Below are 57,323 nucleotides of genomic sequence, written 5' to 3'. Positions count from 1 at the left end.
TGCAGTCAACGACAGATCACTGCATTGTTGTTGTTTTGTTACGACGAAGAACTAGGAAAGCAGTAACAAGCAAATATTCAAACAATATTTGAATATTGTTGTTGTTGCTTTCCTAACAAGACGAACGACAAAAAGGGCGACAAAAAAGAATGCAAAAACATTAGGGTGGGCCGATTATTAAAATTAACAAAAAACATTAAGGTGGGCCGAACAAAATATGAAATTATAATAAATGAATTAAAATTTAAAATAATAAAGTAAAACATAAAAATATATAAAATAATCTCCTCCAACATTTACTTTGTTCTCATTAGATTTTATTCGCCTGAGCAAATTAAACTTTTGTCTTTACAGTACAAAACGTCGTTAAATTCAGTCGGCCCAAATTTGTTATACCTTCCACCCTGCAGTGGACATTCAAAAATTCCAAAACCGATCGGGTCTTTCAAGAGAACAATTATGAAATATCTCTAGGAGTTACAAACGAAATGGCAAATTGGTGTACGATAATATTTTTTTAAACATTCAATTAAACACGTCATTTATTTAATTCAAGTAATTTATTTAATAAATACACAATTCTATTACTGTGTAATTTTTAAAATATGTACAAATATCACAACTATCTTCCCTGACGTGATGAAACAATAACATGTCTTATGTAGGCAGGATACCAAACCAGCGGTGGTGTACTGCAATTGGAATCATGCGCGTGAATATCGGAAACCATTGCATCTGGACTGAAACAAATTTTGGAAGAAATATAAAATTTAATAGTTGACTAATGTACAAAAAGCGTTGGCCACCAATTGTGCTCGTGCGTCCGTGAGAAAGAAAAATTGACAACTTTAACGAAAAAATGTGCATACAATTACTACAGTTTGAGTGCGATTTTTAACTATAAAATTGTATACCAATAAAAATAGTAGAAGGACAAATAGAAGAATGTCATGTCCTTGCAAAATTAGTTAATGACTATTTTCAAATGCCTTAGATTCTTATTTCCAGAACTCTCCCATATTAAGAACTAGAAGCACAAATTCGTCATGTTTATAACTCTAAAGTTCATGCAGAAAACGTTTTATGTCTTCTAAGAAAACATCTTTCTCATCAATTTCGTAGCATGTGAATGGATAGTGCTAAAAACTTGCAATTTGGAATGCGAATTAAGGTTGAGAAGTAGGGTCGATATAAGGAGGTGATTTTGAAAGCGTGTACTCGTGTACCCGAAAAGTACTAAATTTTGCACCTGAATCCTGAAATTTGGAGTTAAGATCACTTTTCTACTAGAGTGTACTAAATGGTATTAAATTTGATACAATTTGGATTTAGGCGAACCGAAATTTGGAATTAAATTTTGGGTATGTGAGAAGTTTAAGATTGTTAAGATATGTAGGTATGAAATTTTATATTAATGGGTACTTAATTTGAATGTGGGCGAACCTATATTTGATTTTTTGGAAATAAAATGTATAGAGCTAGATATCTGTTGTGGTCAGAATTGATGTGTAGTGCTGAGATATGGAGGCAGTTTTGGAAATATGTACTTTAAGAGGACATAGACACAAAATGGTACTAAAATTTCAATTTTTGTAGTTATTGGTTTTTAAAACAATTCCCACATGCGTTAACGAAGTAACGGGCATATGTAAGTTTTCTATTTGACTCAATATTCGGTATTTTGAGGATTTTGGACACGTTTTTCAACCCCCCCCATTTTTCGGTATTTTGGGGATTATTTACCGAATTGGCTGTAATTTGGAATTTTGGGTTAAATAACACATATTCATATCAAATTTTTTAATATTGACCCAAGTTTCAGGGTAGCCCCCTTATAACGGTACCCCCAATACCCGGTAATTTTCCCACGACCTTCAATCAAATTGGCTGGTAATATGGTATTTTGGGTACTCATAACGGTACCACCACATCTCCGTACTAAATACTATTAACCCTTTGAGCACCGATTTTTTTTCTGTGACAATAGAACTATTTTCTGTGCACCGATTTAACCCTACGGTCAATAACCAAAAAAGTATACGTTGATCAATAACCGTGGTACATTTGTACCCATCCAAAGATAGCTCTGTAACTCATTAAAAAATTGGACTATCGTGAGGTTTTTTTGTTTTAAATTAGTCTATACAGATCTGATCTAGATGTAGGAGCTGGAAATTATATATACTTTAAAATAATATATATATTTAAATCCATGGTTAAATGATAATCTATCTAAAACAATCATAGTAAATTCGTTTTAGCTTTCGAATGGGTTAAGCTTTTTTAGTTATTTTTTATTGGGATCTTATTTAGGTGTTCCTCAACCCCTCTGCAAATTTTTGTGGCCCTAGGCAACATGGGGCCATCAGGGCGACTCGTAGAAATCAGAAACTATTTTGGTTTTCCTTTGGTATACAGGGACTAAAACAATTATTATTGTCAATTATTCACATTTTATGAGTTTAGAGATTGTGATTAGCGCATTTTCAACATTATTTAAAACTTTAAAACGTTATATAATGATAGCTAATATATGAACGTCAATTTAGGATTGTAATAAATCAGACTAATTCGATTATAGAAAAAGTTTCAGGCCCAGTATGAAGAATAATTGGATAATTACGGACAATAATTATTGTATAACGAACTTACTATGATTGTTTTAGATAGATTATCATTTAAGCATGGATTTAAATATATATTATTTTAATGTTTATATAATTTTGAGATCCTACATCTAGATCAGATCCGTATAGACTAATTTAAAATAAAAAACCTCTAGATAGTCCAATTTTTTAACGAATTACAGAGCTATCTTTGGATGGGTACAAATGTACCACGGTTATTGATCTACGTATGTAATAACTTTAAAAAATGTTAAAAATTATATATATAAGATATTTATAATTTTTTTCTTCGATTATGTGTGAAAATACCTCAAGAATGATTCCTCAAAATTTGATCCAAATATCTCCATTATTAAAAGTTTTACAGCATTTTTATTCGAAAAAAGGTACAAATGTACCCGGGTGTTGACCGTAGGGTTATGTAACTATCCTAAATAAGATATGCACAAAATTTGACGTCGCTACATCCTTGCATTCGGGAGATATAGTACCTTTTCCGAAAAATAAAAGTCCAATATCAACATTTTTACAAGACACAGCAACAATTTGGAGGGTACAATTTGTAATCGAAAAAATATACAGCGTAATCAATATAAGCTCTAAAACATTTTTTGCCTGTGGGCAACATTGGGACACAATGGGTTAATATTGACCCAAGTCAGTATTTTGGATCTCATATCAGAAACTATCAATTGATCTGCGTTTTATTATGTTTGATATTTCGAGAATCATTTTTTTCACACATATATTTCGGTATGTTCAAGGCCCTATCATAACATGATTCTTCTCCTCGGAGCACCCAATAATTTAAGAAATGTTTACTGTTATCATGGTGGAGGATATGAAAATTTCGGCCGGACCGAAATTAACATCGTTTTTACTTGTTACAGTCAAATCCGCTTAAGGGAACCCCCCATTCTCGATTTTTTATTTTTAAGATTTTAAATGGGCTGGTAAATGAATACCAATGCTTGTTAAGGTTTGTAACTTTGCACATATATATTTGAAGATTTAAAAAGGAAGAAAAATAATTTACAAAAAAATTTTGTTGTTATTTTTTGTTATTTTTGATGGCGGGCATGATAACTCCTCACTGGAACATCGGAATTCGAAAATTCCAACGGTGTTAGAAAGAGTACATGTCTGGCTCTCGTATGAACTAGGATTATTGACCTCGCTCTAAAATTAACAAAATGGCGGACCTTTGAAAAAATATTTTTGAAAAATCACCGATTTTTTACCAAAAACCAAGTTAAAAAATAAGGAAGATCTTCACCGATTGGCTTTATCCTAGTTCATACGATAGCAGTACACTCACAGAGAAACGTGTAAAAATTTGAAATCGATTGGGTTATTAGTTTTTGAGTTATCGTGCCCGCCATTCGCAAAAAATGTTTAGAGAAAAACGCGTTTAAAGTTTGAGAAGCCCTTCAGCCGTCACTTGATGCTGACACAATAAATCGGCTATATCTTCAAGAGTTCTTGAGATTTTAACTTGAAATTTTGCAGGGACATTCTTGAATTAGTGTAGATTGGAATTAAGTCAACAAAAATTTTGACCCCGAGAATGGGGGGGGGTCCCCTTAATTGAAAGTGGCCAAATGCAGTGAGTTGGTTTCAATTAGCGGAGTTTTTCAATAATGCTAAGTCCGGATAATTGATAATAGTTCAATAAATCTAGTACTATTGAAATAACAATAATAAAACAAGTTTGAAATATTTCGTAGTAGTTATCCCACTCACCAATTTCGGCTCTCTGAAGATTTTTTTTATACCCTCCACCATAGTATGGATGGTATATTAATTTTGTCATTCGGTTTGTAACTCACCAAAATATTCAGGGTAAAATTCTAAGACGATCTAGCCACGTCCGTCCGTCTGTTGTAATTACGCTATCTTCCGAAGGAATTTAGATAGGGTGCTGAAATTTTGCATAGGGTTGTCTTTTGTCTGCAGGCAGGTCAAGTTCGAAGATGGGATAAATCGGTCCACGTTTAGGCATAGCTCTCATATAAGGGTACCCCCAAATTTTCGGTATTTTGGGGTTCTTGAGCGCGTTTTTCAACCAAATTCGCTGAAATTTGGGTTCTTATTGGGTACTAAATCTCACCACAAAAAATTATAAATATAGGTCCATTTTTTCTAGTAGCCCCCATATAACGGTACCTCCTAATTTTCAGTATTTTGGGGGTTTTGGTCGTATTTTCCACCGAATTGGCTGTAATTTAGTACTTTGAGTTCTAAATAGGTTCCAAATCACTCCACAAAAAATTATGAATATAGGTCCATTTTTTCTGGTAGCCCCCCATATAAGGGTACCCCCAATTTTGGTATGTTCCCTATATTTTCATTTCAAGTACCTGTCAGTATAACTATGGTGGAGGGTATCCAAAGTTCGGCCCAGCCGAACTTAACGCTTTTTCACTTGTTTGGAAATTGATTCAAAGAATCTCTACATTCCAAATGCAGAAATTGTTTTGGTACACTATTCTTTCGGTATTGACATTTAAAAGATCGATACTCTGATCTATTGGCTGATTTAATGACGTCGTATTTGCTGCATATTACCATTTGACAGAATAAATTGTTTTCCCTGGTATATGGCCAGGATTTTTTCTGACTTCTCAGCCAATGTTCCGAAAATTAGTCACTGCGTAAAACTAACATTGCCCAAACACAAAGCATATATTTTTCAATTAAGAGGGGTTGTTTTCAAAGAAACATGACCTTTTGGAAGTGATTTCCTTTTCAATTAACCGATTTTTCATTTAGGGAGCCCCCGCCCATTGTCAGTTTCCAAAATTTAAATTTTGTTTTTCGATTAAATTTGAACTGATGACAACAGTGATTCTCAAACATTAAACGCGTGTTTCTCAGCAAAACTCAAGAGTCTCGCCATAAAATATCTGAAAGACATTCCATGAATATTTAAAGAAAACTTTTCTATCAACTGATTAATGGTGTTTTCATTTATTGCATTTTTTTCAATAAATGTTTCTTGAAAAACTTGTTTATAAAGTAAAAAGTGCACGTTGTGTATTGAAAACAAAACAAAAAAAATAAAGTATCTGCTGTTTGTGTTTCTCTTTTTCTTTTTCTCCGACTAAATACACATTTAAAAATTGCTACAAAGGTGTTGCATTCAGCTGAGTGCTGGGCGAATGTTTGTTTTTGCGTTCTGATGTTGTTCTTGCCATGTTAAATAAAATTCGTTTATTTTCACTTTACTATTCATCCTTGCGTTCGGCAGGCACCTCCCAATAGAGTTCATCCTGATGCTGTTCGTCCTTTTGTAACTTCCGGAAGCCGGTGTACTTCAGTGCCAAACCTGTTGTGTGTTTGAGTTGGTCACCATAGATATAGAGGAGGCCCACACACACACACGCACACCAATAAATGTGCCATAGTTCCCGACCAAAGCCCATATGACCGGTGACCGGAAGATAAAGTTAACAAAGTTTTCGTGGTTATTGGCCCCATACAGCCGTTTGTAGATGACGACGACAACGACAACGCCGACGGAGATGATTATGATGTTGTTGTTATTGTTGGCATAACATAGGAAATCAAGTCAAGCCATTGTGTAAATGGGGCAGTGTAAAGGATGAGAACAAGAGGAAGGAAAAATAAATTATTATATATTTTATATTAAATGCTGGACCATTTCCTACTCAATATAGATGTGTAGGGATTACCCACCTGCTAATATACCACCAACTATGGCAACCAGAACAGTCATGGCAATACCGAAAAGTTGATAGCCAGCCTGTTCACTGGCGGTGCGGCCATAGCCCTGAAATAAAGTGGTAAAAGAAATAATTATTTAAAAATCTAAAATTAAATCGCATATAAGTTTAAATAATAGTTAGAAAAGGTCTATTGGTATTCCCAATAAAATTGTTCTTTTTGATAAAAAATTATATTTAGGGAATTATCGAAATCCAATCCCCGACTCATTTCATATTATAGAAGATTTTTGATATTTTCGGAGTCTCAATAAAGTTTTTATATAAATATATTCTTGATATAAATAAGCATCATCTACGCTGCAACTGGTCATGGCTATGTAACATTCATTTGTGCCTCTTCTGCATATTACTTATACAAAATTTACTTTTTGGTAAATTCGAGTATACAAATGTTTCGTGTATCCGTATATACTTACCCCCATTATATGGACTGTTGCATCGTTTTCGGTCATGTTGTTGCCTGATATTTCCGTTTCATTCAACATTGCTGGAAAGATAGAGCCCAAATCGGATTTGTATTCTTCTCTAGTCACCATCAATGCATAAATGGCCGAGGCAATGGCTGAGATTAGGGCCGGCATGCCATGGAGATTATGTACGCCACAGGTGTCGTGTAAACGTAATTTCTCTGTGAAAAATGGCTGGAATATTGTCACAAAAGGGATGAGGAAGAGAATGAAAAGAAGAAGAAAAAATAGAAACAAGAGATTAGAAATTGTTGCAAAATAAAGTTTATTTAGATTTTTTCCGTTGGCCAAGCAATTTTTATTTTTGTGTTATATATTAATATGAAAAAGTTTTGTTTTTGTACGTGTCTTGTTTGACAATGTGTAAACAGAAGTTTAATAAATGTTTAGGTTTTACTATAAAAATTTATGATTTTTGTTCATTGAGTTCTGTTGCATTGTTTGGGGTATGTGGCTGGAAAATTTAGTAAAGGTAAATTTAAAGCAACAACTTCAAAAATGTGAAGACATGGCAAAATGCATTTTGGAAACCCTATTTGTAGAGAAAAACTTTTAGAGGTAAATGCAACACCGACTGTTGCCGTTGCATATATCCTCAGCTTATGACAAATGTATTAATCCTGACTATTGTAAGCTATTTTGTTTGTACGGAATTAAAAAATAAATAAATAAATAAATAAAATAAAAAATAACAATAACAATAACAAGTGAAAAAGCGTTAAGTTCGGCCGGGCCGAACTTTGGATACCCTCCACCATAGATATACTGACAGGAACTTGACAGGTACAAACTGATTATGTAAACCATAATTTCAGCAATTTTTAATGAATATTTATACCCTCAACCTTATGGCTAATGAGGGTGTATAGACTTTGATACAGTGAAAATGTGCCTCGTCGAAATATTGGTTCTAGATCCACGTTTTTTTGGACCAAAACCATTTCAGATAATTTTGATTTTATCCAAACTTTGTTCAAGTTCGAAGCTGGGAAATATCGATCCACTCCTTCTGGTACGCCCCATACAGGGGCTAGGCCTAAATCCGGGCTATAGTTCATATATAATACATTATCGAACCTTACGTTCTATCCTCCGCAGGTGAAATGATTACACCAGAGTCTTTGAACCAAACCCAAAACGCAGAACAAATCAGATAACTATTTTAATATAAAACAAGTGAAAAAGCGTTAAGTTCGGCCGGGCCGAACTTTGGATACCCTCCACCATACATATACTGACAGGTAAAATGATTGCAACAGAGTCTTAGAACCAAACCCAAACACGGAACAAATCATATAACTATTTTACTATAAAAAGGGGGTTATATGGGGACGACCCCAAAAAGGGGGCGAATATTTAAACTTTTTGGTAGAGAGATTTGTTACCATATACGACTTCATAATACCAAATTGCAGCGAATTCGATTGAAAAGCGCACTCAAGAACCCCAAAATACCGAAAATTGGGGGGTACCCTTATATGGGGGCTATCCGAAAAAATTGACCTATATTTATAATTTTTCGTGAAGTGATTTGGTACCTATTAAGTACTCTAAATACTAAATTACAGCCAATTCGGTGGAAAAAATAGATCAAAACCCCAAAAATAATGAAAATTAGGAGGTACCGTTATATGGGTGCTACCAGAAAAAGTGGACCTATATTTATAATTTTTTGTGGAAACATTTGGAACCCAATAAGAACTCAATGTACAAAATTTCAGCGTATTCGGTACATTTTGCACTTGGGGAGTTTAGGCACGATGGTTTCATCTTTCGGTCTTGATCTAGGTTTCTTAAAAATATGACAACGTGCAAAGTTTAAATGAAATTAAAGATTCCGGTTGATTCATATGCTTTAAAAAAGAGGTGAGACCAATGGCTTTCATCTTGACTTGGACTCGAATAATTCATTCTCATTATAATTTTGACGATTTTGTGAGGGAGGCATCAAAAGTAGTAGACCGATATTCCACACCTTCAAAGTTTATTCAAGGGGATCCCCCATTCTCGGTTTCAAAAAAATTAATTTTGTGTTTTGATATAATTTGTCCCAATAAATAAAGTCCAGTGAAAATCTCAAAAACTCTTGAAGCCGATTTATTGTGTTGGCATCACTTTAAACGCGTGATTCTCAAACTTTAAACGCGCCTCAGAACATTGCTTTTATGAATAGCGGGCTCGATATCTCAAAAACTAATAACCCAATCGATTCCAAATTTGAAATGGAGCGAAAACTTAACTTTTTTCTTTTTTTCTGCGAATCCTCGGTGAAGGGTATCTGGACAAGTAATTAGAAGTGCTGTACTGAATATTATTCGGAAAATATGTCAGTGTGGAAGAGCTGCTGTTGACCTATAATCGGGCAAAGGGTGCAAATATCATGAGATATTGCCCAGGCTAGGAATAAACATCCGCAGAAAGTTAGTCTTCCGTGGTAATGTGTAGGGTTTCGTAGAGTTGGCCCCGTCCGGTTTTACGTTCACTGGTTTTACGTTTACATTTTAGTGAAAATCAAATAAATGTATTCATATTCCTTAATATTTCCAGCCTATGAATTTTCCGATATTAAAATGTCCCATCTTGACGCATTTATGTCTTTGTAATGACCACATGATTAATTTCTTTTCTTATCACAATACACCATACTATGTGTGTCCGGAATATATTCCTAATGTTCTTTAAAATTGTATTATTGACTCCAAGCGAAAATTGCCTAAATAAATTATCTGACGAGAACGATAGTAAAAATCCTTTATTATATTTTACCATTTTGCAAAATTTCTCAATTTGCATTGTTCAATTTCTTATTTTGTAAATTATCTCTTTCTAGTTTATAAAATTGCAATATTGTTCGAAACCTAAATATTAAGCCTCTTAAAAACTTATTATAACATATCGAAATTGGTATATGTTATAATAAGTTTTTCCGTTACGGGTGGATATTTTAAATACTTTTGTTCCATTGTTCAAAAAATTAATTAATTAATAATAATCAGAACCCTCGGATGATGCCTGGGCATCCGATTGTAATATTAAGTTGATGGTTAGCCATTGAATGCACATAAAGTTATCTTGGACTTGCATAATGGACCCTATTCCATTAAGAGTTTAGACTTCATAAATAATATGGGTGTATTGTGTAGAGCAGTAAAACGTTGGTATTGTATATAAACATAGATAATAACGATATGCTACCCTTACACAACGACATGTGCCAAAGACATAACAGCAGTGAAAACATCGTCCAAAACCTGATGGCGTATAAAAAATAATTAATATCATAGACCACGAGTCCCTTTCCAGATTACGACATTGTGATGTAGGGCTTTAAAACGCATAACCTATTTTGCTCTACGGTTAATAACAATTTGTATGACTATGTTGCTCGACAATTAAAAGATTTGTAGTCATTGGTAAGTCTTGGTAATTTTTGATAGGGAGATTTGAAAACCAATTATAGGCAACGCGCCCATAATGCCAAAAATACCGGGTAAGGAGGGGGCTCTCCAAAAATGGGGCTCTCCAAAAATGGGGCTCTTCAAAAATGGGTCAATGTTGCTAATTCTTGTCGAATGAAAATGTGCCCATACTCCCCAAAATATCTAAATTTGGCAGGTACTGCTATATAGGGACTATTTATCATTTTTGATAGGAAGATTTATAACCCAATTAGAACCCATAGTACCGATTTACAGCTAATTTCATGGAAAACCCTGCCAAAAAGACCCAAAATACTGAATATATGGGGGTACCGTTATATGGTCGCTATAACAAAGCGTGGACCGATATACCCCATCTTCAATTTCAAATTCAAACAGATTCAAATTTTTAAACATCTAAATTCTATAAAAAGTCCTGCATATCTCCCTCCTGAGCTCTTCTGTAAGTAGACCTCCAGAGATCTTCTACAAGTAGACCTCCAGAGCTCTTTTATAAGAAGACCTCCAGAGCTCTTCTATAATATTTCCAGAGCTCTTTTATGAGAAGACCCCCAGAGCTCTTCTACGAGAAGACCTTCAGATCTCTTTTAAGAGAAAACCTTCAAAGCTCTTCTATGAAAAGAGCTTCAGAGCTCTTCTATGAAAATACCTTCAGTGAGAAAACATTCTATGAGAAGACCTCCAGCCCTTCTATGAGAAGACCTCCAGCTCGTCTATGAGAAGACCTTCAGAGCTCTTCTATGAGAAGAACTTCAGAGCTCTTCTATGAGAAGACCTCCAGAGCTCTTCTATGAGAAGACCTCCAGATCTCTTTTATGAGAAGACCTCCAGAGCTCTTCTATGAGAAGACCTATAGAGCTCTTCTATGAGAAGACCTCCAGAGCTCTTCTATGAGCAGACCTCCAGAGCTCTTCTATGAGCAGACCTCCAGAGCTCTTCTATGAGAAGACCTCCAGCTCTTCTATGAGAAGACCTCCAGAGCTCTTCTATGAGAAGACCTCTCTTCTAAGACCTCCAGAGCTCTTCTATGAGAAGACCTCCAGAGCTCTTCTATGAGAAGACCTCCAGAGCTCTTCTATGAGACCTCCAGAGCTCTTCTAGAGCCTCTCTCTATGAGAAGACCTCCAGCTCTTCTATGAACGCCTTTAGACCTCTCTTCTATGAGAAGACCTCCAGCTCTTCTATGAGCCTCCAGATCTTCTATGAGAAGACCTCCAGCTCTTCTATGAGAAGAACTCCAGCTCTTCTATGAGAAGACCTCCAGCTCTTCTATGAGAAGACCTCCAGCTCTTCTATGAGAAGACCTTCTTCTATGAGAAGACCTCTCTTCTATGAGAAGACCTTCAGAGCTCTTCTATGAGAAGACCTTCAGAGCTCTTCTATGAGAAGACCTTCAGAGCTCTTCTATGAGAAGACCTTCAGAGCTCTTCTATGAGAAGACCTTCAGAGCTCTTCTATGAGAAGACCTTCAGAGCTCTTCTATGAGAAGACCTTCAGAGCTCTTCTATGAGAAGACCTTCAGAGCTCTTCTATGAAGACCTTCAGAGCTCTTCTATGAGAAGACCTCCAGCTCTTCTATGAGAAGACCTCCAGCTCTTCTATGAGAAGACCTCCAGCTCTTCTATGAGAAGACCTCCAGCTCTTCTATGAGAAGACCTCCAGCTCTTCTATGAGAAGACCTCCAGCTCTTCTATGAGAAGACCTCCAGCTCTTATATGAGAAGACCTCCAGCTCTTCTATGAGAAGACCTCCAGCTCTTCTATGAGAAGACCTCCAGCTCTTCTATGAGAAGACCTCCAGCTCTTCTATGAGAAGACCTCCAGCTCTTCTATGAGAAGACCTCCAGCTCTTCTATGAGAAGACCTCCAGCTCTTCTATGAGAAGACCTCCAGCTCTTCTATGAGAAGACCTCCAGCTCTTCTATGAGAAGACCTCCAGCTCTTCTATGAGAAGACCTCCAGATCTTCTATGAGAAGACCTCCAGATCTTCTATGAGAAGACCTCCAGCTCTTCTATGAGAAGACCTCCAGCTCTTCTATGAGAAGAACTCCAGCTCTTCTATGAGAAGACCTCCAGCTCTTCTATGAGAAGACCTTCAGAGCTCTTCTATGAGAAGACCTTCAGAGCTCTTCTATGAGAAGACCTTCAGAGCTCTTCTATGAGAAGAACTTCAGAGCTCTTCTATGAGAAGACCTCCAGAGCTCTTCTATGAGAAGACCTCCAGAGCTCTTCTATGAGAAGACCTCCAGATCTCTTTTATGAGAAGACCTCCAGAGCTCTTCTATGAGAAGACCTATAGAGCTCTTCTATGAGAAGACCTCTAGAGCTCTTCTATGAGCAGACCTCCAGAGCTCTTCTATGAGCAGACCTCCAGAGCTCTTCTATGAGAAGACCTCCAGCTCTTCTATGAGAAGACCTCCAGAGCTCTTCTATGAGAAGACCTCCAGCTCTTCTATGAGAAGACCTCCAGAGCTCTTCTATGAGAAGACCTCCAGAGCTCTTCTATGAGAAGACCTCCAGAGCTCTGCTATGAGAAGACCTCCAGAGCTCTTCTATGAGAAGACCTCCAGCTCTTCTATGAGAAGACCTCCAGCTCTTCTATGAGAAGACCTCCAGCTCTTCTATGAGAAGACCTCCAGCTCTTCTATGAGAAGACCTCCAGCTCTTCTATGAGAAGACCTCCAGCTCTACTATGAGAAGACCTCCAGCTCTACTATGAGAAGACCTCCAGCTCTACTATGAGAAGACCTCCAGCTCTTCTATGAGAAGACCTCCAGCTCTTCTATGAGAAGACCTCCAGCTCTTCTATGAGAAGACCTCCAGCTCTTTTATGAGAAGACCTCCAGCTCCTCTATGAGAAGACCTCCAGCTCTTCTATGGGAATACCTCCAGCTCTTCTATGAGAAGACCTCCAGAGCTCTTCTATGAGAAGACCTCCAGAGCTCTTCTATGAGAAGACCTCCAGAGCTCTTCTATGAGAAGACCTCCAGAGCTCTTCTATGAGAAGACCTCCAGAGCTCTTCTATGAGAAGACCTCCAGAGCTCTTCTATGAGAAGACCTCCAGAGCTCTTCTATGAGAAGACTTCCAGCTCTTCTACGAGAAGACCTCCAGATCTTCTATGAGAAGACCTCCAGCTCTTCTATGAGAAGACCTCCAGCTCTTCTATGAGAAGAACTCCAGCTCTTCTATGAGAAGACCTCCAGCTCTTCTATGAGAAGACCTCCAGCTCTTCTATGAGAAGAACTCCAGCTCTTCTATGAGAAGACCTCCAGCTCTTCTATGAGAAGACCTTCAGAGCTCTTCTATGAGAAGACCTTCAGAGCTCTTCTATGAGAAGACCTTCAGAGCTCTTCTATGAGAAGACCTTCAGAGCTCTTCTATGAGAAGACCTTCAGAGCTCTTCTATGAGAAGACCTTCAGAGCTCTTCTATGAGAAGACCTTCAGAGCTCTTCTGTGAGAAGACCTTCAGAGCTCTTCTATGAGAAGACCTTCAGAGCTCTTCTATGAGAAGACCTTCAGAGCTCTTCTATGAGAAGACCTCCAGCTCTTCTATGAGAAGACCTCCAGCTCTTCTATGAGAAGACCTCCAGCTCTTCTATGAGAAGACCTCCAGCTCTTCTATGAGAAGACCTCCAGCTCTTCTATGAGAAGACCTCCAGCTCTTCTATGAGAAGACCTCCAGCTCTTCTATGAGAAGACCTCCAGCTCTTCTATGAGAAGACCTCCAGCTCTTCTATGAGAAGACCTCCAGCTCTTCTATGAGAAGACCTCCAGCTCTTCTATGACAAAATCTTCAGCTATTCGGTCTAAAGTCTTGTAATGTACAGGTTATATGAGAACTCCAACAGCACAGGGTCAAGTATTAAATTAATGAGGCTATCTATATTATATTTACTATGATGTAGTTCCTGGTGTCCCTATATTATTTACATAAACTATTTCTTTCATTATGCATTTTGTCAAGTCTTTAAATTTTGCATTCCTGCACTACCAACATCATACCGAAATAATATATAAAAAAGATATACACAATTACTCACCGTTATAAAACGATAACCCATTACCGATATTGTACCGGCAATGATTCCAATTAAAACAGCGCCATGGGCACCAATCAGCAAATTACAGACAGTGCCAACGGCAACACCTCCGGCCAATGTTGAATTCTGAACGTGCACCATATCCAATTTGTTCTCGTGGCTGACAAGTGCCGATAAAACAAACGTAGTGACTGAAATTGAAAATGTTGGTTATACAATTAATTGTGGCCAAAAAATAGATCGGTACGTATTTTATTGAAAACCAAATGAAACGAAAGCAAAAAACAAACACTTTTTATTGATTTTTTATATGAAATACAAGCAAAAACTCTACACAAAATTGTTACGTTTAGAAGACAAAGTTTTCAAAATAAAATAACATTCTGCAATTTCGATGTTTAATTGTATAAATGTGTTTGTGTAATTCAGACGTAGAGTATCCTATGCGGTTGAGTAAAATTTGAATATTTTCTAACTTCATCATTAGATTGTTCTGAATAAATTTTATTTTACATTTCAACGAGGCAAATGTGTTTAAAAAATATGTTTATTATATATCGGATCAGAGATCGGATACCAGATTTTGTGAGACATTAAATTTTGAATTTAAATTCCTCTGTTAAGTCAGTCATCATGTTTTTCTTCACAAATTGACAGACTTGACTTGACATAAGTTGAACTTGACATACGTTATTCTAGACTCAGTTCGGAAGTCTATGTTAATTCTCAATTGGACAAACGTAGATCCATTCGTGCGCCATTAGTATGAAATCGAACGATAATATATATCTGGGACCTTTAAATAAATCTGAACATCAAAACTCAACTCGTGTCAAAGTCTTTATTAAAGCACTTCCCCTCATATTTGTTTTCTGGTTAGCGTGGATAACCGAAAATATTATATACAGCTTCCATTAAATGAAGCCACTGAAAACGCTAGAGGCACGTGGTTAAGGTGGTTATGCAGAACAACATTCAATACCCATTTAACTCGTATATATGTAATGCTCTACTATGTGAGTGTTGACAAAATATATTGATATTCCGCTCACAAACTAATTAAATGTCAAATGATTACATTCAGAAATATTGTAATTTTTTTTTTTGGCACACTTTTACAAAATGGCTATACATGTGGACAGGAAAGCGCTTAACGAAAACTGAAATCAATTAACAAAGGCTATGATATGGTACAAAGGGATATACCATGGTAAATTGGTACCCAATAAAACCCTATCATATCAAAATAAAACTAATTCGTTGGAAAAACATCCGCAAAATCCCAAAAATACGAAATAAAGGGAGCTTTGAAAGCACAATGTTCTACCCAATGATAATCCAATGTATTATTGTTACAGAATGGTTGTTGCATAAGCCGAGTTTAACAAAGATCTGATGCCAAGCGCGCCGGTCTTGTCGCATCTCTTCCAATTTGAAAGACCATGTTCCGAGATGTTGTCTTTTACTTGATCTTTCCATCTTATTCTTGCCCTTTCCCTTCTGCGTGAACCATCAGTAGGCTTGCTTTTATATGCCTTTTGAGCTGGGGCATTCTCATTCATTCGCACAACATGGCCTAGCCACCGTAGTCGCTGCAGCTCAATACGACTAACTATGTCGATGTCCGCGTATTGATTGTAAAGCTCGTGGTTTATTCGACGCCGATATTCACCGTCGTCACAGATCGGCCCGTAGATCTTTCGTATAATGTTTGTCTCAAACACCCCAAGAGCTGCATCATCTGCTTGCGCAAATACCCATGTTCCAGGGTCATCCATCAGCGTCTTGCAAAGTGGGAGTTTGGTCTGGCGGGAGGTGGCTTAGTTTCTAAACTGCTAACCATTTCAACACTGATATCATTTGTTTTGTTTATGGCGGTACCAAGGTATACAAAACCTTTAACTACCTTGAAATTGTAGTTCTCAAGTTGGTCCTACTGGACGTCTTGCGCGTCGATAGCATCAGCTTGGTCTTTTCGCCATTTACTGTCAGACCCTCTTTGGCAGACTCCTTTTTAATTTGTTCAAATATGGCTTTTACCGCTCGCAATGTCGTCGGCGTAGGCGAGTAACATGTGCTGTTTGGTGTACAGAGTGCCATTTCTGTTCACGTATGACCTTTTGTCATGTCACCTTGTCTGAATCCTCGTTTGGTTTTGAAGGGCTCCGTTTGATCATTTCCGACTTTAACTGCTGGCCTTGTGCCACTTAAAGTTATCCTGCAAAGCTGTATTAATTTTACAGGAATGCCGAACGCAGACATGGCTTTAAATACCTCTGATCGGATAGGACTGTCGAATGCGGCTTTACAGTCGACGGAATGTGTCGATGTATTTTTCGTGGGTCTTTTCCAGGATTTGGCGCATAGTGAAAATCTGGTCAATAGTCGATTTGCCAGGGCTGAAGCCGACCTGGGGGTTCTGGGATATCTTCTTCACCATCACTACTTCATCCTCAACATGATGTCTGTCTGAAAATACGTTTCTACTCTCTCTTTTTCTCCGAATAATTCTCCATCGCATTACATGTTACTACTGCAGAGTTGCCCTATACGCAGCATAAGGACACTCCTGATCGTACCACGGGCCATTGTGCTTCTATACTATTATCGGGACAAGATGTGCTTTCGTCAAGCAGGTGGATAAGTTGAGCGGAGTAGGCTTTTGCTACCTGTTGTTTTTTCAGTTTTTTTTTTATATATTTAAATATTGCGAGGTGTATTTCAACAGACAGGCGGATGGACTTGGATAAATCGACATAGAATTTTACGCTGATCATTAATATATATACCTTATGGGGCCATAGGTGAATATTTCAAGGTGTTGTTGTACCTTCTCGATACAAGAAAATCGGTTCAGATTTAGATATAGCTCCCATATATATTTTCGTATGATTTTATGTAAATTGTGCATTAAATACCCAAAGTCTGTCCGATTGTCACACAGTTATGTACAATGTACAATTAATCTCTGGCAAGTTTCGTTGAAATCGGTTCAGATTCAAATATAGCTCCCACATATATATTTTAGTCCGATTTTAGGTAAATGTACACCGAACTCCTAATATTTGTCCGATTGATACGAAATTTTGGACAACGTATCAAATTGAGTCTACAATGAAGTTATTGTAGTCGATCCAGCCCGACTTTATAGTTTCCTTACTGGTTTATCAATCAATTTATCTAGTAGTACATTTGAAGTTTGACTATATCTTCAGAGAAATACATATCAATATGAAAAGTGTTTAATGCAAAATTATTTCCTGTCATATTACTTTTAGTACAATTCTTCATAAATATGAGACACATTATTTCCTTTCAGATATCGTTTAATGGGTTTAAGTGAATTTCTAAAAACACTTACAGTCAAAATCAATTATGGTTACGATAAAAATTATTGAAAATTTAATCAAAATAAAAAAAAATATTGGATGTGTTAAAAAAACCAAAAATGGTTGTTGTACTTTCCACCTTTATAAGGTTTTCAAAATCACTAAAATTTATGTGGGCGATGGGGTGAATTGCTGCTAGGAGAAAATTCACGGTGAACAATATTACGAGTTTTTGTTAGATATTGCCATACAATAAGAACCCAAAATATCAAATTCCTGCCAATTCAAGTGAAATACGTGAACCCCGAAAATACCGAAGTTGATCGAAGCTTGGAAATCTTTTTAAAGCTCGACTTATGGAACAACCGTTGTGTTACAAGCCAGCTAAGTAAGTAAGGCCATGCAGCTATATGGGGCTACAACAAAACGCCGATATATCCCATTTGCAATACACACATTCAAATTGTTGAGGAATGACAAATTTGTAGACACTCCTCCTTATGGTGGATGCTATATATATATATGGGCAATATTGCCAATTTTTTAATATTCCATTTTCAAAAAATCAGCTTTTTTGTTTTTGTGGCACATCAATGATTTTTGGTACACATATAGAGAAAAATGTTCTGACTCCGAAACCGTTCGCGATCAAATTTTTGGTTGATGCGCGCAAAAGTTATCAAGGTTTTAATTTTGGGCATAAGAAAAAAATCTTAAAATTACGCCGTTTATTATATTGACGAAAAAAGTTGATATATATCTTCCTCCGTAAAATAAGAATATGAGTATATTATAATAATCACGATAAAGTTGCACATATTCGCGGAATATGAGAAAAATAAAAATAATATAGCAGATTACATCAATATTTTCCTTATATTAATGATATACACACACCTAAAAATTAATTTAAAAATATCTACATAATCTAAACACCATGATGAATCAAATGATATCAAAATCACACAAGTCCGTGTAGCGGTTTGTAAATCACAGCGACAACAAAACAAGATATTGAGGAAAAGTATTTGTTTTTTGTTCGAAAAAATAATGTCATCATATTTATTTTTTTTAATTGTATACAAGAAATTTCAGAAAAAAATGTTGGGGTTATTTTGCTATTTTACCCGAATTTCTCCGAAAAATTTACATATATAATAATAATCACTTTTTGTGTATAAGTATACGCCTTGCGGATTATATCAAGACCCTTCCGATAAATCTTAGAATTCTATAAATATGAATAAATCTTAAAATAAAATAATATTATGAAATATACATTTTAAATTGCGTGTAAATCGCGTAATTCTCAAAATCATTTGATGCGCATGCGGTTTCCAGGAAGTACTGAAGTTTATCTTCCAATCCATATATATTTTGCGATATTTCATTTGACGGCTAAGATGTGCCACAAGTTACATTGAAGTACCCAAAAAATCGTAAAACGCGAATAATTTCCAAAAACTCCATATGCCATTAACGCGCATCCGATTTCGGTGTGCACCCTAAAAAATACATCGATCTATACCGATTTCAGTGTGGTCCATTAAGAACCATGGATGTGCCAGCTCACACTATTTTTGAGATAAATTGCGTCTAAATCGCGTAATTCTCAAAATCATTTGATGCGCATGCGGTTTCCAGGAAGTACAGAAGTTTATCTTCCAATCCATATATATTTTGCGAAATTTCATTTGACGGCTAAGATGTGCGGCACGTTACATTGAAGTACCCAAAAACTCGTAAAACGCGAATAATTTCCGAAAACTCCATATGCCATTAACGCGCATCCGATTTCGGTGTGCACCCTAAAAAAATACATCGATCTATACCATTTCAATGTGGTCCATTAAGAACCATGGATGTGCCAGCCAAATCTATTGAGATAAATTGCGTACATCTCTCTTTCGGCTGAAGTTTTTAAAGTTCTCTTTTCGAAAAAGATCAATATCCGTATGAGGTCATTCATTGAAGCGGAAATGATACACACAGAAAGCAAATAAATCCGCGATATTTTCAAAAACATTTTTTGCCAAATTTCGTGTTTTTGGAAGGCCAGTTCCCGCCGTTCTAGTAGAAGATTTTATATCATCCGAAACGTAAAAAACCTTATTGATCGCGGGTACCCATATCATTCAGTTGACAGATCTAAAAATTTGGCCCGAAAAATAGGTTTTTTAGAAATTTGATCGCACAAAATTCGCACCTTCGGATGAGTATTACTCTGAAGCTGTGCATACTACATACACAAAATACATATCAAATTACTCAGATTCGCGACTACAATAATCTTATAATAGATTTTTATAAATTCCTGTTTGCGTATTAAAGCTAGAAGTAAAATTAAAAAAACACTCAAAATCGAGCTTCAAAATGTCAGCATCATTTAAAGGTAGATGCAGTGAAAATTTTGAAAAATGATACTTAAGGGGCGTAGTCCCCATTTTGTTGGCTTCTAGTTTTATTTTGACACGAAGACCGTGTAATGAGTGGCTTAGTCACAAATCGATAGAGAACATAAAAAAACTGGTTCGCCTCAACGTGTTTTTACACATTTTTTTACATAAAAGTAGACACAGCTTCCACCAAAATAAAGTTTGGAGGTCAATATCATGAATAGTTTGCAACGACAGATCAATTAACCCAAAACTATTCACTTTTTTTCATATACTTAAGTAGTTCCCGAGTTATAAAGGGGTGAACCTCCGCTTCAGCTATGTTAAAAAATTGGCAATATTGCCCATATATATATATATATATATATGTATATTTGAATGATCCTATCTGAATGATCATATGTGTATGATTGATTTATGAACGATGAATGTGTTCAAAATATTGTTTTTTTTTTTTTTTTTTTGGTTTTCATGATGAAAAATGTTAATGCAAATAAAATTAATTTTCTGCCATATTAAGCTCTATGGCCCTGTTCATCATAAAAACTGGATACCATTTAGTAGATGTTTTCTATGATGTCGTTGTGTGTTCATATTTCTATGTTCCAGAAAAAGCAATAGAGAATTTTAGATACGAATCCAACACATACACACGTTGATTATTCCACTGTATACATATTTCCATGCATGTATCTTCAAAATACTACACACTAAAATAACCATTACAACATCCAGATACTACCATCTGGTAGGTAGTAATAATTCAATGTGTTGATGTTGTTGATATTAATACATAAAATATCACAATTACACACTGTAACATTTGGAATCTCATCAAACAGTTGGCAGCGATAACGAAAGTAGTCGAGATTCTGGTATTTTGTGTATACAATCCAAACAAACAACACCACTGCTAAATCAAACACAGAATTTTGTTTTTTTTTTTTTTGAAATATAGTAATGTTTGTTTCCCTTCTACAGCAAATGAAAACAAACACACACAGTGGTCCAAAATAGGTATAAGCTACATATTAAAGTCATTGGAAATTTTAATTGAGAAAATTGAAGAACATTATTATCAGTTGTAACATACATACCAACAAACCTAAAATTCAAAGAAGTGTTCAAGGACGCAAAATGCCCATATTTAGGTCCCACGTATTATCCATATATTGAGGTCCTAGCTCAATTTTCCTATATTTTTCCAGGGCTAACAAAACTTGTAGATTAAAAAAAGCTCAAGACATATTATAAGGGATGGCTTTTATAAAAATATTTTCAAGGCTTATAAATAGGCGTGACTTTTTTAAGAATATTTTTTCAAGGTCAATAACAAATCGTGGATTTTTTTTTTTAATATTTTTTAAAGGCCTATAAACAGACGTGGTTGTGTTGAAGTATTATTTAAAGGCCTACAAACAGGTGCGGATTTTTCAAGTAATTGAAGAGAGGCATTACATCCATAAAATTCACTGTTTGGAGCCCTCTTTGGCCCATAGATGGGATGGACCGAAGAGGTCTTGTTTACGTTTTTTGTTTGAAACCACGAATATATACAACCCTGTATACAAAGTTCGACCTGCCAACAGTAGTTGTGCCTCACTAGGTACATAATACCGTTTAAGTTGTTGCCAACGATGTTGTAATTAAACTTAGCCAGCCTCTAGGTTTTACCCGATTCATTACAGCATGTATGTCTGTGTAAACATAATGTATGTATGTGTTTGTCGGCTCATGTTTTCTAGTTCCCATTCTTAGTCGAGATCAGCAAGCTATCAGAAATGAAAATGGTACTAGGCAGCAACAACAACAACAACTAAACAAGTGCAATTTTAGATTTTGTTGCTCACCGACAACGTATTGATGTGTGTTGTGTGGTTGGTTGTGGCAGAGGATATTGGGAGGCAAACATTATAGCCAAACAAAAATATTTTGCAAAAAACGCCATCCGTAACTCCTCAGTGAACTGTGTTTATGTTTTTGTTGAGAATCAACGACACCATCGGTGTTAATTTAAACTGTTCACATAAGCAGCTACAAATAGTTACAACATGCTATGGTGTTGCGGTAATGGCAAATGTTACGATGTCAATGGTAAGAAGCTAATGCCCACTACAATACGAACGAGCATCGTTAAAATTGTTTAACCACTCAACAAGCTGAAAGTTAAGCTTAAATATATGTAACCTTAAAATATAATTTTTTTCAGTAGGATGTTTCAATGTAGAAGCAATGTTTGACAGTGGTGTAAATAAAGTGTAAGAAATAAAACCTACACCTCTTTTAAGTCCAATATATTTCAATTATAATTATAGAATCATATTTAGATTTGTAATTCATTTCGTAATTCGAGTATTTCATTTTATTTGTAAAATATTTTATTAGTCTATTTGTAGTTCAAAAATTTGTATTTGGAAATCAAATTATTCAACTACAACTTTTTCAGATGTTATTGAAAATATTTTCAGTTGAAATTCAAGGATTTAATTTCAGATTTTATTCAAAACATTTCAATTGTAATTCGAAAACTCAAATTGCAATTCACAACATTTCATACGTAATTCTAGAATGTAATTGGTATTCATTTCAAATTCATACATATTTACACTTCGAATTTAGAATTAAATGTTATGAATAACAAACGAAATGTTTTGTATTTCAAATCAAATGCTTGAATTTCAAATGGAAGTATATGAATTTCAAATGAAATTCTATGAATTTCAAATGAAATCATTTGAATTTCAGATGGCAGTATATGACTACAAATGAAATTCTATGAATTTCGAAAGATATTCTATGAATTACAAGTGAAATTTTCGAATTACAACTGATATGTTATGAATTGCAAATGGAATTCTCGAATTGCAAATTATATGCTGTGAATTACAAATGAAATTCTCGAATTACATTTGATATTTTTTGAATAACATGTGAAAAAGATGTACACCTTTTATTCAAAACATATCAAATGTTTTTCGAGAATTCCATTTGTAATTCACAATATACAATTCGCAATTCGAGAATTCTATTTGCAATTCATAACATATCAGTTGTAATTCGAGAAGTGCATTTGTAATTCATAGAGTACCTTTCGAAATTTATAGAATTCCATTTGAAATTCATAAATTTCCAAAGATTGCATTTGACATTTATAAAATTTCATTTGAAATTCTTGACATTTGATTTGAAATACATAAAATTTCATTTGTTTTTCATAACATTTAATTTTAAATTCGAAAAATATTATTGTAATATGCTAAGAATATGTATGAATTTCAAATGAATTGTTACGAATAACAACTGAAATATTATGAATTACAATTGAAATGTTATAAATTTCAAATTGAATTATTGCAATTTTAAATGGAATTCCTTGAATTTCAAATGAAACTCTACAATTTTCAAATGGAGATGTTGTAATTACAAATGAATTTTTTTTAAATTTCAAATGGAATTTTTTGAATTACATATTAAAAGTTGAAAATTACAAATGATAAGTTCTGAATTACCAATTACATACTCGAATTACAAGCGAAATGTTATGAATTGCAAATTGGGTTTTCGAATTAAAAATTAAATTATCGAATTGCAATTGAAATGTTTTGAATAACATTTGAAAAAGGTGTAATAAATTTAAACAATTCCTTTGCTATTCAAAATATTCCAATTGAAATTCAAGTTATTGTTAAAATTCAAGTTTTCCATTAGTAATTCAAAGAATTATATTTTCGAACTATTTTTTGTGTGTTTGGCTCACATTTAAAATAATTCGAATTACAAATAAAATTATTTGATTTATAAATGGCGAAAATTGAACTTTTAAATTAAATATATTGATATACAATTGAAATAATTTGAATTACAAATAAATTGTTTCAAAATTCAAATGGTATTTGCGAATTACTACTGAATTGTTTTGGAATTGCAAATAGAATTCGCGAATTACTACTGAATTGTTTTGGAATTGCAAATGGAATTCGTGAATTACAATAGAAAAGTTTTGAACTACATCTGAATAGGTGAAGTATCTTCAATGACTACTTTTTTAATTCGAGTTATTACAAATGCAATTGCGTAATACAATAAAATGAATTATTGAAAATTACAAATAATATACCCATGCTGTAACTGAACTGTTTAAAATTTCCATTAGAATTTATCGAATTATTTAAATGGTGGACAATTTTCATTTACCAAAATTAAAATTACTCTGACTATGGCCATTTTTCTACACATTGAAATATAATCCGGGTGCTTTACAAAACGGATATCTCTTTGTAGCTACTTAAACCACTGTACCACCTAGAAAACCTCTAGCATTCGTACATATGTATGTATATATTAGATTACGTCCAAATGGAGTGAGATGTACTTATCGACTTTATATTGTTCAGGTTGCCGCAATACAATTTAAATTACTTTTAACATTTACACGAAAGTTGTAATGCTCTTTAGAATTTAATAGATTTGGTGTTGTAGTTGTTGTAGTTCATTTTACTCACCAAAATCCCTCAAACATGTTGTTTCATTTTATTAGTGGTGAAATGAGTTAGGACAATGTCAGTAGTTGGACATTGTTTGTTACGATAGTTGACGAACTAAACTAAAGGTGTTACAAACTATCGAACCGTAACAATAAAGTTAATTAAATTTCTTTATTAGCCTGGCAAATGGTGGCAATTTTATGATTTCGGGTGTTTTGGCAGGGGAAATGAATGGCTAATGGTTAAGTTTAAAATCAATTTTACACTTTTGCAACTAGAAGGTTAATGTAATTAAATATATTTTGAGTATATCAACAATGAGAATTAGAAGAGAAAAATCCTTGATGGGGATTTTTGTTCTATATTTATCAATTTACGGTATATAAATCATTTGGCACACAATCAGCTCGTAATAAAAACCTTGATATTAAGTACGCGGAACGTTGCTGCTATTTAGAAGACGGAAGTTAAACTACAACTGTAAATCGTTTAGTACTTGGTAAATGTATTTTTGTAAAAAAAATCGATTGCAATTTGATCCAAATCATGTAATCGGTCCAATGGCGAATTATTTTCATCCAATTCCATGCAAGCAGTGCATCATAGATATATCTGTCCGCTTTAAAGTCTAGAACAAGTAAAAAGTCCTTAAATTCGCTTGGCCTTAAATTTGTTATTATCTCCGCCTTGATACAGGTATTGGTATTTGGGGTAATATTTGAAAACGTGTCCGCCTGTCTGTCCCTCTGTTGAAATCACAAAAGAGATAAATATTTAAGATATAGCACTATAATTTTGGACAGACATTGCTAGTATTGTAAATGGGATATATCGGTCCACCTTTTGATGTAGCCCCCATATCACCGCAGCCCCTATATTCGGCATTTTGGGGGTTTTTGACACGATTTCCAAACGAATTGGGTGTAGTTTGGTATTTTAGGTTCTTATTAATATTGACCCAAGTTTCAGGGTAGCCTCATATAACTCTATCTGCAGTATTTGGTATTTTAGAAAAGGTTATCAATCAATTCGGTTGTAATTTTGTATTTTGGGTTCTCATTTTATAGCACATATCCGTACTAAAATTATTTAATAGGGGTACCGCCCATAATTATTTACCCCCCAATATGGATATTTTTCACACGCCATTTAAACAAATTGGACCTAGTTTGGGACTCTGGTTAGGTGGGTATCACCGCATCTTCGCAAGAAAAATTATTAACATTGACCCTAGTCGGTATAATGAAAATTTTGGACTCGTCTTTCTATCAAATTGGGTGTAATTTGATGTTTTGTATTCACATTGGCTGTCAAATCTCACCACCAAAATTATCAGTATTGATCTCCGTTTTATTATAGCCCCATATAATGGTAGTCTCACTATTAGACATTTCGAGAATTCCAATCATCTTTTTCTCACGTCATTTTCGGTATGTTCAAGGTCTCATCATAACACGAGTTTTTCCCTAGGAGCCCCCATTAATTATACCCTTCAACACACTGTGGTACAGGGTATTATGTCTTTGTGCATATGTTTGTAACAGGCAAAAGAAAACGAGATAGACGCATGGTTCCTTTTGAGAATATTCATAGAATCACTTTTTAAGTCGATTTATGCATGTCCGTCCGTCCGTCTGTCTGTCCATGTTGAATTATAAACAAAGTACAGGTCGCATTTATTATCCGATTTGGATGAAATTGGGCACAGCTCACTTATTTGGCTCAAGGACAAACCCTATTGAAATTGGGAAAATCGGTTCAGATTTAGATATAGCTCCCATATATATTTTCGTCCGATTTAAGGTAAATGGGGCACCAAAGTCCCTCTATATCTTTCGATTTGCATGAAATTTGGCATAGCGTACTGAATTAGTTCCAGAATAATGTGTGCCAATTTTGAAGAAAATCGGTTCAGATTTAGATATAGCTCCCATATATAGTTTCGTCCGATTTAAGGTAAATGGTGCACCAAAGTCCCTATATATATTTAGATTTGCACGAAATTTGGCATAGAGTACTGACTTAGGTCCAGAATGATGTGTGCTAAGTTTCCTGATAATCGGTCCAGATTTAGATATAGCTCCCATATATATTTTCGTCCGATTTAAGGTAAATGGTGTACCAAAGTACCTATATATCTTTCGATTTGTACGAAATTTGGCACAGCGTACTAAATTAGGTCTAGAATGATGTGTGTCAAGTTTCCTGAAAATCGGTTCAGATTTGGATATAGCTCCCATATACATTTTCGTCCGATTTAAGGTAAATGGTGTACCAAAGTCCCTATATATCATTCGATTTGCACGAAATTTGGCACAGCGTACTAAATTAGGTCTAGAATGATTTGTGTCAAGTTTCCTGAAATTCGATTCAGATTTGGATTTAGCTCCCATATATATTTTCGCCCGATTTAAAGTAAAGGGTGTACCAAAGTCCCTATATATCTTTCGATTTGCACAAAATTTGGCTTAGCGTACTAAATTGAGTCTAGAATGATGAGTGGTGAGTTTCGGGAAAATCGGTTTAGATTTCGACATATCTCCCATATATATTTTCGTCCGATTTTATGTAAATGGTGCACCAAGGTCCCTATATATACCCTTCGATTTGCACAAAATTTTGCATAGCGTACTGAATTAAGTCTAGAAAGATGTGTGTTAATTTTCGTGAAAATCGGTTCAGATTTAGATATAGCTCCCACATATAGATTATATTTTTAATAACGCGGCGTACCGAATAGCGTGTATCAATTTGCCTATAAATCGTTTTCCATAAATTTTCCCCATGTTACGCAGACGGCTCTAAATCAGCTCGAATGAAATTAAAGTTAGGATAGGTTGGATAAATAGGGAACATAGACATGCAATTGTTAGGATACATATGTACAATATACCCAAAGTGGTGAAGGGTATCATATATTCGGCCCAGTCCGACTTTTCCACTTTCCTTACTGGTTTTTAATATTTTGATTGACATCTTCATGATGGAGGGTATAAAAAGAACATAACATTGTTTTTACCCTTCAAAATTTCGTTATTTTTGGGGAGTATGGACGCGTTCTTCAAACGAAGTTGCTGTAATTTGATATTTGAGGTTCTCATTGGGTAACACATGGCCCCCATGTAACGTTATCTCCAAAATTTTCCGGATTTGGAGAAGGTTTTCAACTGAGTTGACTGTAATCAGGTATTTTGATTCAATTTGAATATCAAATCTTCATTCTTCGATAGCTACCCATGTGCAGTACCACTCTTTTTTCGTTATTTTGGAGAGTATAGGCTTGTTTTTCAGAACATAATTGACTCTAACTTTGTATTTTCACTTTGAACAGCAAATCTTCCTACTACAAATCATCATTATTCGACTATCTTTTACAATAACTCGATATATTGGGGATTATGGCCCGTTTTTTATCCGTATCCGGGTGCCAAATATATCTGTCAACTATTTACCATGGCACAGACACGTTGTGCATAAAGATATCGAGCGGTCCTTCCGTCCTCTCCGAATATATCGACATTTTTCCTTGTTTTGTTCGGTTCTTAATAAATCGATTACACTTTTTTCCTTTAACTATTCAAAAGTGTAGTCGATGTTTTAAACTTTAACATCCACTCAAATCTACATTTCACCGTACCGAAAGTTTTTCTATCATGAAACGTAACACACGTACGCATTTCTGCCTGTCCTATGCTGTTCTGCTCTGTAGTACATGCTTTTGTCGTATGCAGCTATGACAGGACATATCGATATGTCATACTGGCTGTTACAACATATGACATTCATAGTTAAAGCCGTGATATGCATGCTCGAGTAAATGACAGAAACGTGCTTACCTGTTGCAGCTGCTAATGACAAATACGTGTTCAAAATAGCCCGCTCCTGGCCAGTGCCATCGGCTAAAACAGAATTAAAACTTGGCCAATAAATCCAAAGGAATAATGTGCCAACCATGGCAAACATGTCGGATGTATAGGTGGGTCCCTCGTATTTGCCTGCATCGTTTTGATCCTTGGTGGGGCGCAACATTAGACTCACCGCCAGACCAAAGTAAGCACCGAAGGCATGAACGGTAATAGAACCGCCAACGTCACAAATCTGCGAGTAAACACAAAATCGGAATATGTGATTAGGTAATTTGTGAGTACAATTGAAAGTGTTATTTTGCGAATAAATAAAGAAGATTATAAGCTTAATTAAATAATTTTCTATACTCAGACTATGAGACAATTTATACAATAAGAACATATAAAAGGCATATTAAGGCGATTAAGACGAAAAATTGGCTGAGGGTCACTCTTGGTTCAAAGGTGTCAGATAAGTCTGGGTTTTTGGAAAGTCGCACAAGAACGGTACGAAAAGTACTAAAATGTACTAAATATGATACCATTTGTAAATTTGATTGAAGGTTAATGATGGAGTGAAATTTGTATTGAAGGTCATTATGGAGTGTAGGGTAGATGTACCAAAGGGTTTTTGGAAATTCGAACTATAAGTATCCGAAAAGTACTAAAATGTACTATATATGTTACAGTGTCGTAACATTTTAGTACTTTCAGGATACTCATAGTTCGAATTTCCAAAAACCCTTTGGAAAAAAAATTTGAAATATGGAATACGAATCAAAGTTGAGAAGTAGGGTCAATATAAGGATGTGGTTTAGAAAGCCGAGCTGCATTTCCTGAAATTTTAAATGAACATTGCCGTCGGATGTACATGTACGGTTTTGGTGAGTTTTTTATGTGTATGAATTATACTAAATCGTACTATAACTGGTACAATTTGGATTTGGGTGAACCAATAGAGCTGGAATCGTGAAATTTGATGTTAGGATCACTGCTGGGTGTAGGATTTGGGCTTTGTATACAGTTTTGGAAATTCGTACTAACGTGTACTAAATTTGGTACAATTTAAATTTTGGTTGAACTAATAGAGCAGGAATCCTGAAATTTGGGGTTAGGGTCATGGTTGGGGTGTACGATTGGGGTATGTAGAAAGTATTGGAAATTAGTACTAGTGCGCACAAAATGGGTATTTGGGTGAACCGATAGAGCTGGAAAGCTGAAATTTGGAAACAATGTTACTGCTGGAGTGTAGAATTGGGATAAGGTTTTGGAAATTCGTATTTTGGATGAACTGATAAAGCTGGGATTCTGAAATTTGGAGTTATTGGAGTCATTGTTGGGGTGTAGGATTGGGGTATTTAGGATGTTTTGGAAATTTTTACTAAATGGTACCAAATTTTGATTTGGGTGAACCGATAGAGCAGGAATCTTTAAAATTCGAAGTAAGAATCCCTGTCAGGGAGTAGGATATGCCTTTGTATAAAGTTTTGGAAATTAGTACTAATGTGTACAAAATCCTACCAAATGGGTATTTGGGTGAATCGATAGAACTGGAACGCTGACATTTGGAAATAGTGTTACTGTTTGAGTGTAGGACTGGGATATGGATGTAGTTTTAGAAATTCATACTTTTGGGTACAAAATTGTACTGAATTTGGTACTACATTAGGGATATTAGTTGCTGCTGAATTGGCTGTAATTTGTTTCTTAAGAAAATTACTTACACTTAAAATGTCCAATGCAACATATTCATTTATGGCAAACAATGCAATTTCAAATAATGCCATAAACAATAATTGTATAGGTGTTGTACGACCCAAAAGAGCGCCCATACTAATAAGCGGAACAGCGGCTGCAATATCGGCATCAATAATATTTTCCAATGAAAGGCTGAAAAAAAAACAATCAATAATTTGTTATCAAATACAAATACATATGGGCAATATTGTCAATTTTTTAACATAGCTGAAGCGGAGGTTCACCCCTTTATAACTCGGGAACTACTTAAGTATATGAAAAAAAGTGAATAGTTTTGGGTTAATTGGTCTGTCGTTGCAAACTGTTCATGAAATTGACCTCCAAACTTAATTTTGTTGAATGCTGTGTCTACTTTAATGTAAAAAAATGTGTAAAAACAGGTTGAGGCGAACCAGTTTTTTATGTTCTCTATCGATTTGTGACTAAGCCACTCATTGCACGGTCTTCGTGTCAAAATAAAACTAGAAGCCAACAAAATGGGGACTACGCCCCTTAAGTATCATTTTTCAAAATTTTCACTACATCTACCTTTAAATGATGCTGACATTTTGAAGCTCGAAGCTTCTAGTTTTAATACGCAAACAGGAATTTATAAAAATCGATTATAAGATTATTTTAGTCGCGAATCTGCGTAATTTGATATGTATTTTGTGTATGTAGTATGCACAGCTTCAGAGTAATACTCATCCGAAGGTGCGAATTTTGTGCGATCAAATTTCTAAAAAACCTATTTTTCGGGCCAAATTTTTAGATCTGTCAACTGAATGATATGGGTACTCGCGATCAATAAAGTTTTTTACGTTTCGGATGATATAAAATCTTCTTCGTGAAAATCAGTCTACTAGAACGGCGGGAACTGGCCTTCCAAAAACACGAAATTTGGCAAAAAAATGTTTTTGAAAATATCGCGGATTTACTTGCGTTTTCTGTGTATCATTTCCGCTTCAATAAATGCCCCCTACGAATTTTGATCTTTTTCGAAAAGAGAACTTTAAAAACTTCAGCCGAAAGAGAGATGTACGCAATTTATCTCAAAAATAGATTGTGCTGGCACATCCATGGTTCTTAATGGTCCACATTGAAATGGTATAGATCAATGTATTTTTTTAGGATGCACACCGAAATCGGATGCGCGTTAATGGTATATGGAGTTTTCGGAAATTATTCGCGTTTTACGATTGTTTGTATACTTCAATGCAACGTGTGGCACATCTTAGCCGTCAAATGAAATTTCGCAAAATATATATGGATTGGAAGATAAACTTCTGTACTTCCTGGAAACCGCATGCGCATCAAATGATTTTGAGAATTACGCGATTTACACGCAATTTAAAATGTATATTTCATAATAATATTTTATTTAAAGATTTATTCCTATTTATAGAATTCTAAGATTTATCGGAAGGGTCTTGATATAATCCGCAAGGCGTATACTTATACACAAAAAGTGATTATTATATAGGTCAATTTTTTTGGCGAAATTCGGATAAAATAGCAGAATAACCCAAAATTTTTTTTTTCGGAAATTTCTTGTATACAATTAAAAAAATCAAAATAAGATGACATTATTTTTTCGAACCAAAAACAAATATTTTTCCTCAATATCTTGCTTTGTTGTCGCTGAAATTTACAAACTGCTACACGGACTTGTGTGATTTTGATATCATTTGATTCATCATGGTGTTTAGATTATGTAGATATTTTTAAATTAATTTTTAGGTGTGTGTATGTCATTAATATAATGAAAATATTGATGTAATCTCCTATATTTTTTTATTTTTTTCATATGTGCACCTTTTTCGCGAATATTGTAATATTCTCATATTCTTATTTTACGGAGGGAGATATATATCAACGTTTTTGGTCACGGCGTAATTTTATGATTTTTTTCTTATGCCCAAAATTAAAACCTCGATAACTTTTGCGCGCATCAACCAAAAATTTGATCGCGAATGGTTTCGGTGTCATAACATTTTTCTCTATATGTGTACCAAAAATCATTGATGTGCCACAAAAACAAAAAAGCTGATTTTTTGAAAATGCAATATTAAAAAATTGACAATATTGCCCATATATTATGCGTTACAAGAGCACCACTTGAGATAAGGTGCAGAAATTTTGCACAATTTTGACTTTTGTCTGAAGACAGGTCTCGTTAAGGTATATGCCCCCCATTTTACGGCACCCCCAATAGTCGGAATTTTTGCATTTTTGAGCACATTTTCAGCAGAATTACCTGCATTTTGGTATTTTTAATTCGTATGGCCGGCTGGTGAGCACTATAACTTTCGAAGGGAGTACCGATTACATCTGATACCTCCCACACAAAATAGTCAACATTTGCTGAAAAATAGTTTTATAAAATCATGCTGAACGGACTTTCAGTGCCAAGCCTAGATTAACTCCGAGAATAGGACATACTGGAAAGAATCCCCAGTACATTACCCTATACAACTATCTATGTAGTCTCTATTGTTCCTCATGTAGGTATAGTTTGCCAAACAATTTCTTTAGGTACACTGTAATTACAATTTTTTTTATTTATTTATGCATTTTATACTCACTCAATTTTGCCATCCTCCATTTTTAGGAATCCTTTCATTAGCACCGCCCATTGAATAACTAAAGCAGCGAGGAAGAGTGTATAGCCAGTAGCACTGTAGCCATATTTTCTCAGAAATGTCATTAGAAAACCGAAACCGACGAAAATCATTACTTGAATATCCTGGAAATCTGCAAATGACAATAGTAATAAAAATTATTAACGTGATGTTGCATTTTAAAAGGTGGTTCTTTCAAGTTGTCAGTGGAATAAATGAAAAGCATAACATTGTAAGTATGTTGATTAAAATGTGTCATTTCGTGGATTCGCGTGGAATGAGGGTGTATGCATCGCACAATAATGCATATCTTTAACCCTTTCTGGCCGAATGTTGCCCACAGGCACATATCAAAAATACTGCAAAAAAAAAAAAAACAAATTTAGGTCAAGTTATACGCTTTTCAATACATAGATGAGTGCAAACATATGTTCAGTACCAAATTGTGTATACAGTCCAAAATATTTAAATTGCTTCGTATTCGAAATGTACGAATTGTACCCTCTCAATTGTTGTTGAGTCTTGTAAACACGAACCTAAAGAATAACCAGTGAGCGGAGCAGTATAGTCGGATGGGGCCGACCATATGATTCCTACACAACTTCCATGAAAATAAACTCTCTGTAGTTCTATATTCTGAGCATGGGCAATATTTCACGATATTTGCACCCTCTTAGACGATATTTGCACCCTCTTGATGTCAACAAATAGTACTAATTAATATTTAGTACAGATCTTCTAATTACTTCTCCAGATTACCTTCACCGTGAGTTGTGTTGTGATGTTCGAGTTTCAATTTAGGCATACAGATCGACTCAAAAAAAAAAAAAAAAAAAAAACACCAAAAAAATTAAGTTTTCGGTCCACTTCATCCCAAAATTATTATCTGATAATCACCGAAAATTATAGGACAACGCCTATAATGACCATAACTGGAATCTCATGGCAAATTTCAATGCGATCAGCGCTATATTTCCGTCCTCTAGTGTGGGAATGGGTTACTAAATAATATATGAATACGTAAGCACCTTTAAATATTTAAGTGTTACTTTCACGACAATATAATTGGTATCAATTTAAAGGTTAACTACGCCTCTTGGATATATTATCAACTTCTGGGGTCTATGTTCATCAGGCATAAATATATACGCTATAAAATACAAATTTTGTAATTTTTCACACAAAAGCCATTTGACCCATTAAATATTGACCGATCTTTATCAAAACAGGCATGCTTATAGCTTGGCCCGATCCCCTTCTCCATTTAAAAATTCGCGAAGTTTGGACCATAATTGCGGCCTCTGGAGCTACAAGCAAATCAGACAAAAATAAAGTTTTTGGTCCATTTCATCCACTAAATATTAACCGATCTTTAGCAAAATACAATAGGGGTCTTCATTGGCCAGAACTCATCACACATGCAAAATTTCGTGATATAACTGTGGCCTGTAACGTGTTTACAAATTATAATGGACAGACGGATGGGCGGACGGACGAACGGACACACATGGGGGCTACACCAAAACGTGGAATGAAATTTATTGATATTTGCAATACCAAACATCCTAGGAGTACTAGCAATGCTTCTGAGCTCTATCTTAAATATTGTGAGTTCTATCGTGACAGACGGTGGACATGACTTTACGGGGTGTCGGGTGAACATTTCGAGGTGACATCTTTTATACACACTTAACCTTGTGGTGCAGGGATTAACAACAATCAGAATGGCTTTAATTTTAATTAGTTTTGGTTTCAATATAGCTGTCATTGCTATTTTCATCTAGATAAATGTATTTAGATAGTTTTTATACCCTACACAACTATGTGGTCAACTATGTGTGCCTCGACCTCGTTATAATTTGTCAACACGATACAGACCACAGTTATGGACCAATCTTCACGAAATTTTACATGTAGGAAGGGTTTGTTTTTGGTAAAGGTAGGTTAATATTTAGGGGATGATATGGACCAAATATTCAATTTTTGTCGGTTTTTCTGGTCGTTCTAGAGGCCGCAAATATGACCCGAACATCGCGAAATTTTACATGGAGAAGAGGATTGGGCCAGAGAATGTGCATGCCTGCTTTGATAATGATCGGTCATTATTTAGCGGTGCTTACGTATTCAGATATTATTTAGTAACCCATTACCTCATTGGAGGGCGGAAATATAGCGATGATCCCTTTAAAATTTCCCATGAAGTTTCAATTATGGTCAAAGACAACGCCTATAATTTTCGATGATGATCTGATTAATATTTTGGTATGAACAACAATCTTACATATTTTCTTATATGAAACGTTTTCAAATATCTTTGTCAGCTTTGGTGTTTGACAAACATTTCTTATATCAGTGTTTTTCTTATACGCGTTTTTCTTATATGCGTTTTTCTTATATGAAGCAATTTTTACACTGATGAGATGTAAAAAGGCTCGGTGTTTTTGATAATTTTTCTTATATGCGATTTTTTCTTATATGAGATGTGCTTATATCCGATATCTACTGTATATATATATATATATATATGTGTTATCTAATCTTGCATATTTCCCCAAAAATAATTTCCAAATAATTTTGAGTAGTATCTGCTTGAACTAGTTGTCAGTTGCTACACAAAATTATCTCATAATTCGTAGCCAGAGAAAATTTAACCCGTTTTAAAAATAGACAACAAATTATTTAATATAATTTAATTTAGTAAATAAACAGAGTATATGCACACACAGTTTATTCGGTTCATAATATATTTATTTTGTTTGAACGTGCAAATTTACTCGGTAAATACATATATTAAGCACTTATCAACAGGGGCACATTGGTTCACAAAATATGTGTCTATTATTTAGAAGTAAATAAAATTTCCATTGTATGTATTTTTATTGTAAATGTGTACACATATTGTCTATTACACTTTAATATCGAAATCACGACAAATACACAATATTTTCTACTTCACAATTAACATTTCAAAATATTTACAAATTATTTTTATTATTAAATATTGTTTAAACACTGTGCAGTTGAGTGGTACGCAAGTGTTGCCCCATAAAACGGTTGTTATCATCGTAGTCTGAGATTGCAGCGATTTAAATATCGTTAACGTTAATTTACGACACATCCACAGTTTTTTTGTTTGCTCTGTTTTGTATTTATTTTGTTTTAAATAAATCAATTGAAAATAGAGATTTGTTTGTGAGATAAATGAAAACACGTTGAATTGTAGCCGGGGATGTTTGTTTGTTGTGATTTCAAAAAGCGGTTATTTGGGAAAATATCGATTCCATTTAAATTCAATTTATGGCACAAAGTACGAGTATTATAGCATAATATTCTTTTGGTGAAAATGAAGTTTTTGATTATAAATAAAACAAACAGTCAAACATAGTTTTCAAATTAGATTTTGGAAGAAGAAGAACCCAAAATATGGCCGCTATGCACAAAACGTACTGAAGTTAATATAATTTTAATCGTTGCAATCGGTTCGGATTTGGATGTAGCTTCGATATATACTTTTGCCAGATTTATGTAAATGGTGTACAAACTCCTAATGTTTTTCAGATTACGTTTTGAAGAAATGAAGACTTAATATATATATATATATACATATATTCGTGAAGGGTATCATATAGTCGGCTCCGTCCAACTTTACTACATTCCTTACTGGTTATTTATAAAATTAAAATTAATTTTTATACCCTACAGAACTATGTTGTCAGGGTATTATAGCTTTGTGCAGCCCCAAAAGTTTGTACCGCCGCGAAATATTGGTCCTAGACCCACCTTTATGTATACCCATAGCCATATCTCGACTAGCTGAGTCGATCTAGACATGTGTGTCCGTCCGTTCGTCTGTCCATTATAATTTGTAAACACGATACAGGCCACAGTTATGGACCAATCTTCAAGAAATTTTGCATGTAGGATGGGTTCTGGCCAATGAAGACCCCTATTATTTTTGGAAAAGATCGGCTAACATTTAGGGGATGAGATGGACCAAAAACTTTATTTTTGTCGATTTTTCTGGTCGCTCCAGAGGCCGCAATTATGGCCCAAACACCGCGAATTTTTGCATGGAGAAGGGGATCGGGCCAAAGAATAAGCATGCCTGTTTTGATAATGATCGGTCAATATTTAGCGGGTCAAATGGACCTTAACTTTTGTGTGAAAAATTACAAAATTTGTATTCTATAGTGTATATATTTACCACTGAAGGACATAGACCCGAGAAATTGATAGTATATCCAAGAGGAGTGGTTGACCTTTAAATTGATACCAATTATATAGACGTAGGTACTCGGATGCGGGAGTTACACTTAAATATTGTGTATTCATATATTATTTAGTAACCTATTACCACACTAGAGGACGGAAATATAGCTCTGATCACTTTGAAATGTTCCATGAGGTTCCAGTTATGGTCAAGGACAACGCCTAAAATGTTAGGTGATAATAATTTTTCGGATGAAGTGGACCGAAAACTTAATTATTTGTACTTTTCGAATCGACAGCCGAACATCACAATACAATCCATGGTGAAGGGAATCTGGACAAGTAATTAGAGGGACTGTACTGATTATTAGTAACATTTGCTGACCTCTAGCCAGTCAAAAGTGTGCAAATATCGCGAAATATTGCCCCATCTCAGAATATAGAACCGCGGAAAGTTAGAATTTCATGGAAGTTGTGTAGGGTATCGTATGGTCGGCCCCGTCCGACTATACTGCTCCGCTCACTGGTTTTAATTAGATTCTTTATAATACAGTTTATATGATTTACTTTTTATAAATCGCATCCAACATATCCTTAGCCAATTTATAGGTTCGCCACTAGTGTCCATCACGTGGTGGAGGGTATAAAAAGTTCGGCCCAGCCGAACGTAACGACATTTTTACTTGTTCTTCGTCTTTTTGAGGCGAAAACTTAATACCAGATTATTAATACCACATTATTATAAGTGAGTCATTTATACTCTTTCGAGTGGAACTTAATGATCTCGACTCGAAAGAGTATAAATAACTCACTTAAAAACTTCATTCAAACGATCACTGCCCTTACAGGCAAAATTAAATAATAAAAATTATTATTTATTATAATGAATATAAACATATAGTTTGTTTTGGAACTTGCAGTGGATTTTGGCGTGGAATATTTTATTCTTTGACATAATATACCTAAAATTAAGGTAATGTCTTTAAAAAAATAAAATAACATTTTGAGTTTTTTGTTCAAAATGTATGACTACACCTTTTTCAAATGTTATTCAACACATTTCAATTACAATTCGAGAATTTCATTCGTAATTCGAAAACTCAATTTGCAATTCATAACATTTCACTTGTAATTCGAGTATGTAATTTGTAATTCACAAACGTTTCATTTGTAATTTTAAACTTTTCGTATGAAATTCAAAATATACCATTTGAAATATAAAAATTTCATTTGTAATTCAAATATTTCAATTTGAATTTCGTAGAGTTTAATTTGAAATTCAAAGAAATCCATTTGAAATTCAAAGAATCCAATTTGAAATTCATAACATTTTACTTGTAATTCATAAAATTTCAGTTGTAATTCTTAACAATTCATTTCAAATTCATACATATTCCTTTTGTGTTACCAACAATAATTTTCGAATTTAAAATTAAATGTTATGAAAAACAAATGGAATGTTATGTATTTCAAATCAAATGTTAAGAATTTCAAATGGAATTATTTAAATTTCAAATTGAAATTTTATTAATTTCAAGTGGAATTTTATGAATTTCAAACGCAATACTTGGAATTTCAAATGGAAGTTTATGAATTTCAAATGGAATTCTATGCATTTTGAAAGGTATTCTAGGAATTACAAATGAAATTCTCGAATTACAACTTATATGTTGTGAATTGCAAATGGAATTCTCGAATTGCAAATTATATGTTGTGAATTACAAATGGAATTCTCGAATTACATTTGATATGTTTTGAATAACATGTGAAAAAGGTGTATATATTCGGTATATACATTATATATACGAATTTCTATTGTTCAGTGATTTATGCTAAAAATTGATGGAGAATATTTTTGTTCCTTATACCATCCTTCTAAAATGACATCTTGTTGGAAAAATGGGTAAAAATAGCAATAAGTACGATTTTAAACCTAAAATGAGTTTTTGTTTTTAAGATTTCTGACGTTTAGGCTGATTTTTTAGTTTTAGTCAATTCAGAGACTTATAGCAAAACATTATGGCGAACATTTCTGTAGAATATTCTGAGCAGCTTTAACTCCGTTTTGAATGAGCTTTCAATTACTCCTGGAAAAAGGGACCGAAAAGACCCCTTTAATGAGTCGGTTGAGGGTTAAAGTTGCATACCAAAATATTCCTCGATATTTTGTCAGTAATATTGCCGAAGACACTATATACCTAAAATGCAAGGATTTCAAGAAATCATAATTCGAAATTTATCAAAATTCTTGATAAGGGAGGATATTGCCCTTCTTTTTATGTTAACATTCGTTCGACACCAATGTGCCACAATTTGAGCATACACTTGAAATCCAATTAATAATAGCCATATATTTTATGTGGAAATTAATTAATTAATTCCCTTTGGCATACATTTACACAATTTAACTCTGTCCGTCCCTTGTAGGGATGTTGCCATCCAACCCGATGATGCGTGCCATCATTGCAAATTTCAAATATTATTCGAAAATAAAATTGTAATTGTGTTCAATCGGTTTTGTTATAACACCCCCACTTAATTGATATTAATAAACAAGTAAATTAATAGATGAACGTATTCTAATCGGTCGGTCGGTCTCATCTCTTTTAAAACTATTAATGAAATGAGTGCTTGTCGTTTGCTATAGCAATTCAATTGTTTTAATAAATGACCAACAATTAGAATTAATTAATTTGCATTGTCACAAACAGTCATAAATAATCATCAAGTACCGCATAAGTATCATTCAAGTCTTTCTTAATAGCTACTAGCTATGAATAGAGTGCAAAGCAGCTAGGTCTCTTTTTATTCAATTGCGTGAGAATTTACATGTTGTATAGTCTGGGCATTGTTAGCGGTTAGTTAACTCGACTTTTTATAATTAAACTAGCAAAGTACCCGCTACTTCGTATGCGGAACAGGAATAAAAAAATATTTCATATGGAAATCGTTGTACTATAGTTCTGAATTCCACCTCTATTCGTACATTTAATATCAAGTTTATTACCATTAAGTACTCTTCATACACATAAGCACTATTTTCCGAAATCCACACATTAGCAAAAATGTACAGGTTCCACATGTAATTCCATTTAGAACTTTTCGAACACATAATTATACATTTTCAAGACTACCTCTATACCGTCACCTTCACTAAATTTAGTACCAAAAACCCTTTGGCCCTTCTTTCTAACTCTCTGTCAATGACCAACATTCTAAATTTTAGGTTTCCAGCTCTCTCCGTTACCCAAATTCAAATTATTCCAAATTTGGTGAATTTTCTATTATATTTACTATTGGTACACATAAATTCGAGTTTCCAAAGTTGTCTCCATAGCTCAATACTACACTTCAACAGTAATTTTAATAAAAAAAATTCGGGAGTCCAGCTCTATCCGTTCACACGTAATCAAGTTGTACCAAATATAGTACTATTTAGTACACATAGGTAATATGCTTCCATATCTCAATTCTATATTCAAACATCAACCATTAGTCCAAATTATGGGTTTCCAGCTCTCTCCGTTCACCCAAATCCATCTAGTGCCGTTTAGTACTTTTCGTACACATAAATACGAGTTTCCAAAGATGTCTCTATAGCACAATCTTCAACAGAAATCTTAATTCCAAATTTCAGGTTTTCAGTTCTATCCTTTCAAGCAACATCCAAATTGTACTAAATTTAGTACCATATATACCTTTCGTACCAATAAGTACGAATTTCATAATCTACCTCAGTCCTACACTCCAACAGGCATTTTAATTCCCAATTTGAAAACTTCAGCTCTATCTGTTCACCTAAATCCAACTTCCACCAAATTTAGTACCATTTAGTACTTTTCGTACAAATAAGTACGATATTTTAAAGCTAATTCCGATTATCACGATTCCATCTCTACACACTGTAGTACGAACTGAGAGAAATTAGTACGGAATTTAGTACCATTTTACACTTTTATACACATAAGTACGAATATATTAAACCATTTCCGTACATCAACACCACTTCCCAACCTGTATTCCATTTAAAATGTCAAGATTCCAGCTATATATGTTCAATATATATATATATATACAATAGGAACTAAATTCAGTAAGGTTTAGTACCTTTAGTACACTTATAGGTCGAATTTCCAAAAACCCTTTTGCACATCTTTCTAACTTTCCATTAGTGACCAACATTCCAAATTTCTGAATTCTAGGTCTTCCCGTTGGCTAATAAAAAGGGTACCATATCTGGTACATTTTAGTACTTTTCGTGCCCTTCTACTTCCAACAAAACTTCCTGCATACCCCGATCCTACACCCTCACTATGATTCCAAATTCAAATTTAAATGTACCAAATTTAGTACAAAGTAGTACGAATTTCCAATAATTCTTACTAAACCCACACCCCCACAGTTATCCTAAATCCAATTTTCAGAATTCCAACTCTATCGGTTCATCCACAATTCATTTTGTACCAAATTTAGTACACTGTAGTACGAATTTCCAAAACTTCCTACTTAACCCAAACCTACACTCCACAGTGATCCTAATTCCAAGTTTCAGGATTCCAACTTCATCGGTTCACCCTCAATTCAAATTGTACAAAATTTAGTACATAGTAGTACCAATTTCCAAAACTTCCTACATACTCCAATCCTACACCCCCACAGTGATCCTAAATCCAAGTTTCAGGATTCCAACTCTATCGGTTCATCCACAATTCAATGTGTACCAAATTTAGTACACTGTAGTACGAATTTCCAAAACTTCCTACATACCCCAATCCTACACCACCTCAGTGATCCTAACACAAGGTTTCAGGATTCCAGCTCTATCGGTTCACCCACAATTCAAATTGTACCAAATTTAGTACATAGTAGTACCAATTTCAAAAACTTCCTAAATAATCCTACACCCCCACAGTGATCCTAAATCCAAGTTTCAGGATTCCAACTCTTTCGGTTCACCTACAGTTCAAATTGTACGATATTTAGTACACAGTTGTACGAATTTCGAAAACTTTTTACTTACCCCAAACAGAGATGCTAAATCCAAGTTTCAGGATTACAACTCTTTCGGTTCACTAACAATTCAAATTGTACCAAATTTAGTACATAGTAGTACGAATTTCCAAAACGTCCCACTTAACCCAAACTTTCACCCCCAGAGTGATCCCAAATCCAAGATTTAGGATTCCAACTCTGTCGGTTCACCCACAATTCAAATTGTACCAAATTTAGTACACATTAGTAAAAATTTTTAAAACTTTCTACATATCTCGATCTTACACCCCAACAGTGATCCTGACTCCAAATTTCATGATTCTAGCTCTATTGGTTCGCATAAAATTCAAATTGTACCAAATTTAGTAACATTTAGTACCCATGAATATAAATTACTGAAACTGGGTAAAATAATTCCAAACCTACGTACATTCCCAATCCTACACTCCGACCGTAATGTTAATTTCAAATTTCAGGATTCCAGCTCGATTTGTATCTCCAAATTAAATTTGTACCAAATATAGTACCATATAGTACTTTTCGTACACATGAGTACACGCTTCCAAAACCATCTCCTTAAATGAACTCTACATCTCACCCCTAATTCGCATTCCAAATTTCAAGTTTTTAGCTCTATCAATTCACATGCTACGAAATTGTACAAAATTAAGTACATTTAGTACTTTTCGGATATTTATAGTTCGAATTTCCAAAAACCCGTTGGTACATCTATCCTACACTCAGCGACCACCAATCCAAATTTCAGAGTTCTAGCTCTACCGGTTCGCCAAATACAAATGGTATCACATTTAGTACTTTTTAGTACTTTTCGTACCGTTCTAGTACGAATTTCCAAAAACGCTTTTGTACATCTTCCTAACTTTACATCAGTGACCCACATTCCAAATTTCAGAATTCGAATTTCCAAAAACCCAGCCTTATCTCACGCCTACACACCAACACCAACCCACACTCAAAATTTCAAGCTTCTAGCTTTAGCCGTTTCGTCTGGGCGATGATCTGTCAGTCAGTCACTCACTCACTCACTCTTTTATATATATAGATAACGATAAATTATTGATAAAAACACCATGGAAACTGCAATGAGAAAATAACAACGAAGTGTTAATTACCCAGTACCGATCAGTGTAGGGCAATAGAAATATTAGTCCCATTTTATAGGTTCTACTAACTGACACTGGCAACCTTGTCATTCTTTGTTATAAAGTGCTTTGGTATTTTGCGCACACATTGCAAAAATTGTTAGGACACTAGGTTTTGCCAGCCTTTTAGGTGTTTGTCCAGTTTCAAGCTAAAATTAAGTTTGTCCAACTAAATTTAAATCTGTAGGGCATTGGAATAACTAAATCATGTTAGTCATCCATGAATGCTCCGTTTTTAAACTCTCCAACATAAGGTGGATCCATTCTTCCCTAAAATCTGCTTTAGATCAAAAGTCTATGTCTGTTGAAATCACGATAGAACTCTCAATATATAAGTTAGAGATTTTAAATTTTAATCCTAGGATGTTTGGTATTGAAATCGGTCCAAATTTTTGGGTATCCATAATTCCTTCCAAATTTCGATATTTTAAGGACTTTGAGTTCATTTTCACCTAATTAGCTTTTGCCTTCTATCTATATTAATAAATAAGTAAATTGGGCCGAAACGACTGAAGCTAGAAATTTAGGGTGAGGGTCACTCTTGGTCGAATTTCCTAGCATGTGCTATATTTTTTGCTTATGAGTACAAATAATACTAAATGTCATTATATTTGGTACAATTTGTGGGTTTGGGTGAACTGATAGAGCGGGAACACTGAAATTTGGAAATAAGATTACTACAGGATTGTAGAATTGAGGTGTTTTGGTAGTTTGGGAAATTCGTATTTATGATGTACTAAATTTGGTACAACTTGAATTTTAGCTGAACCAATAAATCCGGAATCCTGAAATGTGGAGGTAGGATCACTGTTGGGCTGTAGTATTGTGGTATGTACTAAATTTAGTACAATGTGATTTAGGTGGACCGATAGAGCTGGAAGACTGACATTTGGAAATAAGGTTATTGTTGGATATGATAAGATAGGTTTGGAGTATGGATGTAATTTTGGAAATTTTTACTTATGGGTATTAAATGGTAATAAATTTGATAGAAATTGTATTGAGGGCTGGAATAGTAAAATTTGAAATTAATATTACTGTTGATGAGTTTTTAAGGTAGATAGTTATGAAAAATTATATTAATGTGTACTAAGTGGAGAAACGTATTAAAAGTGTACAAAGGGTAATAAAAATACCAAATTTAGTTTTGAGATTTTGAGGTAGATTTAGAAATACGCACTATATAGGAGAATATACGTATTAAATGTTACTAAAATTTTAATCATGGTCGCTGTTGGTTTTTAAATAATTCCCACATTTGCTAATCCTCCCAAATTTCGATATCTTTTAAGAAGTTTTTCAATCAATTTCTCTATATTTGATATTTTAGTTTTTATTGAGTGTAAAATCTTCCAACCAAAGTCTCCCAAAAAAAAAAAAAAAAAAAAAAAAAAAAAAAAATCTGGCAGTCCTTTATAGCCCTCATATAATCGTATATCCTATTCCTATTATTCCGTGTTTTGCGTGCCCAAGCACGGTAGTTTCCGGTATCTCCTTTACGTCAGTTCTAAACCAAGTAAATGTCAATATGAACATTTTGGGCACGTATGTCAAAAGATTGGTTTCTTATTTAAAAATTTGGCTTCTCATTCTCTACCTCTCCACCAACAGACAAGTGCCGTTATGATCAGCAAGGCCGTCATCTTTATATCTTCTACCGAACTGACTGCATTAATATATTTTCGGTTCACATCTGTCTGGCGACTATATGATGAGGTATTCAAATGGTCCTAGATGCCTTATTCATGATCATAATAAAAATGATCGATTTACGCCTGTATAGATTTAGTTTTGGAAACAAGATAGATGTTTTTCACCGAAAATGGGATATATCGGTCCACATGGTGGTTATATGAAATAACCGCCATATAACCATTCCCACCCATTAGAGGTATTTTAAGCACATTTTGCACCCGAATGGAATTCCTTGTATCTTGGAGAATATTTATACCCTACACAACTATGTTGTAAGGGTATTATAGCTTTGTGCAGCTCCAAGAGTTTGTAACGCCGCGAAATATTGGTCCTAGACCCACCTTTAAGTATACCGATCGTCATATCTCGACTAGCTGAGTCGATCTATACATGTGTGTCCGTCCGTCTGTCCATTATAATTTGTAAACACGATACAGACCACAGTTATGAACCAATCTTCACGAAATTTTGCATGTAGGATGGATTATTGCCACTGAATACCCCTATTGTTTTTGGTAAAGATCGGTTAATATTTAGGAGATGAAATGGACCAAATACTAAATTTTGTCGGTTTTTGTGGTTGCTCCAGAGACCGCAATTATGGTCCAAGCATCGTGAATTTTTACATGGAGAAGGGGATCGGGCCAAAGAATAAGAATGCCTGTTTTGATAAAGATCGGTCAATATTTAGCGGGTCAACTGGACCCTTACTTTCGTGTGAAATATTACAAAATTTGTTTTCTATGGGGTATATATTTGCATCGGAAGGTCCTAGACCCGAGAAGTTGATAGTATGTTCAAGAGGAGTGGTTGACCTTTAAATTGATACCAATTATATTGTCGTATGTACTTGGATGCAGGACTTACACATATATATTTACAGGTGCTTACGTATTCATATATTATTTAGTAACCTATTGCAATACCAGAGGGCGGACATATAGCGCTGATCGCTTTGAAATCTTCCATGAGGTTCAAATTATGGTCACCGACATTGCCTATAATTTTCGGTGATGATCAGATAATAATTTTGGGATGAAGTGGACCGAAAACTTTTTTTGTGTTTTTTTTTTCGAGTCGATCTATAGGAAAAAATTGAAAGCCGAATATCACAACACAACCCACGGCGAAGGGAATCTGGACAAGTGATTAGAAGGGCTGTACTGAATATTTTTAATATTTCTTGACCTCTAGTCTGTCAAGAGGGTGCAAATATCGCGAAATATTGCCCAAGCTCATTTTTAGAACCACAGAAAGTTATAGTTTCGTGGAAGTTGTGTAGGGTATCATATGGTCGGCCCCGTCCGACTATACTGCTCCGCTCACTGGCTTAAACATGTATTAGGAATTTTGGTAGTCCTTGGCGCAGTGGTTATAATTTGGAAGAAAATGCATGTTTTGGTATGGGCACTAAAAAATTGCTCTACCCAGTTGGGGGTATTTTCAAGGATTTAAACACATTTTCCAGCGAAGTGACTGTGACTGTTGTTTTCTGCATGTTTTATATAAATTTCATTGATATATCTTGATTATACTATTGCTGAGATCACAAAACTCCAATTTTAAGTTAATGCTTTCGAACAGAACACAAATTAGTATCCATATTTAGATTTGGATGCATATAAGTTTGTGTGTAATTACAAATTTATTTTAAAGTGACTATACGTAAAGTCACTTTAAAATAATAATTGTATCTGACTTAATGTTTTCTATGCAAGGTACTTCCCAAAAAAAAATCTTCAAATGACCTGACGAATAAATTCGTTCAATTTCTATATTTAATTAATTGACAGTTAAATGATTCACTTATTTTGGTGGGGTGGTGGAGGTATCAAACTTAAATTAACACACACACACAAATAAAGGTTTAAAAATATCTCACTCGTAGTTACGATGAGGTATATTTGATTGACAAAACTCATAAAATGTTATCAAGATTTAACAACCAGAAGTACATCGACAAGTTTTAAGCATGATATGTCATTTGAGGCTTTGTGTTAAATGAGGCCAAACATGTTTGGAATGCAATAAAAACAAAGAAGTGTCAACAATGTTTATAATGTTCAGTGAAAAATACAGATGTAGTAAATTTTTGTGTTAGCGGGCATTCAGATATGATAGTGTTTTCGAATCGAAAATTTATGTTGCACGCTCGTTATATTTATATTTAAAAATTAAATAGAGCTTCCATTTCTAAATTACACGAAATTTTGTAATATAATGTTTTCTGATTGCTCTAGAGGCCACAGTTATGATTCGAATATGTACACAGAGAAAGGGACCTGAACATAGAATAAACATAGAATAGCGGTTCAAAATGATCCATACTTTTGTGTGAAAAATTATAAAGTTTTTTTCTATAGAGTATATATTTACTCCTGAAAGACATGGACCCGAGTAGTTGATAGTATATCGAATAGAAGTAATTGACCTTTAAATTGATACCAATTCAATGGCTGTGTGTACTCGGATACCAGTGTTATCAATACTAATAAAAGAGTAAAGTGATTGACTGACTGACTGATTTAACGATTCATCAACACCCAGACGAAACGGTTGAAGCTAGAATCTTGAAATTTTAGGTGAGAGTCTCTCTTGGTCCAAAGGTGACAGATAAGGCTGGGTTTTTGGAAATTCGTAATAGAACCGTACGAAAAGTATTAAAAAGTACTAAATATGGTTTGTATTTGGCGAGCCAGTAGCGCTAGAACTCTGAAATTTGGATTGAGGGTCACTGATGGAGTGTAGAATAGATTTTGGAACTTCGAACTATAAGTATCCGAAAAGTTCTGAAATGTACTATATTTGGAACAATTTCGTAGCATCTGAATGGATTGAGCTAAAAACTTGAAATTTGGAATGCAAATTAAGGTTGAGAATTAGGGTCGATATGAGGAGAGTTTGGAAAGCGTGAACTCATGTGTACGTAAAGTACTATATTTGCTACAAATTTGATTTTGAGGTACAAATCGAGCTGGAATCCTGAAAATTGAAAGTAACATTACCGTCAGAGTGTAGGATTGGGATATGTATGCAGTTTTGGAAATCTTTACTTATCTGTACGAAAAGTACTAAATCGTACTATAATTGGTACAATTTGGATTTGGGTGAAACGGTAGAGATGGAACAATGAAGTTTGGAGTCAGGATGTAGTATTAGGGTCAGGATTCAGTTTAACAAATTAATACTTATGGGTACTAAATTGTACTAAATTTGGTACATTATTGTTTTAGGTGAACTAATGAGCTAGAATTATGAAATTTGGAGTCAGGATCACTGTTAAAGTGTAAGATTGAAACATTTTGGAAGTTTTAGATTTTTGTACTAATGCGTACTAAATTTGGTAAAATTTAAATTGTGGATGAAGCAATAGAGTTGAAATCATTAACTTTTGATTTAGGATCACTGTGGAGGTGTAAGATTGGGGTATGTAGGAAGTTTTGGAAATTGGTACAATTGTGTACAAAATTTTGTACAATTTAAATTGTGGGTGAACCGATAGTGTTGGAATCCTGAAACTTGGATTTTGGATAACTCTGGGGGTGTTGGTTTGGGGTAAGAAGGAGGTTCTGGAAATTCGTACTACTTTGTACTAAATTTGGTACAATTTTAATTGTGAGTGAACTGATAGAGTTTGAATCCTGAAATGTAGATTTAGGATCACTGTGGGGGTGTTGGTATGGGTTAAGTAAACAGTTTTGGAAATTCGTACTACTGTGTACTAAATTTGGTACAATTTGGGTGAACCTGTAGAGCTCGAATCATAAAGTTTGGTACTAAATGGTACTCGAATTTTATTTATGGTCGATGTTAATACACGTTTAAGTATTTCCTACAGTCGCCAACGAAGTTGCGGACATATGCTATACCTAAATATTTGAGGGGATCTACTCATCTGATATTGTTTGGTATTCCCATTACCACATTAGGGGGCGTAAATATCGCGGCGATCGCTATGAAGTTGTACATGCGGTTCCAATTATTGTCAAGGACGACAGCTATATATTTTCGATGATTTTAAGGGGATGAAATGGACCGAAAATTAATTATTGTCTGTTTTTTCTAGACGATCCAGCCTGCTAATTGGAAGACCTGCTTTTATAATGATCGGTCAAAGTTCAGCCGGTCAAATCAACGAAAACCTTTTATATGTAAAATTAAAAAAAGGCTACAGTAAGAACGAGGAGCTGTTAACTTCTATTCTGTCAAAACTGAGCAAATATCTCGAAATATTTTGCCCAGGCTCCAAATATAGATTTGCAAAATGCTACAGTTTCGTAGTAGTTGTGTTGGGTTTCATACGAGGGCACTTCGGAAAGTTCTTTGCCTAGCACAAAAAGCGCGGTATAAACAGAAAAAAAGTTAAGTGTTTGAAAACTTCCCTCTCTGTTATGAACACATGTTAAACTCTGTTTCGATCTGGCAACTCGATCACATAGAAATTGGTGTTCAAAAAAGACGCATCCGCAATTTTTTTTACATTGTAAAAATTAGAAATGCGTGCTTTCATTATAAACAAATTGCGGATGCGACTATTTTGAACAACTGTTTCTATATGAAGGAGTTGCCAGATCGAAACAAAATTTAACATGTTCCAAAACACTTAACTTTTTCTGTTTATACCGTGCTTTTTGTGCTAGGCTAAGAACTTTCCGAACTGCTCTCGCATGGTCCGCCCCGTCCGACTATACTTATCCGCTCACTGGTTTCTAAATATTATAGTTAATCGAATGCCAGCTCTGTCGAACCACCCTCAGAATAACCTACACTAATGTATGTTTTGATTTGTGCCTCTTAGGGTGATATGTTCATTATCGTGATCTATATGACGTATATTTCCAATAACATATAACAATACCACCAATAATTATTGAATATATTTATTTCTATGCGTACATCTACCGAAATCGATAGGAAATGATAATAATAAGTCATTACAATTACTTGAATAACAATAAAATTATCAGTAGAAGAAAATACTTCAAAACAATAGCATATATTGGAAAATAATTGGCGATAAAGCATTTAACCGCCAAAGGTTGTATGTATTCTAATCACTTGGGAATCCGAAATACCGAAAATTATCAATTACTAATACGTGGATTGATAAACCAAAATCTAGGAATAATATTTTTCGGTTTGTCAAATTGGTTTAGGTGAATTGAAAGAAGTGTCGGAACAATCATAATTCTATGCATATGAGTACAATTTTGACAGCCTCACAAGGTCAGCATATATATTTTAATTAATGTGTACATATGCGAAATTTTGCATCATGCATAGCATAGAATAGGCTGTATCAATTCAACTCAGTTTAATACCTTCCAAAATACGGAATAATGGGGGTAACTTTATATCATGATTGCCAGATTCCAGATTCCATGCATGAAAAAACTGAATATAAAATCATGCCCTCCAACATGAGGGGATATTTAAAATACACAGATATGTCATGGTAAATATTTGGTAGGAAGATTAAACACTCAATAGAAACTAAAATATCAAATATAGCACATTTCGTTGAAAGATCCTCCCAAATTTGGGGCCTACGCTGAAATTTTGTACAATATTGATGGCTACAGCTAATTTGATGAAAATGAACTCAAAGTCATAAAATACCTTAATTTTGGGAGGGGTGATGGCTATCCTAAAATTTGGAACGATATATATTATTTTAATACCAAACATCCTAGCATGTATTATTACTTTATGTGTACAAATTTATATATTGGGAGTTCTATCGTGATTACAATAGATATACATTTTTATCCGTTCCAGATTATGGGGTTTCCGCCTTATGGTGGAGAGTATAAAAATTATGCATTCAGTGAGGAATAACATGATTTGTGAAAAATAACGTGAAGACTAGTGTCCAAGTTATTCCAGTGACCTAGTTCATACGAGAGACAGACATGTACTCTTTCTAACACCGTTGCAATTTTCAGATTACGATGTTCCAGTGGGGAGTTATCATGCCCGCCATCAAAAATAAGGACTTTTCTTTAATTACAAAAAACAACAACAAAACAATAACAAAATTTTTTTGTAAATTATTTTTCTTCTCTTTTAAATCTTCAATTATATATGTGCAAAGTTACAAACATTAACAAGCACTGGTATTGATTTACCAGCCCATTGAAAATCTTGAAAAATTAAAATCGAGAATGGGGGGGGGGATGTTCTCTTAAATTTGGCACAGTTAACTTTTCAGGCCCAAGGACGAACCCAATTGAAATTGGTTCAGATTTAGATATAGCTCCTATATGTAGTACCGACCGATTTTAGGTAAATGATGCACCAAACTCCCAATATTTGTCCGATTGATATAACATTTTCTACAGCGCAAATCGGTTCAGATATATATATAGCTACAATGTATAGTTTCGTCCTATTTTATCTGAATGATGCACCAAACTCCCAATATTTGTCTGATTGAGACAAAAAAGTACTGAATTAGGTCTAGACTCATGTCTGCTAAGCGTTGTTAAAATCGGTTCAGATTTATATATAGCTCCCATATATAGTATCGTCCGATTTTTTGTAAGTGATACACCAAACATGGGGAAAATTGATGGAAAACGATTTATAGCAAAATTGATACATGCTATTCGGTACGCCGCGTTGTTAAAAATATAATCTATATGTGGGAGCTATATCTAAATCTGAACCGATTTTCCCGAAAATTAACACACATCTTTCTAGACTTAATTCAGTACGCTATGCAAAATTTTGTGCAAATCGATGGGTATATATAGGGACCTAGGTGCACCATTTACATAAAATCGGACGAAAATATATATGGGAGATATGTCGAAATCTAAACCGATTTTCCCGAAACACACCACTCATCATTCTAGACTCAATTTAGTACACTAAGCCAAATTTTGTTCAAATCGAAGCATATAAAGGGATTTTGGTGCACTATTTACCTGGAAGTATATATAGAGACTTTGGTACACCTTTTACCTTAAATCGGACGAAAATATATATGAAAGCTACATCCAAATCTGAATCTAATTTCAGGAAACTTGACACACATCATTGTAGACCTAATTCATTACGCTGTGCCAAATTTCGTGCAAATCGAAAGATATATAGGGACTTTGGTACACCATTTACCCTAAATCGGACGAAAATGTATATGGGAGCTATATCCAAATCTTAACCGATTTTCAGGAAACTTGACACACATCATTCTAGACCTAATTTAGTACGCTGTGCCTAATTTCGTACAAATCGAAAGATATATAGGTACTTTGGTACACCATTTACCTTAAATCGGACGAAAATATATATAGGAGCTATATCTAAATCTGGACCGATTTTCAGGAAACTTAGCACACATCATTCTGGACCTAAGTCAGTACCCTATGCCAAATTTCGTGCAAATCTAATGATATATAGGGACTTTTGGTGCACCATTTACGAAACTATATATGGGAGCTATATCTAAATCTAAACCGATTTTCTTGAAAATTGGCACACATTATTCTAGAACTAATTCAGTACGCTATGCCCAATTTCGTGCAAATCGCATATATAGGGACTTTGTTGCCCCATTTACCTTAAATCGGACGAAAATATATATGGGAGCTATATCAAAATCTGAACCGATTTTCCCAATTTCAATAGGGTTTGTCCTTGGTCAAAATAAGTGAGCTGTGCCAAATTTCATCCAAATCGGATAATAAATGCGACCTGTACTTTGTTTACAATTTAACTTAAAAAGTGATTCTATGAATATTCTCAAAAGGAACCATGTGTCTATCTCGTTTTCTTTTGCCTGTTACAAATATATGCACAAAGACATAATACCCTGTACCACAGTGTGGTGAAGGGTATAAAAAGGATCCCTGGCCCATAGTGAATTGGTTGAGATTTAACAGCCAAAATCTACTGCTTGCAAATCATTGAATTTTATTTCTAAATGCGTGCAGAATTTTTGGTAAATATGCTCTTGGAAAGTTGGCGAACATTCACTTTTTATGGGCTGTCGCGGACAACATTAGAAAGAAATATCCTTCAAACAATGTATGGAGTCAAACAAAGATTTTGTGAATTTTCTTGGTGTTTGTTTGCTTTTGTCGAAAGAAAAACTTTCCTATAGCTCACAAAAAAATCACTTTTTATTACTAAAGATACAAATACGAATTTTTGGTAACACCTCTCGCATCACTCTCATTCATTCGCTTTGAATTTCAAAGAAATAGACTGTTAATTAAATTAATTCATTAGATGTTTAATATTAAATCAGTCTATATCTGATTGCTGATCGCTGGTCTATTAAAAAAAAAAAAAACAAATTGCTAACGATTTTGAACTGAATCAATGAAAATGAAACTAAATCGGAAAACGGAAAATTTCAAACAAAACATAAAGAAAAAAATAAATTTGCGTTTCCACCAAGTCACATGGAGAAATAAATAAAAAAAAGTTGCAAACAATTCAATTGAATTCGAAAAATACAATCGCCACAAAATGATTTATTCAATTGACTGTCATTTCCTTGGGAAACGATTTTATAGCATATTTCTTTGAGAAATTTACACACCATTTGGGTGAAAATATAGCGGAAATAAACAACTATTCGAAATGATGATATTCGCCGTTGTCTGTTGGTGTTGTTTTTAATACTTATCAAATGTCAAACAATAAAAGTTTCAAAAGTGACAGCTACCTAAATTGCAGCTTTGTAACTGATAAATATATTGAATTGATTTTGGAAGGCGATCATCTGCCTATTTTTCTACAAGGCCCCATCCGACTTTTTTGTAATTTTAAGTTTTATACGTGTAAATATTGAGGTCCTTCAAAATATCAGGCTTGAGGTGGGCATGGGTATCTACGTATCTCATCACATCCGAATTAATTCGATGTTTAATTGGTATTGTTTGAAATAAAATTGCCATAGCTTTATGTTCAGATTCCACCTAACCTAACTCAGGTATGGCTATCCAAATGCAATATTGTATAAATGGTAGTTATCGTAGTTTGCTTTTAACTACTCAGGTTCTTTCGGTATTCAGTTTTATGATAAAATGTATATAAAACACATGTGCACCGCAACAATGTAATACACAGTTTGTCAAGTAAAAGTTTTCGGAACAAGAACATATCAGATATCAGGGAGAGTACATTTTATAAAAAAATGCAGTGAGCGGAGCAGTATAGTCGGACGGGGCCGACCATGCGATACCCTACACAACTACCACGGAACTCAAATTGTCTGCGGATGTTTATTCCGAGCCCGGGCGATATTTCGTGATATTTTCACCCTCTTGCCCGATTAGAGATAAACAGCACCTCTTCCTCACACTGACATATTTTCCGAATATTACGAGTATTCAGTACAGCCATTGTCCAGATTCCCTTCACCGTGGGTTGTGTTGTGGTCTATAGAACGACTCGAAAATAACACAAAAAAATAAGTTTTCGGTCCACTTCATTCCAAAATTATAATCTGATCAACACCGAAAATTGTAGGCGTTGTCCTTGACCATAACTGGAACCTCATGGAACATTTCAAAGCGATCAGCGCTATAGTTCCCTCTCTAGAGTGATAATGGGTTACTAAATAATATACGAATACGGATATATCTGTAAATATTTAGGTGTAACTCCCACATCCGAGAACATACAACAAAATAATTGGTATTAATTTAAAGGTCAACCACTCCTCTTGGATATAATATCAACTTCTCGGGTCTATGTCCTTCAGGGGTAAATACATACGCTATAGAATACAAATTTTGTAATTTTTCACACATTTGACCCGCTAAATATTGACCGATCTTTATAAAAACAGGCATGCTTATTCTTTGGCCCGATCCCCTTCTCCATGCGACCAGAAAAACCAACAAAAATTTAGAATTTGTTCCATTTCATCCCCTAAATATTAACCGATCTTTACCAAAAACAATAGGGGTCTTCATTGGCCAGAACCCATCCTTCAAAATTTCGTGAAGGTTGGTCCATAACTGTGGCCTGTATCGTGTTTACAAATTATAATGGACAGACGGACGGACGGATACACATGTCTAGATCGACTCAGCTAGTCGAGATATGACGATCGGTATACTTAAAGGTGGGTCTAGGACCAATATTTCGCGGCGTTACAAACTTTTGGGGCTGCACAAAGCTATAATACCCTGACAACATAGTTGTGTAGGGTATAAAAATATTCCTCATTTGACTGAAGATATGTTATCTCAAAAACGTCATTACTCTCGGCCGGACCGAATTTTGTAATATCCTCCAACACGTGGAGCCCATTCAAAAATACCTAAATCGTTCGGAATCGGGAATGGTGACAGAGTTATGTGGTAGTAGGTTTTACATGCTCTGGAAAAACACAGACACTCTTTTTGGAAATCTGGGGTAGGAACTTCAATATACCAACACCCAGTAAGTAAAGTTCAAAAGTTCGACGGAGCCGACTTCACCACTTTGCTTATAAACAAAAGAAATATACTAACATTGGGTAAATGGAAAGATCACAGCGCCTGTTGGCAAATGCAGTTTCGTGACGCTTTGGGTGAATGTCTGCAACATGTTCTCATTATATTGGACCCTAAAATGCATACGAAGTTGGCATGTCTTTTACTGAGTGTATTTACCCGCTTGGCTCTGGATGTCATTGAAGGTGAGGAGTATTTGGGTGCCGGTGCATTACATTTCGTCATTGGCTGCTGATTTAATTGAAGCTGGTGAGGATATAAATCAGAGGGCAATTTAGAAGTTTCTATTTACCCAAAGACCAGAAGCGAGCTAATCCGACAAAGAGTACTGATTATTGAGGTTTGACTTATTTGGAAGAATATCCATTATCATGTCATTCTAAAATCATTTCATGAAATTGAACGAAAATATTTATGAAGGATGTATCCAAATATGAATCGATTTAAATGAAATTTAATTAGCTGCAATTTTAGACTCACTTAGCCATCCAGGTCAAAATTTCATTATCATCAAACAATTTTTGGGTTTAATAATGTTCCATTGAGATGAAATCAGCTTTGGAAGTTTTACCAAAATCGGAACCGATTCTAACAAAATCTAGCATAAGTCATTATATACTCCATTTAATACGCAATGTAAAATATCATGTAAATTGCACAAAAATAGGTTATTTGATCCAAACTCACAATGTTTAACCGTTTGACATAGATAGAGTTCTACATAGCCTCCTGAATTGAATGGTGTGTGTTAAGTTTTATTGAAATCGGTTTAAAATTAGACATAACATCAATATATTTATTTTATTTCGATTTTATGGCATTGACTAATCAAACTCTCCACATACGATTTAAATAAAATTGGACGAAAATATTTTTGGGAGCTATAACTGAATCTGAACCGATTTCTACTAAAATTTTCAGATCTTTAAAAGTTTGCACATGCTATACTTAAAATTGAAATGGGAGGTATAAGACCAGGTCAGTAGAGTTTTGGTACGTTGATTAAACGAATTATTTGTAATTTGTATTTTGGGTTCTCCCTCTATAAAATCTTTTGAGCACGTTTTTCAATCGAATTGATATTTTTGTTTTTCATTGGTTCTATCAAATATTTACCATACTTCCACAAGGCCGATTTTATCCACCAATTAGAGAAGGCTATAAAAAAATCATTCCGAACTTAAAGACGTTTTACTTATTTGTGGTAAACAGGTGTGTGCCGATTCTAACAATTATCTATAGTTATATTTTTTTATATTGACACATTAGTTAAATAAAAAAAAAAATAAAAACATATCCCATTTCGAAAACATTTCCATGACATATTGTACATACACTTTAAAATACTCAAATCAATACTCACGGGGATATTTCGATTCGTGTTCTTCATTTAATCCAGAGTCTTGAGAATTCTTATCGATTGGCGATGCTTCCTTGCCATAACGCACGAACACCCAGAAAAGTACCAAGAAGACTATTTGAACAATCATTAGGGCGACAAAGCCCGTCTGCTTAGTGACAGTCGAATGCATTTTCTCCGTTACGATGACACTATTCGATGATGGAGTTTTCTTCCGTTGCTCCTTGCCAAGAATACCAAGGAAAATGTATTGAAAGTTATTTCATCAAAGGATGAAATGTTTGTTGTCACACACACACACACTTGCTGTTATCACGAAAAACTTATTGTTAGTTGGACGAACACGTTTCACAATAGTAATCCTGACGAGTATAGGCGACAGGATAACACAATGCCAAGGTACATTAATGTGAATGCCGTTGTTATTTTAATGGATTTCTATTATTTCGTAAATTGTATTTTGTTCTATTTAAGTTCGTCTGTTCAAATGCCGCGTTGACCGAGGTAACGTCCGCTCTTAGCAGGCGCTAAATGCCGTTTGCTTTTTACACATTGAAATGAAATTCATCGTAGCGTATGTGCGATATTTTCTCGTTGATATTTTAGTAGCTGCTGAAATTGCGATAACAAAAACAGCTTGCCAGTTCTGCTTCTTGTTTTGTTTTTGTTCGTATAGTCCGCTAGACTTTGGCGAGCTCGTAATTGGCGT

At 34.5% G+C, this 57,323-nt stretch overlaps 1 protein-coding gene across 1 annotated transcript; it reads right to left on the bottom strand.

The window, feature by feature from the left end:
* Positions 1-5,815: 5,815 nt before the first annotated feature.
* Positions 5,816-56,819, bottom strand: LOC133326813 (ammonium transporter Rh type B). The gene is made up of 8 exons (XM_061535418.1): positions 56,618-56,819; positions 32,703-32,871; positions 30,105-30,270; positions 28,372-28,633; positions 14,327-14,517; positions 6,793-7,017; positions 6,327-6,420; positions 5,816-5,955 (listed from the first exon to the last, which is right to left on the bottom strand). The coding sequence occupies exons 1-8, from the start codon at positions 56,784-56,786 to the stop codon at positions 5,855-5,857; spliced, it is 1,377 nt and encodes a 458-aa protein (XP_061391402.1). The 5' UTR covers positions 56,787-56,819; the 3' UTR covers positions 5,816-5,854.
* Positions 56,820-57,323: the final 504 nt, after the last annotated feature.

This window comes from Musca vetustissima, unplaced genomic scaffold (genome assembly GCF_032173495.1).
Source record: "Musca vetustissima isolate MV318-11 ecotype Yass unplaced genomic scaffold, APGP_CSIRO_Mvet_v1 utg2717, whole genome shotgun sequence".
In the NCBI taxonomy this organism is placed as follows: domain Eukaryota; kingdom Metazoa; phylum Arthropoda; class Insecta; order Diptera; family Muscidae; genus Musca; species Musca vetustissima.
The sequence above is the reverse complement of the archived record's forward strand: the minus strand, read 5'-3'. Positions and strand labels throughout refer to the sequence as shown.

What these genes read in the sequence shown, in the direction of transcription:
- LOC133326813 (XM_061535418.1), bottom strand. Translation starts at nt 56,786, where the DNA reads ATGCATTCGACTGTCACTAAGCAGACGGGCTTTGTCGCCCTAATGATT. An exon ending in ACACGAATCGAAATATCCCC is followed by an intron (nt 32,872 to 56,617) that starts GTGAGTATTGAT and finishes TGTCATTTGCAG; the next exon opens with ATTTCCAGGATATTCAAGTA. An exon ending in GTCATTAGCAGCTGCAACAG is followed by an intron (nt 14,518 to 28,371) that starts GTAAGCACGTTT and finishes TTTCAATTTCAG; the next exon opens with TCACTACGTTTGTTTTATCG.